The sequence below is a fragment of the Gopherus evgoodei genome, unplaced genomic scaffold (assembly GCF_007399415.2).
Source record: "Gopherus evgoodei ecotype Sinaloan lineage unplaced genomic scaffold, rGopEvg1_v1.p scaffold_40_arrow_ctg1, whole genome shotgun sequence".
Lineage (NCBI taxonomy): Eukaryota > Metazoa > Chordata > Testudines > Testudinidae > Gopherus > Gopherus evgoodei.
This window is the reverse complement of record NW_022060061.1, coordinates 417518-485084: the sequence shown is the minus strand read 5'-3', so window position 1 is coordinate 485084 and position 67567 is coordinate 417518. Positions and strand designations below refer to the sequence as shown.

Sequence of the window (67567 nt, the reverse complement as noted above, 5' to 3'; positions counted from 1 at the left end):
TTGTTGTATCTCTTCTGTTGGTGCCCAATAAGGCTGTTACCTGAATAAAGAGATTGAAGTAGCTGACCGTGGAGCGGACTTGCTGGGGCAGTCAGGTGAGCTGCCGTGCTGTTGTGGCTTCTGCAAAGAGAGAAGTTGACCTGCACAGTTGTCCCTGGTGCTGGGAGTTACGTTGCAGGCCAGCCTGAGTGCACTGGCCTTCCCAAGTCTGCGGAGCCCTTGGTGGCCAAAACAAACTGCATAGCCTGCCATGGCCCCTGTCAGGGCCTGCAGGCAAACACACCAGCGCCCCCCTGCACCTTGGGTTAGCTCCTGTGCCGCCTCGGCCATCTGCCGGTATGTGCTCTGGGGCCCGGAGGAGTGGGCTGTGCTGTGAATGTGCCTGAGGCGTAGGCCCAGCTCTGCTGACCGGCAGTCTCTTGCTTTCCTTACCAGCAGCCTGCCCATCTAGCAGTGTCCCTTGCTAAGGGTGGCCGTTCTCCCAGTAGGACGGGGGAGTGCACAGGGCATGGAGCCTGGGCCCAGTGGCAGGGGGACAGCGGACCTACACCCTGCATTGATGGGGATGCACTGCTGGGTAGCCAGGAGAGCAGAGCTTGGCTGGCTTGGCCATGCTGTGCCCAGTGGCTCTGTTATTTCTGGTGCTGTTGTGAACTTCTCCAGTGCCTAGCTCTGTTTCTTCTGCAGGGGGCTCAGTGCCCCTGCGCTTAGCAGGGCTGCGGGTAACCGGCCTGCCTTGCCGCATTCAAAGGGAGAGCAGCCCTAGGAGGTGCCAGGGCAGACTGGCACAAGGCAAACCACACCTGCATTTTAAGAGGTAAATCCCGTGCCTTGGTGTGGCAAAGCAGGGAGCCGGCTGCAGAGTATCCATGGGCTTAGGGGTGCCAGGGTGACTCTGGTCCAGCCGGGATCATGTTGTGCTGACTCCACACCAAAACTTCCTTATGTGATTCCTTGGCCTTGGGCCAGACCTTTTCAATGGGTGGGAAGGGCTTGGGCATTAGGCCCAGGCTCTGCTGGTTCTGCGTGTTGACGGAGCTCCAAGCACAGAGAGGCTCTGCCGCAGCAAAGACCTCTTGGAAGCCGTCTGTCCCCCCTGCAGCCAGCATCAAGGGGGGTGAGACCAAAACACCTAGTGAAGGGGGTGAGGCACGATCTCGTCTGCTCGAATGGGAGAGAGGAGGTGGTGCAGCTGTCTGCATTGGAGCGTCCTTCCCACGTGGCTGCCGGCCAGGTGTTGGGCCACGTTCAGAACATGGTCGCTGTGACGAACTGGGAATGTTCTTAATGTTTTCTCTGAATACTGTGTTGGTGCCTCAGTGCCCCTATGCAGTTCTTAAGTATCTAGGTGGTGGAATAAGGATGTGTGATTGCTGCAGAGGAAGGGGCCAGTGCACCTAAATGCCTGGCACTCTGTCTCCTCGCAACTGATGGCCTGGGCCCCCCCTCTGCAAAGGTGCCAGCTGAAGGTGTTGGAGACAAAGGGATCAGGTGACCTCCTGGCCCGGGAAAGGAGCTGAGCAGAGAGGAGGGGCTGGAGGGGGTTGTTAGTCTGGAGCTGGCTGGGGTCGAGGGTGGAGGGCAGACGTGGGGGTCTGGCTCACTGCCCCCCAGAATGGACCCAGCCGAGGGGTCCGGTTCTCTGTACCTACAAGCTCTGTTTTAGACCCTGTTCCTGTCATCAAATAAACCTCTGTGTTGCTGGCTGAGAGTCACGTCTGACTGCAAAGTGGGGGTGCAGGACCCTGTGGCTTCCCCAGGACCCCGCTGGGGTGGACTCGCTGTGGGAAGCGCCCGGAGGGGCAGAGGATGCTGAATGCTCCAAGGAGAGACCCAGGAGGTGAAGCCGTGTGAGCTTCTCACCCTGAACAAGTCTGCTCCAAGGGAGAGGAGGCTCCCCAAAGTCCTGCCTGGCTTGGTGGGGAGCAGTTCCAGAGCATCACCGGTAACTCCGTGACAGTCGCACTGGACGCTTTGAACAACGGACTGGCAGGGTGGTAGAGAATCTAAAATCAGCATACGCCCACAGTGGCCCTCCCTGTGTTCTGGCTGGAGAGCTGCTGGTAGGCTAACGACCAAGGATCAGACTGCAGGTGAGATGGGGACCTGGGTCTTTAGCTTCATTTCCTGCATTTTCAGAAGCCGCCAGGAAGGGAGACCCCTCGACTGACTGAATAAAGGCATTTATCCGACTCCCTAGCTTCGGCTGGGACTCCATGTACTATGAAATACAGGAGCTGTTGTGTACCCAGAGCTAGTGCAGTGTGGGTCAGGCAGGAAGCTTGAGGGGGAAATATATGTATCAAGGATTTGGGTGCACACAAGTAGACATTTCTGAGCGAAATGCTGGACGAGCGACCAGCTTGTTAAGTGATGTTGCCTGGCTTGTGTGTGGTAGGTAGTTACCAGCGATAAATGTGGGGACAGATCCCTGGACAAGTCCATTCCCTTATCCGTGCTTCCATTTCCCCATCTGTAAAATAGAGAGAAAATGTTCTCTCCTCCGCCTTAACTTCCTGGCCTGAAGGCCCCATGGAAACTGTGACTGGTTACCATGCTACAAATCAACACCTCACAAGCCAGCTGGCAAGATCTGTGCCCAAAGGCCTGAAACCCGCTTTTAAAAGTTCTCAGGCCCTTCTTGGAGCCAGAGGGGTTTGCTTGGCGATAGCATGAGCCTTGGCATGAAGAGTGAGGCCAACGAGGTCTGGGGGCCACAATCCAAATCCGCCTTCACCCATCACTCCTGGGGGGTTCAGGCTGGAGGATCCAGCAGGGGAGAGTGAGCAGAACAACGGCCCAGCCAGTGTGACGCAGAACAAGCACTTGCTTCGTGTCTGCCAGGTCCGAAAGGGCATTGACAGGTTTGTGTACTGGTGGCACTAAACAGATACAGACTAAGCAATTGCTTGGGGCCCCCGAAATACCATTCACCCTATTTCGTTTGGGCTTTTTACCATGTGTTTAGTAGGTGGTGGTTTTGGCGGGAGGTGGTTTGTGGAAATAATACAATGAGAATTTGGAGGGGGTGGGTGAGGGGTAAAGGCTGCTTAGGCCCCCCAGGGGCTAGCCCAGCCTCGAGGCATGTGGCAATGAAACTGCCTGTCTCTGAAGCAAATTGAGTTCTGGTGCAAAGTGCCTAGGTTGCCAGTTCTGCTTGTGCCCAGTACAGGTAAAAGCTGGGCAGCAGCATCCGCCGATTGGCATCAGAGAGACGCTCTCTGTTAGGAATTGGACTGAATCGCTAGCCACCAAAGAGGGTTGTAAAGCAAGTGACTGGTGGGTGGCATAGAAGGCGCAGCCTCTGCCCGGGCAGGGAGGGGTGTGGCTGGAGTGTCTGCAGCACTCAGGCATGTAGCACTGTGCTGGGTGCTGTTCGTTATTAGGGTGTCCGTCACCTTTGTCTCTGAGTGTCTTTGATGAAATGTAGAGTCACAATAGGCATGTCCAGAGTCTGGCTGTGAGATTTTAGGAAGCTCTTCATGGAGTAGGCTGTTTTGGATGGGAGTGGGAGCGGAGGAGGAGGATGTGAACATCTGTCTGGTGATGCCAGAAAAGCTTGATCATAATGAAGAGGAAAGTTTTGCTGTGTTTCCTAGCAGGAGGGGCAGATTCTAGATTCATCTAATCCCCCTGGAACCTGGTTCTACAGCTGGCCCACTCGACTGAGACTGTCCCCTCCGCTCTCCTGCTCCTTTTTCTGTGCATTGTTGTTTGCATTATCCCAGCAGAGGGCAGCTGTCCCGGGCAGCTCTCAGCTGGGGCTGTGGTCTCTGGTGGACCTGGGGGCCCCGAAAAGCTCTCGCAGAGCCCAGGCCCCCAGAGCATCTTCCATCTGGGTCTTCGGCAGCAATTTGGCGGTGGGGGGTCCTTCCGCCCCGGCACCCGCCACTGAAGTGCCGGGTCTTTGGCAGCAATTCAGCGGCGGGAGCCCAGGCTCCCTGAATCCTCTGGGCAGCCCTGTTAGTTTCCCCCTCTACAACAGCTGCCTACTCTTCAAAACCTCTTGTGATTTTTTTTCCGTAAGGGTTTGATGGGAGCCGGGCCTGAGACCTTTGTTCTGTGTCATCTCCATGTTGTGAGATGATGATTCTCTACAGCAGGCTCCATTATTATCTAGTCAGCTCCTAGCCAGCTGCGGAGAGTCATGAGTAGCGACCACTGCTTCCCTCTCCTCACAAGCGCCTCCCCTTTCAGCTTTTCCCTTCCTTATATTCTTCATGTTTTTATAACCTCTCCTACTCCAATGGCCTCCATTCCTCGGGCCTCTTTCGAGATGTGAAAGTGAAGGCAGCTGCTTGCCAGCAGGGTGGATGGAGGTGGGGTGGCTATGAAAGTCCTTTGCACTGTTCGGAATGATTTGTGGCCCAATTCCAAACGCAAGAGAAGCTGGTCTCTGGGAGATGGGCGAAGAATGTGATAACTCCCAGAGGCTATTTTAGAGCCCAAGGCCATTCTGTCACTTGCTAGCGCTAGTGTGTAGCTACACGTCTGCTTCTCTAATCCAGCCTTTGGCACGACTCTAGCCCCTGTCTTTTGTATGGGAAACTTGGTTTTTAAGAGCATGAATGAATGTATAAACCTGATCACTCGACTTCAGCCTTTACAATATACCTGCCTAGCTCTTTGTTCCTTATTTCTATTACTGTAGTATCTAGAAGCCCTCCCCCTCCAGGGAGCAGGACCCTCCTGTACAAACACAGACCCCAAGGGGGAGCCCTCTCCCCCAAAAGCGGACACTGTCAGCATAAGACGAGCCGTCAGGTGAGGATAGAGAGGGGTGTACAAGGAAACAGTCTTTGCTGGTCAGTATGACAGGCAGTGCCCTCAACACACCGGCCCAAGATTGATTGATTTTTTTGTCCTCATGCCTACAGCCAAAAGCCAGCTCTTAGGAGGGTTGTGAGGGAGGCCAAGGCCCTATGCTGGGGTTGTTTCTAAAGAGCCCGTCCTGCACAGGAGGAGTGGTGTGGAAGAAAGCACAAAGGAATTTATTTGCTGATTGTTCCAGCCTGTCAGTGAACTATCCCTCTGGCCAGAATGGGCACGGGGGTTGGTGGGGTCTAAGTCTGAGTTACTTTGGTTGCCATCACTTAAATTATACATCCCTTCAGTGCTTAATAACCCTGTATTCAATTGCTGCACCGTGGAGCAAGCGAGAAAAGGAAGAACATTGCTGTCTGAGCCAAACTGCAATACAGGTAGTTCTACCATCCTGCCTCTGCTGAGAAGTGCACTGGCCTTTCTAATGAACCAGGAGCAGTTGCTGTCGGACAGGCCAGCTGCAGGTGGAGCTGCTGACAGCCAAGCTCTGAGGAATGAGTAGTGGCTAATAGATAATTTCCTTCATCTGAAGCTTGGTGGGAGTTCTGAGGGCTATGAAATTTACACTTCTTTTGCTTGGACTGAACTTTCCTCCTGCTGTCATGCTGCAGTATAATAACTGATTCACATCCAAGCAGAGCTTCGTTGTGGGCAAATGAATAAAATCCACATCTTAATGATGGAGCTATAATCCAATACCTGCCCCTCTCTCTGGCTGCTGTAGAATCTCCACTCCTCTACCTATAGGCTAAGAGCAGGGCTCACTAGAACCATCTGCCGTTTTAGGTTACCCAACATTTCTTTTCCCAGTGATTCACCATAAGCGCTCCCACTGATCTAGTGCTTGAAACCCTGACCCTAGAAATAGTAGCTGCACCGTTACAGCTGCTTGCTGGTTGCACTAAGTCAGAACAAAGTGTCTTCTCTAGTTCATGCGTCTGACGAAGTGGAGATTCACCCATGAAAGCTCATGCTCCAATACTTCTGTTGGTCTATAAGGTGACAAAGGACTCTTTGTCGCTTCTATAGTTCTGTTTGTAGGATCAAGTGATCATTTACACTGCTATAGTCTCTCTATTGTCAATATGGCAACGGGCTGAGGCAGGCTGGGAATAAACTCCTGATTTCTCAAAGAAACAAGGAACTGCAGAACTGGAATTAATCTGCAAACTGAACACCATCAAATTAGGCCTTAATAAAGATGGGGAGTGGATGAGTTACTACAAAAAGTAATTTCTCCTCTGCTGATACTCACACCTTCTTGTCAACTGTTTGAAATGGGCCACCTTGAATGCATTGGCCTCATTAGCACTACAAAAGTAATTTCCCCTCAGTATTCACCCCTTCTTGTCAACCATTGAGAATAGGCCACTTCCACCTTAATTGAATTGGCTCATTAGCACTGACCCCCCACTTGGTAAGGTAACTCCCATCTTTTCATGTGCTATAGTCAAAGGTTGGCAACCTTCCAGACACGGTGTGTCGAGTCTTCATTTATTCACTCTGATTTAAGGTTTTGCATGTCAGTAATACATTTTAATGTTTTAGAAGCTCTCTTTCTATAAGTCTATAACATATAACTAAATTATTATTGTATGTAAAGTAAATAAGATTTTTTCAATGTTTAAGACACTTAATTTAAAATTAAATTAAAATGCAGAGCTCCCTGGATCGGTGACCAGGACCTGGGCAGTGTGAGTGCCACTGAAAATCAGCTTGTGTGCTGCAGGTTGCCCACCCCTGTCCTATAATATATATTCTGCTTACTGTATTTTTCACTGCATGCATCTGATGAAGTGGGTTTTAGCCCACAAAAGCTTATGCCCAAATACATTGGTTAATCTCTAAGGTGCCACAAGGCCTCCTTGTATTATCTAATTTCTATGTGCCTCAGTTTTCCAATCTGTAAAATGGGAGTGCTAGACTGTCCCCTGCAGGTGGGTATGCTGAAGTTTAATGTTTGTAAAGTGCTTTGAGAGCCTTTCAGGGTCGATTTTACATAATTCATCTTGTATCAGTTTTATCTGAAGCTCTTAGGCATTTATACTGCAAGCGCCTAATCAGATATTGAAATTCATACAGGCAGCAGCATTAAACTGCACCTCACCTAGTTCCCTAGGGTAGCCCTGGCCCGGCCTAGCGCCCCGGGCAGGCTGTGTGCTGCAAGGCAGAAGCGCCCAGTGGGGAGCCTTGGCCCGGCCTAGCACCCCAAGCGGGCTGTGGGGGGTGCAAGGCAGAAGCGCCCCAGGGGAGCCCCACGTGGGCTGCGGGGTGCAAGGCGGAAGAGGCCCAGGGGGGAGCCCCAGCCTGGCCTAGCACCCTAGGGGAGCCCCAAGCGGGCTGCAGGGTGCAAGGCAGAAGCATCCTGGGGGGAGCCCCAGGCGGGCTGCGGGGTGCAAGGCGGAAGCGCCCTGGGGGGAGCCCCAGGTGGGCTGCGGGGTGCAAGGTGGAAGCGCCCCAGGGGGGAGCCCCAGGCGGGCTGCGGGGTGCAAGCTGGAAGCGCCGTAGGGGGGAGCCCCAGGCAGGCTGCGGGGTGCAAGGCGGAAGCGCCCCAGGGGGGAGCCCCAGGCGGGCTGCGGGGTGCAAGGCGGAAGCGCCCCAGGGGGGAGCCCCAGGCGGGCTGCGGGGTGCAAGCTGGAAGCGCCGTAGGGGGGAGCCCCAGGCAGGCTGCGGGGTGCAAGGCGGAAGCACCCTAGGGGAGCCCCAGGCGGGCTGCGGGGTGCAAGGCAGAAGCGCCCCGGGGGGAGCCCCAGCCCGGCCTAGTGCCCTAGGGGAGCCCCAAGCGGGCTGCGGGGTGCAAGGCAGAAGCGCCCTGGGGGAAGCCCCGGGCGGGCTGCGGGGTGCAAGGCGGAAGCGCCCCAGGGGGGAGCCCCGGGCGGGCTGCGGGGTGCAAGGCGGAAGCGCCCCAGGGGGGAGCCCCGGGCGGGCTGCAAGGCGGAAGAGCCCTAGGGGAGCCCCAGGCGGGCTCCGGGGTGCAAGGCGGAAGCGCCCCAGGGGGGAGCCCCGGGCGGGCTGCGGGGTGCAAGGCAGAAGCGCCCCAGGGGGGAGCCCCAGCCCGGCCTAGTGCCCTAGGGGAGCCCCAAGCGGGCTGCGGGGTGCAAGGCAGAAGCGCCCTGGGGGAAGCCCCGGGCGGGCTGCGGGGTGCAAGGCGGAAGCGCCCCAGGGGGGAGCCCCGGGCGGGCTGCGGGGTGCAAGGCGGAAGCGCCCCGGGGGGGAGCCCCGGGCGGGCTGCGGGGTGCAAGGCGGAAGCGCCCCAGGGGGGAGCCCCGGGCGGGCTGCAAGGCGGAAGAGCCCTAGGGGAGCCCCAGGCGGGCTCCGGGGTGCAAGGCGGAAGCGCCCCGGGGGGGAGCCCCGGGCGGGCTGCGGGGTGCAAGGCGGAAGCGCCCTGGGGGGAGCCCCGGGCGGGCTGCAAGGCGGAAGCGCCCCGGGGAGGAGCCCCGGGCGGGCTGCGGGGTGCAAGGCGGAAGAGCCCCGGGGGGGAGCCCCGGGCGGGCTGCGGGGTGCAAGGCGGAAGCGCCCCGGGGGGGAGCCCCGGGCGGGCTGCGGGGTGCAAGGCGGAAGCGCCCCAGGGGGGAGCCCCGGGCGGGCTGCAAGGCGGAAGAGCCCTAGGGGAGCCCCAGGCGGGCTCCGGGGTGCAAGGCGGAAGCGCCCCGGGGGGGAGCCCCGGGCGGGCTGCGGGGTGCAAGGCGGAAGCGCCCTGGGGGGAGCCCCGGGCGGGCTGCGGGGTGCAAGGCGGAAGAGCCCCGGGGGGGAGCCCCGGCCCGGCCTAGCGCCATAGGGGAGCCGAGGGGGGGCAGAGCAGAAGCAGACCAAGCGGGTGCTGCGGGCCCAACCCCGCATGGCCCGGCCCGGCTCGGCTCGGCTCGGCCCGGCCCGGCTCCAATCCCGCTGCGGGCGGGGCCAGCTCCGGGGCAGCTTCTCCAGCTGTGCCCCACCAGTCAGCTGGGAACGGGGCGGGGCCGGCTAGGCAGCCAATGAGCATCGCCTCCCCCCTCTGTGGGCGGGGCACGCTCTTCCCCTCCCCCCATCCAGGCCTGGCGCCTGGGCCGCGAGCCCCCAATGGGCGGGCAGGGCGTGAGAACGGCCAATGGGAGCGGGCGTCTCATGGGCCCAATGGGAGGCGGCCTCACGGCGGGGCCGAGGGAGCTGGAGCGGCGGCGGCGGCGGCGGCGGCTGGGAGGGGAGCGGGACCCCGCGGAGGGGTAGGTGGGGGAGGGGTGTGACTGACTGGGGGGGGCAGGAGAGGGCTGGCCCTGGGGTGGGGGGGTGTCTGTAGGGAATGGATGGGGGGGCAGGAGGGGGGCTGTCTGTAGATGGGGGTGGCAGGCCCTGGGGTGGGGGGGTGTCTAGGGAATGGATGTGGGGGGGCAGGAGGGGGGCTGTCTGTAGATGGGGGTGGCAGGCCCTGGGGTGAGGGGGTGTCTGTAGGGAATGGACGTGGGGGGGGGCAGGAGGGGGGCTGTCTGTAGATGGGGGTGGCAGGCCCTGGGGTGGGGGGTGTCTAGGGAATGGATGTGGGGGGGGCAGGAGGGGGGCTGTCTGTAGATGGGGGGGCTGGCCCTGGGGTGGGGGGTGTCTAGGGAATGGATGTGGGGGGGGCAGGAGGGGGGCTGTCTGTAGACGGGGGTGGCAGGCCCTGGGGTGGGGGGGTGTCTAGGGAATGGATGGGGGGGGCAGGAGGGGGGCTGTCTGTAGATGGGGGTGGCAGGCCCTGGGGTGGGGGGGTGTCTAGGGAATGGATGGGGGGGCAGGAGGGGGGCTGTCTGTAGATGGGGGTGGCAGGCCCTGGGGGAGGATGCTGGGTCAGGGTCAGAGAGGAAGGCTGATCTGGAGGAAGCGGAGGGAGGGGTACAGGCTGGGGGCAGGAGGTGGATGGGGGTGTCGGGCTGGGGGGTCTGGTGGAGGCGGCTCTGCTGCTGGAAAGCGTGGGGGATGTGAACTCCTCTCCTAGCTCCTTCCTCCAGCAAGTCTGGCCCTGGCGAGGCTGGGATGGGAGGGGTCAGGAGGCAGTGGGGCAGAGGCTGGGAGAAGGGGTGTCTGGCATGAGGAGGAGTCAGGCTGGTTGCAGCAGAAATGGGGTGTTGTGGGGGCCCCGGGGTGTCAGTTGTGGGAAGAAGCTGGCTCCCCTCCTGTGCTAGTGGGGAGGGGCACAGGAAATGGGAACCTCCTGCTGCTGACTTGCTTGTTGAATGCGAAGCAGCTGCCCTCCCCAGGGGCCAGGGCGCCACCACCCCTCCCCTGGACTTCTCTGAGCGGCGGGGCTCTGTCTGACCGCGGGCCCCCGCTGCACCCTTCCCGGAGTGCTGGATGCTCTTGGTATCCTGGCTAGTGTGCGTCTTCCCTTTAACTTTTCCCGGGTGAAGTTTTTGGGAGCACTTGGCTCATCTTGGATCAGTTTTTATTCTTCTTTCCTGAGCAGCAGTTTCAAACAGTCCCCTGCCCTGAGCCCTTGAGGGCTTAACCTTTGGGGGGCTGCTCTACTTTCCAAGGTAAGGGAGAGCACAGAATGCTGATCCTCTAGGCCTCGTAGTGGGCGCTTGCCACAGGGAGCCGATCGTCTCCAGGGTAGACTCAGGTCAGACTAGCTGCTCCCAATGGCCCCTTCTGGGGTGAGAGTCTATTGAGCTGCCATGACAGGCGAGAGCGAAATAGACCAGATTCGTTGGTTCGAAGCCTGGGAGGGCCCATTCCCGCTCTCTGGTCTGACCTCCTGCAGAGCACGGGCCGGGGCACTTCCCCAGATTCATTCCTCATTTGAACTAGAGCAAAAATCCAATCTTGATTTTAAAATTGCCCATGATGGAGAACCCATCCCAGGCCTTGGTAAATTGTTCCCGTGGCTAATGACCTCTGTGGTTAAAACATTGTCCGTTGTTTCTACTCTAACTCTGTCTAGCTTCAACTTCCCACCACGGGCTCGGTACCAACGCCAGGAAGGGCTGAAGGGGAGTTGCTTGTAGAGAGATGAGATCGTGGTTATTCGGTGTAGGCAACTGTATGCCCGGGAGGTTCCCAGTGTATTAATATGATTGACTTGTAAATGCTGGTGGCTGAACCTCGGCGGGTGTCGGCAGGTCTAGCTTCACTGAAGACAGCGGAGCAGCTGTGTTCATTACAGCAGGTGAGGATTTGGCCCTCTCTTGGCAGGGTGGTGCTGCACAGGTGAGTCTCTTAGGGGTGGTTAGGTCGAAGTCAGGGTGAAGGCCTGATGCACAGCCTATCCCCCCCACCCCCAGCTGTGTGTGTTCGACTTATACTGGTTTTACCTGATTGAGTCAATTGGTGCAAAAGGCTGTACGGGCCCTGTTCTGTTGGTTTGAGCTGGGCTCATTTTGGTTTTGCTTAAGTCGGTTAGGAATCAGTTCAACTCAAGCCTAGATGAGCCACTCTTAAACCAAAATAAGAATGTCCACACTGGTAGGCACTGGCTTAACTAAATTGGTTTAAAAAACAGTTTGTTAAGCCAGTGCAATTTGTATGTGTAGACCAGGGGTCAGCAACCTTTCAGAAGTGCTGTGCCGAGTCTTAATTTATTCACTCTGATTTAAGGTTTCGCGTGCCAGTCATACATTTTAACATTTGTACAAGGTCTCTTTCTATACGTCTATAATATATAACTAAACTATTGTTGTACGTAAAGTAACAAAGGCTTTAAAAATTTTTAAGAAGCCTCATTTAAAATTAAATTAAAATACAGACCCCCTGGACTGGTAGCCAGGACCCAGGCAGTGTGAGTGCCACTGAAAATCAGCTCGCGTGCCGCCTTCGGCACCTGTGCCATAGGTTGCCTACCCCTGGTGTAGACACAGTCTAGGTCCCTGAAGGGGTGCTACCATGAAGAAGGGAAGTGCCTCCCCTTCGGCTCTGGTCGTCTGCTCTTTAGTTTGTGTCCAGTTCTTCCCTTCTGAGCCTGCACTGGAGGTGTGCCCAGTTGCAGCCATTGGTGTAGATTTACCACTGTAGATTTCTAGCATAGATTGGCAAAGCTGCCGAAAGCCATGATTTGCAGCTGTATCCCTCTTGCGAGCAGCGGTGACTCTACCAATGCAAAGTGGGCTGTACAGCAGTTTAGGGGCTTTCTCTGGTGACTGAGATTCCCAGGCCTTCATGTGGGTGAAAATGAACTGCAGAGGTCGAGGATGTGTGCTTCGTGATGTCCTGCCAGCTTTGTTCTCTTGTCCTAAGGTCGAGAGGCCTGAATCAACAAGATTCCTGCTCTCCAGGAACAGCAAACATTTCAGAGCGCTGGTCCCTGTTACACGGGTCAGGGGAGAGGCCACAGGTGAAAATGGGGGAAGCCAAAGGAAAACATTTAGCACAGTGGCTATCAGTTGCTTCCAGTCTGAGACCCCTCCATGCTTCTATTTAGCAATATAGGAAGGGCAGCATGGTCCCAACTGTGGGGCACCCCCAGCGTCCTTAAATCAAGAACATGCAACTTTGCAGGGCAGTTTGGGGTTCCCCAGGTCCTGTGCCTCTGTAATGTTATGGAACGTAATGAATACGAAACAAGCTCCAGGCTCCTATAATTGTCAGAGGTTTTGCTTTGTCAAACTGTTGACACTGCAACTTGAAAGCTGGAGAAACCTTCCGCGCTCTTCCCCAGAATAATGGACTGCTGAAGACCACCATCTCAGCCACTGCCAGCGGAGCGGGTAGCCTGCCTCTGGTTTTCCAGAGGTGCAGTGCACGTGGCCGGCTGGCTTCAAGGGCAGTATGGGGTGCTGGTGCTGGGTGCCCACAGCTCCCTCGATTTAGAGGCACTGAGCCCTCCTGCAAACTGAGTGCAGGGGCAAAGGGAACATGTGGGAAGCAAATCTCCACGGTGCCTGGTTTACAGAAATGAGGAAGCAAGGCTTTCTGGGAGGAGGAACAGCTGCTTGTTTTGGATTCCATTCTGGTCACTAGCAGGGGTGAGGATGTGTCTGAGGGATCCTGTTATGCACTTTGTCCTCTGAGCAGCAGCACGGAACTCGTCTTTCCTCCGCTAGGTCCCCCGTCTGGGGCCGGGTACAGATGAGGAGTCCCTAGCAAACTGCTTCTCACTGATGTTTTCCTCTCTCTTCTCCCCTTTCCCCTCCCCCAGCAAGAGTAAATCAAGCCCGGACAGCCCACGCTCTGCTCTGTTCCTTTGCTGAGTCAGGAGGAGGAATGTAACCTGGCAGTAGTGTAATCAGCCATGCAGTAGCTGCGGTGCCATGGGGGGGGGGCATATCTGATGAGCTGCCCCATGGGTGAGTGATGGCTCGAGATAAGCCTACACACTCAAGCACAACACCCTCCACCATCTCGCTCCTGCGGCAAGGCCCTGAATCGCACAGAGCGCTCACAGGGAGCAGAGAGAGACAGAGCATTTGCTTAAAAACCTAAACAACTGTATTTTTTAAGCTGCTTTGCTGATACCTGCCTCCTCCCCCAAACAGAAAAGGATCGGCCAGACTTTATCCTGGGTACTAGTGCGGGGATTGTTTGGCCTTCCAGGGGGGCTTAATCTGCTTGGAATGGAGGGTGGGGTGGGTGTTTGCTCCCATCTCCAGCACAGGGGATGTGCCTGCACATACAGGCCCAATTGTGGCTCCATGGTGGCACCTCATGAGCAGTCTCTATTGTCACTAACTAGCCCATATTTCTGAGCTCCCCAGGCATGCCTGATGTCAAAGTGAGCCCTGTGCTTACAGCCTGTTCTGTGATCGCACGTGCTTAATACTCACTGGGGTATTGCCTGCCGGAGATGCAAAACTACACACCCAAGAGGTTCGCCTTTCTCCCCCTCCTGAGTCACTCTGGAGACAAGCCCCATCAATCTTGCAGCTGTTGCAGTGGGGGCGCCTGTGTGGTCCATTGCTGAGCCTTTAGGTCTCTGGGGAGCAGCTTTTTATCTCTGCAGCTCTTCAGGCTGCTTATCGGCTGCATAGTAGGCAGGACCTCCTCTGTCTTCTTCTGCCCGTTCGCAGGCTCTGGTGGGGAGTTCATACCGTGGAATGGCAGGATGATTCCCACCCTATGTGGGAGCACAACGACGTGTTTAGAGCTGGCAGAGGAAGCCAGTAGCTGTGTGCTAAGATCTGTCTTTAGTCAGCAAAAGGCCCCTGGTGGCATGGTTGGCTGGGTATAGAGGCCAAGGCCTGCCCTGTTACAAAGGCACAGCTCCACTGTCTTCTCCAGGGGAAGCATCCGTGGGACTGAGGGCAGAACTGGGCCCTGGCTTAAACTAGAGTGTTGTCTTGTGATAAGAACAGGAGAGAAGGGAGCCAGGACTCCTGGGTTCTCCCCAACTCAGGGAGGGGAGTAGGATCTGGTGGGTTAGAATGGGGGGCTGGGAGCCCGGACTCCTGGGTTCTGTTCCCATTTCTGTCATTGACTTGCTGCACCCCCTTGGATAAGTCCTTCCCTCTCCTGGCTCAATAGAGAAGTGTTTTCGGTCTGCATCTTACGCTGGGTCATGTGTTATGTTCTGCTGGGCAGAGTGCCTTGGGGGGAACCCACCTGCCAGGCTGATGGATCCCTTCTTGTGTGAGCAGAGCGCTTGAGCCTGGCCGATGAGAGCCCCGCCAGAGAGTGAGGGGCAGGTAGGGGGCGGGGGAGGACATCTTTGCTTTCAGGGCTCCGGGTGCTGACCCCTGGCTTCCCCCAGTTGTTTGGGTGCGGTGCGGCGAGCCCGGCTATTGCAGAGTAATGGGGTGGTGGAGTGAGGGCCAGAGTGCCCCTGTTGTTCCAAGGCTCATGGGAGGGTGACTGGGCTTTAGGAGGTTGGTGTTCCTCCGCCTGGGGGCATGCTGCAGGGATCCCATCGCTCAGAGGCAAATGTTGGGCATTTGCGGTGTGGTGATGCTTTGCTCCTTTCTGGCCAGCTAGTTCCTCTTCCTTCTCCCTGCTGGACTTGCCTTCCGGGGGCTCTCCTACGACCCCTCCCCTACTGAATGCAGCCATGGCAGGCTTCGTCCAGCTGGCTGGTCCCTGGGACACAAGCACCCACAGCCACATCTCGCCAGTGAGCCAGAGCAGCGATGTTTCTTCGCGGCCGTCAGGCCCCGAGACCCCTGCAGCGCTGTCCTGAGTCCTACCGGAGATCGCCCCACCCTTTCCTTACAAATGCTTCCCTCTCTCCTTTCAGGCCCCGAGGAGATGTCTCTGTGCCAGTGTGCGGGGAAGCACAGCGACTCAGACATGGAGGGCTGCTGCTTCTCGGCGGGTGGCGGCCTGAAGGTGTACCTGCACTGGAGCGGCGAGGAGGAAGAGCAGTGCCAGACCTACACGCAGGGGGTGCTGAGCGCAGAGGAGATCTGCATCGACATTGCCCAGAAAATCGGTGAGTGCTGGCTGCCTGCGGGGCCTGGAGTGTCCCTGGGCTACTGCCGCTCCAGACAAGCCTCCATGAGTCTGCCCCAAAGACAGGGCTCTGAGCAGTCACTTGTGCTTAACGCTGCTGGATCTGCCAGGGAGGGTCACCGTCCAGCGCTGCATTGGGGTGGGGGCTGATCCCCCGCTTCAGACTCAAAGATGAAGGTTCCCTCTGCTTCCCTGTGATGCTGGCAGCCTGCTGGGCCAGTGAGCAGTGCAGGTGTTACGAGAGCACCAGTGTCATTGTAACTGTTTCTTCCTGCCTACCCTGTCCGTTACCGCCCTGTGGGGTATGATCCAAAGCCTGTTCTTCCCTTTAGCGTCAAGGGGCTGTTGGGGCATGTGTCCTCCTGAGATACCAAGAACTCGTGTGACCCCGGGTTGCTCTGCAGGCCACCCTCGGCCCTGTCTATGAAGGCAGCCGCGCTGCCAGCCTGGCACTGGCACCCTCTGCATGTGCCCACGGCACTTGCAGGGAGCCTTGTCCTCTGCGTAACCCTGAGCTCTCACTGGCCAGTGCTGTCTGCGATGGTGTGGCTCTGCCCACTGGGGATTATGAATCCCGTCGGCTGGACGATACCAGCCGTGCACTGGTGCCGTAGAGCCGAAAGGGCTGTTACTCCCTCCGTGACCAGCTCCCCCTCTGAACCAGCCAGTCCCTGACCAGAGGCAAAAGGCTCTAATCCCTGCTTGTCCCGACACCACCGAGTCTCCCTTGCTACGTATTGTTGAGCGTTCACATCCCCCTTAGAAGCTCTGTGTCCGTTAGAGCTGTAGCTCTTGCTAATCAGGATCACTGGCTGTAGCCTCCTGTGTGTGTCTGGTGTTCCTGGGTGAAGGGGTGAATCTCCCTCTTCTCCTGTGCTCTGGCTCTTGGGCCTTTACTGGAAGGCTGAGTTGTCGAGCATGACTAGCTCGACTGTGGTGATGTGGCCTCTGACTCGTTGGCATCTTCACGTGATAAACATTCTGCCACTTTCCAGGGACTTTCCTTGGTGAGCCACCGGAGCCTGGTTCTTAGGTCCCCTTAGAGCCGAGCCGAGCCGCCAGGGCTGCTCATAGGGTCTGTGCAGGGGTATTTCCTTGTCATGCTGGGAGAAGGAGGGAGTGGTTGATGTGCCTTTTAACCCCGGGTTTGCTGCAAACCTCCTTTCCTCCTGTATGAGGCCAGCTGACAAACCAGGCTGGGATAATGTTTCCCATCGTGGTGGTTTCTGCTTGGTGCAGTTTTAAAAAAAAAAAAAAAAAGCCCAACTCCGCAAAACCAGTCATGCTGCTGAGAGGCTTGTCAGGCCAACTGGCTGCCTCTGAGCAACCAGCCTGGGGTGTGGCAATGTCTCTGGAGGAGGCAGTATGGCCTAGTGCAGAGAGCACTGGACTGGAACTCGAGACCACCACTGACCTGCTGCTGGGTGACCTTGGGCAAGTCTCTGTCCTGGCCTGTGCCTCAGTTTCCCCATCTGCAAAACAGTTAATGATACTGACCTGCTTTGTAAAGCCCTTAGAGATCTGCGGCCAAAGTGCTATTTAAAAGCTAGCGATGAGGATTCTTGTTAAAAGCAGGCTAGTTTTAACAAGTACCTTTAAATTATGAGCCGTCACGTGGCTCAGAAAAGGCTAATTGTGGGACTTGGGCCTAGATCGTGGGTCTCGGAGCATCAGGCGCTATTCCTGCTGTTGGCACTCGGTGAAGGAGTCTGTTACTGGTAGAACCCTGTAACGGGGAGGAGCTTCCAGGACAAGACAATGAGAGACGCCGCTATAAAACCGTGCTCTTTAAAGCAGGGGCAGAGGAGAAATGCATCCCTGCCATGGCACAGGAATTCTCTTGTCTCCTGCAGGGATCACGCCGCTCTGCTACAGCCTCTTCGCACTCTGTGATGTGCAGGCCAGAGTCTGGCTCCCTCCCAACCATGTGTTTGAAATCAGCAAAGACACCAACCTGAATCTGCTCTTCCGCATGAGGTGAGAACTGCTCCCTGGGGTCACGGGTGGCTCCTCTCACGCTCTCTGCTTTTGCTAGCTGCAGTTGGGAGGCGAGGGGCCCCTTAGCCAGCTGCCAAGGGGTAACATGCCAGGCATTTGAATAGGAACGCTCGTGTTGGGGACAAGCATCCTTTGGTTACCTGGGAAGGGAGACAACAGAAGCAATTAAGAAGCATGGATAAAGGTTGGCATCAGGTCAAAGAGGGGCCGGGCAGCATCTCTGGGTAAGTGAGAGAGACTGTGAATGTCTTTCTGGGTCTCCCTTGGGCCGACTGTGCGGCTGAGAGCTGGGCGGTGTGCCCCTGCAGTGGAGATCTCCATCCCAACCTGCATCCCGTGCTGTTCCAGTCCGTGCTTCCCCAGTCAGCTCTGCTTCTGCTGTGCCAGACTTGGGCTTCTCCTGAGCTGAATCTACCAGTCACGTCATTGCATAGCACTGGTGACGTGGACAAAGGTCCAAAGGGAAATAGGCTGAGACCCCCCGAACTCGTTCTCCCTGTGACTTAGGGGCAGCGTGTTGATCTAGGTCTCCAGGTACGAAAAGAGGAGTGTGTGGTTTTTTTACAGCCGTTAGGCAGTTCTGCTTATTGATATCCTCCCTGTGAGGCTCTTACATACCACAGGAATCATGCTGCATGAGGCAGCATATCCTCCTAGAACGCAGTCACCACTGCTTTCACGGCGGGGCTTTCATGCTCAGTTTTATAGCATCGGAGTCAAAATAAAGGCAAAAGTGAACAGGGATTACAAGACTGTTTGGTCTGGGTTTTTTAGGCCCTGTGAACCTCTTCTCTGGCAACTTTCCTCCTTAGCACCATTGTGCTTCTAATGAGAGAGTGGAGTGTTTGCTTGGAGGCGTCTGGTATGTCCCTGTCAGGCATGCAGGGGCTGAGGACAGTGCTGACTAGTTAAAGGCCGTCCGTCTGGCACTGCGCTGATGGCCTGCAAATCAGCAGTGGCCAAAGGGTCTGTATGGGAGGGCTTTGGCCGCGTGCATCGCCATGGTACTGAAGTGTGGATCCTGGGCTCCTAAACAACAGCCTGTTGCCAGCCTCCTCTGCAGCGCAGACAACATATCCCAGCATGCTTAGCTGCTTAGCTCAAGATGGGGCAAAGCATGCTGGGATATGTAGTCTTTGTGCTGCTCTAAACAGCATCGCTATAGGCCACAATCTCTGTACCAGGGTTGCCCAGAGTGGGGGGAAGTGTGGCAATTTGCCCCAGGCCCCACAAGGGCCCTGTGAGCGCTGGCCTGGCGGTGGGCCTTTCAATTGCTCCGCGTCTTTGGCGGCATTTCAGCGGCGGGGGGCCCTTCAATGCTGCCGAAAATGCAGAGCAACTGAAGGGCCCCCCGCTGCCGAAATTCTGCCGAAGATCCGGACCGCCTCCTGGTGAGTACAAGCGCCACAGCTCCCCCGCTTTGTCCCAGGCCCCCTGAATCCTCCGGGTCGCCCTGCCCAAAGGACGCATGCAGTCTGATTGCAGATAGCGCATAGGTCTCTGGCAGCTGAGCCCCTGGGTTGGACAGAGCATCAGTCACATTGATAACGGACAGCCTGGTTCAACGGCCGGATCCAGCCCCTAGATTACAAATGCTCACGTTGGATGCTGTGATATCCCAGCAGCAGCACTCTGTTCCCCTCCCCTCCAAGGCACAGCTAGGTGCAGCTCTGTCGCTCCTCTGTCCTCAGCCAGGATGGGTGGCTAAACCACCCATGCCGGAGCATGGCTGCAGGAAACTGCATCTCGGTATGTGAGCGTCAGAATAGCTTTGTGCTTGCTACTGCAGACAGCTGTGGCTTTGAGGGTTCTGGGGAGGACACAGGCAGTGGAAACTGAAACTCGCTTTGGCTGCAGTTTGTGCCTCTGCTGCATTTCCATAGTGATGCTCCCCAAGATGGGTGTCTGGAGCCCAGCACAGCGGGGTCCTGCTCCTGGCTGGCCCCTCTGGGTGTAATCCAAAGAGCAACGCGTTGGTGGCGTGCAGTCCTGGGGAGAGGTGCCGACCCAGGGAGACTGAAGGCCTCGAGCCACAGTGCAGACACGATGCAGCTGGTGAGCTAACCATGCTCTGGCTACGAATTGTGTGGCCTGCCAGTCTTTGTACAGTGTGCACCTCCTCCCACCCTGGCTGACACCTCTTGTCTTAGCACCCAGCATGAGGGGCCTGTGGGATGCAAGCAGCAGTGCTGCAAGCTTCCCTCCCCAACACACCCAGTTTGGATCAGAGCTTTGCTGTGTGAGATGCTGGACACTCCATGTTAGACGGTGCACTCTGTGCTCCGCGGAGCGCCGATCCTACCCATACCTATGTTCGGAGAGGCGAATGGCAGGCTTGGGGCCTGTGACAGTAGCTTGCCGCATTGGTAGCGGTTTGATTCTGTTGCTGTTGAACGGCTCAGGAGCCTTGGTTTCCATGCAAGTCTTGCTGCGGGACAGTCCTGTTGGTTGGGCATCCCTGCCTTGATTTCTGCTTGACGGGCTCGGAGACAACTTGTGCTGCACGCAAGTGACTCCTGTCCTCGGCAGCTCTGGTGCTGCCATGGCTGCCTGCTGGAGCATGCTTACTCTGGTGAAGCACTCTTGTTTTGAAGTGCTCGATGGAGAGCCATGTTCTCACCACTTTATGGGCAGGGAAACTGAGGCCCAGAGAAGCAGCATAGCTTGCGCCAAGGTGACTGAGTCAGTGGCAGAACTGGGTCTAGAACACAGGAGTCCTTAGCTCTGAGAGGCGTGTCTGCTCTGGCTGAGACATCTGATCCCATGAGCCTTTGTAAACTGCAGGTTTTTTAACCCCATCTCCTCCCTGTGCCCCGAGAGCAATTTGAGTTTGGTGAATATGGAGCTGGGCACTGAGAGGAGAGGGTGTTCTCAGGCAAGGGCGTGCCAGGCAAGTGAAGTACATTCCTTTGGAAGAAGCCAGCTGCACCTGAGGGGTGTCTGTAGTCTGGCGCATTTCCCTGCCCATAATACCCAGCCCCTGGAAACCTCCAGCCTCTCCAACAGCCTGGAAGCCACAAGCTGGAGATCTGTGTGGGAGGTTCCCTGAATCAGGGGTGTTTGGCAAAGGGGGTGCAGGTCTGTGATGTGCTGAGAGCCGTTCCTGTTCAGTAGCCTGGGCGAGGTCTTGGTCCCCATGGCCAGTGCAGCACTGACCCCCTCGCTTGTAGCCCAGGTCTGTCTTGTCTCTGCCGAACGGGCCTTGAAATCTGAATTCCTCCTGCGGGGCGAGGCCCGGCTGGCAGAATTGGGGAAAATGTCCTGGGAGACTCACCCTGCTGCTGCTCTGGCTGCAGCTCTGCTGTAATAGGGGCTTTTGGTCCCCAGCTCGCTGCATTGGCATGGACGCTGTCTGCCAGATTTAAACCGCCTGCACCATGGGGGAGTGTTGGCTCATGCCCTTCCCCGCTGGAACATGTGCAGGCGTTTCTCTGGCCAAGCTCCAGCGCTCGTTCATCTGTACGGAGTGGCCTGCAGCAGCTCTGGGATGCCAGCACGAGGGGCGGAGACCTCAGCCTTGAACAGGAAGCACTTGCCTGGCTAGGCTATGCCAAGCTGCACCTGGAGGGTCCTGCAGCAGTGGGGAGGCTGGCGGGGTCAGGTCCTTGCTGATACAAATCTCTGAAACTACTGCATGCTGGTTTGTACCAGCTGAGAAGCCGGCCCTTAACTCTAGCAGGGTGTAGGTCTGCTTGGCTGTATTGCCAGTCCCAGAGGGGTGGTGATGTGCTCTAGTGGAGAAGGCACTGGACTAGGACCCAGGAGACCTAGGTTCTATTCCCAGCTCTGCCGCTGACCTGCTGGATGACCTTGGGCAAGTCACTCCATGTCTCTGTGCCTCAGTTTCTCCTGCTGTAAATAGCACTAATGATACTGGCCTCCCTTGTAAAGCACTTGGACATGCACTAGTGAAAAGCTGGCTGCGTGGCCATCAGAGCTGAGCCCTGCAGCTGTGGCTTTCTATGCTGCTGCTATGGAGACCAGGCTCCCTTTCCTGTGACGCCTGCCTGCTGCTTGGGGCAGTTTGGAGGGGACTGACTCAGAAGCAGAAGGGGGAGGATTTTGTAGCCAGGGTCTGGCAGCTGCTGAACCACCGGGCTCAGTGGTGCTGTGGCCCTTCCTGCCTCCCACAGGTTTGTCTGTGTGTCTCCCCCACAGGTACTACTTCCGCAACTGGCATGCGATGAGCGACAAAGAGCCGGCCGTTTACCGCAACGTTCCTCGGCAGAGCGATGCCCTCGAGGACAAGCTGCAGGGCGGTGCGCTTCTGGACAAGTCGTCCTTCGAGTATCTCTTTGAGCAGGTGGGGGCCCCGGTGCCGTGATTGGGAAGGGCTGGCGTCCCAAAGGGTTACATACAGACCCATGGCTTCCTAGGGATGAGTGCTGCTTTCACCAGCACTTCCCGCTGGAATACCTCTGATATTCGGCTAGGAGTGTGCTGAGTGCAGGATGAAAACCTGTGTAGAACAGGCAGGGATCTGACACTTGCCTCAGTGGAGACTCGGTCATTGATTCCCAAGTGCGCGGGCACAATGTTTTCTTAGCTTCCCCCTCACTCGAGCTGGCTGTGCATTCCTTTCCTGATTCAGTGGCAGGAGGCCACCTTGCCTCCAGGCTGGGGAAAGGTTTAAACAATGTAGAAATGGCCAAACCGGATCAGAGCAGGGGCCCACGTCCCTCTAGCCTGGTATCCCACCTTGGATGGGGCAGCACCAGCTGCCTCACAGGAAGGTGTGGAATATCCTGCCCGGAGGAAATTTCCTCCTGAGCCCTGATAGCTCAAGGTCAGGGCACCTGCCCTGAAGCAGGGGGGGTCTGCAGCTCTTCCAACACAGAAGAAAATCTTTAAGGTTTTGCTTCATTTGATTTAAAGATATTCCAAATCTGCTCCGGATCGTAGGAGCTGAGAAGGGCTCTTTGTGAGGCTGAGAAGGAAGACAGCTAAATTTGAGTGGATGGTTTGAGTCCCCTTTTCTCTTTGGAGAACATTGTTTTTCTGGTTCCCTTTGCAGGGGAAATACGAGTTCATTAATGATGTTGTGTCTCTGAAAGACCTTCAGAGCGAGCAGGAGATCCACCGGTTTAAGAATGAGAGCTTAGGCATGGCTGTCCTTCACCTCTCTCACATGGCTCTCAAACGAGGCGTCTCTCTCGAAGAAGTGGCCAAAAAAAACAGGTGATTGCAGGGTGGATGGGCATCAGCGTTGTGCTGTCCACCTCCATCCCAGGCACTGCAGTTCAGCTAGTGTGTGGCTGCTGAATGGCGGCCTCTTCTGGGGCGGAGCTTGCCTCACACAGCGCTGAAAATACTATGGCTTTCATGGAGGTGGTTTCTGGAACCCATCATAGGAGTCGCCTGGCAGCAGGTGTTGGAACTGACTTGGCCCCAGGAGAGCCCGCGTTCACATTGTGCCGCTTCTCCGCCAGCGGGCAGCCTGCCACCCAAGGGGGCGGTAGGGCCTAAGACACGTCACGCTGCACCGGGTACTAGGGTTCGTGGTGGAACAGTGTTGTGTGACTGTAGTGTCCTTTCTGCATGCTCTGCTTTGCCATTCGCTCTCCCTCCTGTGCGACGCCCCTCCCGGTGAGCAGGCCTGCTAACTTCCCCTGTGTCTCTTGCAGCTTCAAGGGCTGCATCCCGCGCTCCTTCTGCCGGCAGATCCAGCAGAACAGCTACCTGACCAAGTTCCGCATGAGGAATGTCTTCAGGAAGTTCGTGCAGCGTTTCCAGCGGCACACGGTCAGTGCTGGGAAGCTGACGGAGCAGGACATCATGTACAAGTACCTGGCCACCTTGGAGAACCTGGCCCCCCGCTTCGGGAGTGAGCTCTTCCCCGTCCTTTCCCTGGAGACAGCCTCCGAGGGCGAGAAGGTGCTGCTCTATGTGAACGGAGGGCACACACAGCTGGAGGACGGCTGTGCGTCGTCTCCCAGGGACAGGCCCACCACCCATGAAGTCCTGGTCACCGGCACGGACGGGATTCAGTGGCGAACTGTCCCTGTTGAGGTAGCTTGTACTCGGCTCCCCTGCCGTGGGGGGCCACTGGCTCCTCTTCCTTGGGAGTAGCAAGTGGCAGTGCTGGTCCTGTTCTGGCTAGGGCTGACCGACCCCCGCTACCCTCCCCGCCCCCAGGCACTGCGGCCTAGTGGATAGAGCCTAGGGCTTGGGCTCAGGAGACCTGGGTTCTGCTGCTGGCCTGCTGGCTGAGTCATGGCCATGCTCGGTGCCTCAGTTTCCCCATCAGTAAAATGAGGGTAATGGCTAGTGTTTGGCCCAGGCTGGGGTAGGGAATTTAGGTGATGGTACTGATTTCCTGTGAGAGCTGCTGCTGAAAAACGCTAGGCAAGAGCCAGGCAGTGGTCGTTAATGGGGAAACCCCTGTCTCTGAAGGCACAAGACTAGCCTGGCCTTGAGGGCCCAGTGAATGAGTGCGGCATGGCTCCAGCGTCCTGGGCTTGCCGTGTTCCGTGCCACACAAGCGCTGCTAACCCCAGGGACTTGCTCAGCAAAGCGCGTTTCTAGCCCTGGCAAGTGGTGTGCTCGCTCGGGCTTGCCTCGGTGCTGGCACGAGCTGTGCTGCTGCTGCCGCAGCTGAAAATGCTGCCTCTTCCCAGGGCATGCAGTGGCCGGAACCTCCAGGGACAGTGCCTGCTAAGGCCGAGTCAGAACTGATGTGGGGCGGAAGGCCCATGTGGTGGAGCAGAGGGCTAGATGCTAGCTGGCAGGAGCTGACGTGTGGAGCCTAGTGCCATGGGAGAATGCAGGCCAGACCTGGCCACCGCTTCACCTAGTCTGTGGATGCTGCCCAGCCCCCTGGAAAACTGGAGCTGTGACCCCACTTTGTTTTACTTCTGCAGAGTGCAGAAAGCCTCCCCCACCGGGGCTATTTTGGGAGGAAGACCAGAGCCAAAGAGCTGGACCTCAAAGGGCCGTGTCGGCCAGTGGAGAGGAGCGAGGCCAAGTGGGTGCGCTTCTGTGACTTCCAGGAGATCACGCACATTGCCCTCGAGGACTGCAAAGTCAGCATCAACCGCCAAGACAACAAGTGCCTGGTGAGGGCTCTCCCTGCATGACGGGGCTCTGGAGTGGGAACGGCCTTCCTCTGGCTGTGGGAGGGGAGTGGGGGCTAGTGGTTAGAGCAGGAAAAGCCTGGGTTTTGTTCCCAGCTCCACCTGTGGTGTGGGCTTGGCCAAGTCAATCCTGCGTATGTCTGTCACCTGGTAACTGGGAGGTGTTAGGCTTTAATCACTGAATGTCTGTCCAGTGCTTTGGAGCCACAGCTCTCAGGGTAAGCCCATTGGAGATGGGAGGGGGTTGGCATTAGAGGGCAGACTAAGGAACAGCTCCTGGCTCCAGCCATCTCTGGGATGGGGGGGTGCCGGGGAGGGGATCTAAGGGAGCTGTGGGTTGTGTGCAGAGGGAGCGGGGTCACTACCAGAATCTTGGGGCTTTCCCATAGTGCATCAGGATTCCACAGGTGTTGCTGTTAGTGCCGTGCCTGCTGCTGGGAGTTCCAACCCATGTGGTGAGCGCTCAGGGGTTGATCCTTGCACCACTGGCTGGCTCAGAAACCGGAGCTGGGACAGTGAAGCAGGGGGGAGGGCGGGGCCTAGGCAGCCTCTTGGCCAGCCAGTGATGACACCCCGTGGCTCTTTTTTCCCCCCCAGGAGCTGGTTCTCCCATCCTACGAAACGGCCCTGTCCCTGGTGTCGCTGGTGGACGGCTACTTCAGGCTCACAGCCGATTCCAGCCACTACCTGTGCCATGAGGTAGCCCCACCACGGCTGGTGATGAGTGTCCTGAACGGCATCCATGGGCCAATGCAGTAAGTGGTGCCTGCTGCCGAGTGGGAGACCTGGGGCCTCGGCGCGGCCTGGGCCCGTCTGACACCTTTCCCTCCTCCAGGGAGGAGTTTGTCTTCGCCAAGCTGAAGCGGGAGGAGCAAGATGGGCTGTACGTCATCCGCTGGAGCATCCTCGACTTCAACAGGCTGATCCTGTCGGTGGTGAAGAGGGACCGAGGGCAGGTGAGGCAGGCGTGGGGTGAGCAACGTGCATCCGAGATGGAATTGAATGAGCGAAGGCCCCGTGTGCGTGACAGCTGCTGCGCTGGCTGTACGTTCTTACACTCTGCTCGGAGCTCCTGCCAGCAGCAGTGGTTTGCTCTCTCAGCCTCTGCAGAGGGAGGACTGTGTGAGCGGTGGAGTGTCTTGTTCTGGTAGGGTTTGCTGGGGTGGGAGGAGGCAGGTTAGAGCAGAGGTGTGGCACTTGGAGTGGTGTTGGGGGAGGCTTGGGATGGTCGTTGGTTCCCTGGAGAAGTTTGTTCCCCAGTCCCGGCCAAGCCCTGGAGAAAGCTCCGTCTCCCACCCAAACTAGCTTGGCCTTGTTCCTGGGACGCTCTGCCAGCTGCATGTCACAGAGCTGGTTTTCTGCTCATGAGAGCCACTTGTCCTGAACGGTGCCTGGGCTGGGAGCCAGCTGGGTGGAGTAAATGGACCCAGCACCGAATGCAGGCTCCAAGCGTTGGTGTGCCACGCAGCAGAGCTGCTCTGACTGCCTTTTACTGCTCTCCCCATGTTCGGAGGGGTTGGGCCAACCTGGGTCTGATCCGGGCAGCTCCAGACATATATGTGCAGCCATCTCTGGGGTCGAAAGTGGCAACTAACAGACACAGAACACAAGAGTGAGCCAAAGGGAGACTTAAAGGAAAGAGACTGGGGTGAGCCAGGGGATTTTCCCAGGACCGCATTGGAATCCAGCTCCTTTTGCCCGGCTGCCCAGGCAGAGCAGCGCATCTTGTCTACAAGTCTCATTAATTCTAATCTCACTCAAGTACATGCATGTCTCAGCACGCAGCTGCCATGAACACAGGGCCGCTTGGGTCTGTGCCCTGCCACTGGCACATGCCTCTCTGTAGAAACACTCCCTTTCCCTGGCGCCTCCACGCCTTGCATGGCGGGTGCCTGGCACAACCCTCCACACAATCGCCCTGGGGAATGCAGGCCACGATGCCAGCAGATAGGGAACCTGGGGGCAGCAGGTGCCAGGAGGAGCCTTGTGAGGAAAGCTGCAGCTGGTACAGCATCTGGGCATGCTGTGTAACCGGCCGGGAAGGTATGGGCTGCCCTGGTGTCTCACTTGCGGTGAGAGTGAGTGCTTTCTCCTGAGCCGACCTAGTTACTGCAGGAAATGCCGGAGCTGAGCAATAACTTCCTTCTCTGGCTTGGGCTGGCGTAGGGCAGTGGCAGCAGACAGGCTTAATCAAGAGGCAGAGACCTTGCCTGCCCACTGTCTGAAATGGCAGTGCTGCCTGGAATCCTGCTGTAGTCCCCTTGGCCAGAGCTCGGATGGAAGAGGTGCTGCCGGGCTGACTGCTTGGAGAGATGAGCTGGGCGGATTGTGATGAAATCTAGGCAGCCAGTGGTGGTGAGACGCTGGTTAGCCAAGCGCAGGGCTTGACCCCAGACCCTGCCTGTAGCACGGCGCTCTGAACCAGCGAGTGAATAGGGAGAAGCTGCAGGCCCCTGCCACTCACTGATGGTTTTCAGTGGCATGGGTGAGTGACGGCAGAGTCTGCATGCTCAGGCATGAGACTGTCAATGGGGCATGTGCACGCTGAGCGGGGGTTCTGGGAGCCATGGGCTTTGGGTTACCCTGTCACAGTGGCGTCTCTTTCCCCTCTCTCCCTGGGACGCAGGCCACCCCCAAGTACAGGCAGTTCCGGATCCAGAAGAGAGGCAGCTCCTTTGTGCTGGAGGGCTGGGAGCGGGAGTTCTCCACCGTACGGGAGCTGATGGACGTTCTCAAAGGCTGCACACTCAAGTCGGGGGATGAGAGCTTCGCGGTGAGGAGGTGCTGCCCGCCGAAGCCGGGAGGTATGAACCCCCCCCCCACTGGTTTGGGGGAGTGAGATTCTCCCCAGGAGCCTCTGGCAGCAGCCAGGGCTCTGCCCCAGCCCGGAACTCCCACATGCAGAGAGCCAGAGCAGTCTCCTAAATGGTTTCATAGAATCATAGAATATGAGAGCTGGAAGGGATCTCAGGAGGTCATCCTGTCCAACCCCCTGCTCAAAGCAGGACCAGTCCCCAGACAGATTTTTGCCTCGGTCCCCTAAATGGCCCCCTCAAGGATTGAACTCCCCACCCTGGGTTTAGCAGGCCAATGCTCAAACCACTGAGCTATCTCTCCTCCCCACCAAGGTTTGTTTCAAGGCTGGTGAGGTCTCTGATCTCCTCTTCCTATGGGCCTCTCCCCACAGAGATTTCAGACCTGATCATCGCTCGGAGGGTGAAGGACAGCACCAGGCAGATCCTGAACCTGACCCAGCTCAGCTTCCACCAGATCCGGAAAAATGAGATCACCCAGGTCAGACTCCCTGATGAGGCTCCGGGGGACGGGTTGGTGTCCTAGAGAAGAATCGATGCGCAAGGAAAGCTGATGCAGTGGAGGGAACTGGGGAGCAGGTGCTGGGCCTGGCTCAGCGACCCCATCAGGAGTGGGGGCTTAGCACCTTCAGCCCAGGGACGGTCTCCCTCTGGCCATGGTGGAGGGCAAGCAGGGTTCTCCCTGCGGTGCCGAGTAACCCCTTGCTACTGTATCCCCTGCAGAGAGCTCACCTCGGCCAGGGCACCCGCACCAACATCTACGAGGGTGTGCTGCATGTTTGCGGGGGTGCTGGCGGGGACGACGAGGCCGAGTACTTCTCCACCGAGCAGAACAACAACAGTCGGGAGATGCACGTGGTACTCAAGGTGCTGGACCCCAGCCACAGGGACATCGCCCTGGTGAGCCGAGCCCTGGGGCTCTGTGGGTGGGTGGGAGGGAGTGCTGGGCCCAGCCTGCTGGCGACTTGGGGTTGGAGCTCTGCGGTGTGAACGGGCTCCATGCTCGGGACGCCACACGGACTGAGACCGGGACCCTGCCTGGGAGCCTCCTGATGGTGCCGTAGCCCAGGGGACTGTAGGATGAGGAGGGGGTACTTCGGAGCCCAGGAGGAAGGGTGACTCTGAATGTGTGGAGACGGCCCTGGACCTGGATAGGAGCCTGGGGGAGGAGGGGTGAAATGGCCCCACCCCCAGCCCGTTGGCTGCTTCGGTTAGCTAGTCCGAGGTGGCTGGCTGTCCCGGGGATCATGCTTCTCCGCTTCTCTCTGCAGGCGTTCTTTGAGACGGCCAGCCTCATGAGCCAGGTCTCGCACATCCACCTGGCCTTCGTGCACGGCGTCTGCGTGCGAGGCTCCGAGAGTGAGTAACCGCGCCCCAGTGCGTGGCCCTCCCCTGGATGGCAGCTGCAGCCGCCTCCCCCCGTCCCTCCCTAACAGCCTGTCTGGCCCTTTGCCCCCGCAGAGGGGCTCAGGGACCCTCTGAGAGGGCAGGAGTCTCCTTCCCCATCCTGCCTGTGCAAGGGGTTTCATCTCGGCAACAGCTGATCAGACTGCAACTTGCCAGCATGTCTGTCCTTAGCGTCCTCAGCTGGGCCCCAGCCTGCAGCCCTGCCTTGCCCTCCAGTGCCAAAGAGCCAGGCTTGCAAGGACTGGCCTCTTCTGCCCTCTCAGATATCATGGTGGAGGAGTACATCGAGCACGGCCCCCTGGATGTCTTGCTGCGGAAGGAGAAAGGCCGGGTGACCGTCGGCTGGAAGATCACGGTCGCGAAGCAGCTCGCCAGCGCCCTGAGCTACTTGGTGAGAAGCTGTGTTTGGAACTGGGATGTGTCCGGGGCGGCGGGGTGTTCGTTTGAGGCTGCTCTGGAGAGCCATGGGCTGGTTCAGACACCTTTTGTCCCTGCTCCTCTCTGCTCCAGCCCCCAGGGAGCACGGAGACGAGGAGCGACTCATCCGAGGTCGCCCAGCAGGATGCTGGCAGTGCTGGGATTTGAACCCAGGCCTCTTGCCAAGGTGCACCGCTAGGTCTGAAACCACGTGACTGTCTCTGGTAACATGTGAATGGTCAGAGCGAGGCCTGGTGGGGGCCTGGGAGAGCTGGGAGTGGAATGCTGCCTTCTCCCTTCCTTGCTAGGACCATTGCCAGCAGCTCAATAGAGCTCCCACACCCACACTCGGCAGCTGCTTGGAAAGGCTGCGGGTGGCAGCATGTAGCCCTGTGCAGAGCTGCACAAAAGCCAGTTGGGCCTCCTGCTCCTGTTCTCCCCCCACATCTGTTCTGGGGAGTGGGAAAGAGGCAGGAAGTGAGTGCCTGCATGTTGAGCTCTGACAGGACCCAGGAGTCTAGTGTCCTGCTTCTGCCCACGGAACGAACCATCATTCCAGCCTGGTCTTCAGACCCTGCAGAGCACCTGGGAGTATCTTAAAGGGACGAGGCTCCTCACCTCTCACTTCATTTTTTTACAGGAGGACAAAAACCTGGTGCATGGCAACGTGTGTGCCAAGAACATCCTGCTGGCCAGGAAGGGGTTGGAGAATAGGTTGCTGCCTTTCGTGAAGCTCAGCGACCCTGGGGTCAGCTTCACAGTGCTCTCCCGAGAAGGTACTTTCTCCTCCCGCCGGTTCTCAGTGCTCTCCCTCCAGATGCCCGGCTTGTCGGTGGCTGCAGCTGAGCGGGGCTGGACTGTGCTCCCTGCCGCTCCCATGTGGGAGGGGAAATCCCAGAGTGCTGTCACCAGGCTCTGCAGCAGGGATTCCTGTGAATTATGCATCAGCTGGGCTGAGCGCAGTCATCCCAGGTTTCATTCGGCGCATCAGCCAGGCTTGGCTCATGCTCCTGTCTGACCCTGAGCGGAGCCCTGTGAGTTGTCTGCTCCAGCAAAGATCTCGTAAGCAAACGAAAGGCAAGGCCTTTCTCCAGCGCCTTCCCGCCCAGCGGGTCCTCGAGCACTTGCCAAAAAACTCAAGGAGTCACTGCAGCCACCCTGTATGTGCAGCCACCTCTGGGGTCTGCTGTCACAGCTGTTGGAACAGTGCACAGCAACGTGACACACCAACTGAGGACAGGAAGTGGAGGGATAGTTCTTGGTAGAAACAATCGGGAGAATTGGATGCAGCATGTGATCATCCATACTAGAGTTTGGCCAGGACTCGGGGCCCAAAAGAGCTGTGGGATTGACTGTGACCAGAATTTTGCATCTCCACCATCCCCTGAGCACCATGTGGAGTCCTGAGATCTGGGCCCATTCCAAGGGCCGAACCTCACTCCCTGCAGCACAGGCCCCCTAGCCACACTGGGGTCAGCAATGACTCTCAGGGGAGAGCGCCTGCTACTGAGCCACCCATTCCATTTCCTGTAGCACTACCTCCGAGGGAGCCTGCCCTCTGCTGAGCTCCGCTGTGCTGCCTGCAGCCCAGCTCTCCTTTGAGAGATGTGACCGGATCAGAGCACCGAGTGGTGTGGGTTACGCGCCCCTGGTGACTCTGGTCACCAGGCCCTGCTCATGAGACTCCCATTTGGTCAGTTTGCTTTGTCCTCTCCTAGCTGGGAGCCTGGCCCCTCCTGCTCCCCCAAGCAGGGCTAGGGACTCTGGAGCTCTTCCTGCCAGAGCTGCATGTGTGACTCCTGATGTCAGCACACAGCAGGGGTGGGTTGCCCTTGCAGAGCCGAGCTGGGTCACCGTGACCGGGCCCGACTCCTTCGGCGTCTGCCCCATTCCTGAGATCCTGCTACAGGGGGCTTTCTCCAAACCCGGGTTCTTTGTGGTGTGTGCGGTTGCTCAGGCAGTGTCTCTGCAGCAGCCCTGAACTCCTCTTTCCTCTTCCCCAAGAGCGAGTGGACCGGATCCCCTGGATCGCCCCTGAGTGCGTCCAGGATGTCGGCAGCCTCAGCACCGCAGCCGACAAATGGAGCTTTGGCACCACCCTGCTGGAGATCTGCTTTGATGCGGACGTCCCGCTGAAAGAGCGCACCCCCTCTGAGGTAACGCCTGCACCCGGGTGCTTGTACCCCCCCAGCCTGGTATGCGCCTGTCCCATAACCTCAGCTGTGCCCGTGAGCTGCCCTCTGGCTAGTGAGAATGAGAGCTGTAGCGGCTGGATACACTGTTTTTCCCTCAGACTCTAGCATCTCTTCTGAGGCCGGCATGGCAGAGGGAATGGGATGTGCTGAGTGGGGTGAATCTCGGGGGCTCTAAACCCCACTGGGAAGAGGCTGCTCCGTTCTGTGGCAGGCCAGAGCTGCTCTGGGTGGCAGGGGGCTGCAGAGGAAACAGTCACTGAGGCAGGGAAGAGTGCTGAGTTTCTTGAGAGACAGCAGGAGTGGGGGCTGTGTGGCTCTGAATGGCTCGCCGCAGCTGGGGTCTGGCTTGCTCAGTGGGACCCTCCTTTCCCTGCAGAAAGAGCGCTTCTATGAGAAGAAGCACCGCCTGCCCGAGCCGTCCTGCAAGGAGCTGGCCGCCCTGATCAGCCAGTGCCTGACCTACGCCCCCAGCGAGCGGCCCTCTTTCCGGACCATCCTGCGGGACCTCACCCAGCTGCAGCCGCACAGTAAGCCCTCCAGCCCCCCGCCAGCTGGCAGAGCACACACAGGGGCTGGAAACAGACTAAGGGAGACTTCCTGACTCCTGGGCAGCTCCTCCGCCCTGTGTCAGGCCAGGCAGGGAGGGTGAGGGGCCCCCATCTCTGCTGGCATCTGGCCTGCATCGATACGCGACTCTCCCTCCTGGCACTCACTAGAAGGGATGACCGAGACAAAACAAACCTGCCACCCCTGGAGCCCAACCAGGAATGTGTGGTTACCCTAGGCTTGGCCCATGCCTTGCACCTGGCGCCCCACATCCTTCTGGCCACACGGAGCTCCCTTTGCTGCTCCTCGGCTGGCCATCGCTGAGCGAAGTGTTGCACTGGTGCGTGGCTCATGCCAGTCCTGTCAGCCACGTGGCTCTTCTCCTTGCATTCCAGACCTCGTTGATGTCACTTCCGTGAGCCCCCACTTTCCTGTGTCGGACCCCACGGTCTTTCAGAAACGCTACCTGAAGAAGATCCGAGAACTGGGGGAGGTAAGTTGCATCCATAGCAACCCCCGCCCCGGTTCAGTGGCACCATGTCAGTGCACCGCCAGAGGGCAGCAGAAGTGGCTGCGTTTCCCGAGAGCCCGGACAGCCCCATCCCTTTAGCAGGGATAGACTCTGTCCGGGTAGGTGAGCAAAGCTGCTGACTGAGGCCCTGCATTAGGAGGATGCTTCGCTGCAGGCAGGTGAGGGTACGACTGCTGACTGTGAGGTTTCTTGCACCACTGTTGGAGAGTGTGCACTTAGGTAGATGAGCCTCTCGTCTGCTCCAGCCTGGGTCGGCCTGTGCTGTCCTGTCCCTGGGAAGCTGGGATTCCCTGGCTGTTACTGTTCATTTCCAGCGCTCTTTGGGCACTGCCCCCGACCTGCCACTAACCGGCTTTGAGCTCGGGCCGGATCCCAGGCTGGCAGAGGACGTTTCCACTGGAGACCTTTGTCTGAGAAGCTTTTTTCCCCCAGCTAGTGCATCCCACAGGGGCCTCTCCCCACATCAGACAACTGGAGCCCTGCTCCGTGGTGGGATCTCAAAGCCCCGTTTCTGTCTCCCAGGGTCACTTCGGCAAAGTGAGCCTGTACTGCTATGACCCCACCAACGACGGTACCGGGGAGATGGTGGCCGTGAAGTCGCTGAAGTCTGGCTGCAGCCAGCAGCTCCTCACCAGCTGGAAGAGGGAGATCGAGATCCTCAAGACGCTGTACCACGAGAACATTGTCAAGTACAAGGGCTGCTGCAGCGAGCAAGGTACAGCCCAGCCGCTGCTGGGGAGCGGGGCTCCTGGGGGAGGATCGCAGCAGAGCGTTGTCTCCCTTAGTCCCATGTGTCCTGCGTTGTATGCAGCTCCCTCCCAAGCCGGTTAGTGCGCTAACAGCCCAAGGCACGTGCTCTACGGACACCCCCACCCCCCCGTAGGCTGAGCGTGCTGTGGGGCTCCCCTGCTTCCCCCAAGGTGGGGTTAACTATGCATGCCCCCCCCAAGGCTGCTGCTTGGTGCCGGAGGGGTTAAGCCTTGATTGCAAATCCCCAGTCCAGGGCAGAATGGTTGCACCTCTCAGTCAGCTGGCAGAAGGGAGCCCTAGGCACTCTGCAAAGGCTGGCCAGCTGCCCAGGGGTTGCTCTCCAGGACCGTGGGACGTAAGGCGCGAAGCTGCAGTATCGCAGGAGGGGGCTTAGCCTCTGGTAGGACCGTGATGGAGATTCAGGCTGTGGCTGCGTTCCCCTTGGCTGCATCTCTCTGCTCCGCTGCCCACCGTAGCCCGTCCCAGTGAGCGCATCACTTACATCCAGCTCCTCTTCCAGGGGAGAAGATTGTGCAGCTCATCATGGAGTACGTGCCCCTGGGCAGCCTGCGGGATTACCTGCCCAAGCACAACGTCAGCCTGGCCCACATCCTTCTCTTTGCCCAGCAAATCTGTGAGGTAACAGGGCCCAATCCAGGCAGCGTGTGGGGGGCCTGTGCTGATGCTGTCACTGCCTGGGGGAGAAGGGGCTACACAGTGTGTCTGTGCTACTCCAGAGCTGGGGTAGGGGGCTGGGGAAACATGATTGTGCAGTGTGCAATGTCCAGGGGAAGGAGTGGGATCTAGTGGCTAGACCAGGGGGGAATCTGGGCACTGGGAGTCCTGGGTCCTATCCCCAGTTCTGTCAGACTCTTCATGTGACCTTGGGCCAGTCCCTGTCTCTCTGGATGTTTCATGTTCCTGGCTGCAGAATGAGGATAATCCGGTGTTTGTTTTCCACAGGGCATGGCTTACCTGCACTCCCTGCACTACATCCACAGGGACCTGGCTGCTAGGAACGTGCTGCTGGAGAACGAGAATGTGGTGAAGATCGGTGATTTCGGACTGGCCAAAGCCATCCCCGAAGGGCACGAATATTACCGCGTCTGCGAGGACGGAGACAGCCCTGTCTTCTGGTAAGCGTTGTGGGGTCCCAAGAGAGCCCTCCCAGGGGTCCCCATGTTTTCCCTCTGAGGGCAACGCCGGTAGCTTGCTAGCTATCCCAGTGCCCTGGTGAATCTGCATTGTGCGGAGCTGACTAGCCAGCCTCCTCTTGTTAATAGAGAGGGTTGGCGTGATTAAAATACAGGTCCCATTGCATGCTGGGACCTGTAGTCTTTGTGAGCCACACAGGTGAGTGGCCTTGGGCCACGTGCGAGCTGTGATGGAAGAGCAAATTCAGTTACACCTGGAGGCTGTGTGCATTGAGGGTCGGTCTGCAGTGCAGCCACGGTGGGGAGGATGACTGGGTAACCAGCATTTGTGCCGCCTCCTCCCTCAGCAACTGCCAGAGCAAGTCTGCCCAGAGACTGCGTCTGAATGTGACGGCTTCCTTCTGTACATTCTCTGCTGTGCCAGAGATGTGGCTGGGAGGCCCTGAGGAATGGGATCCTGCCGTCCGTGCAGGGTCTGGCTTGGGACTCTCCGGGATGCTGTGCAGGGCCATGGCACAGAATCTCTGTTGTGAGCCCCTCAGAGCTCAAGTGCCGTTTTAGGAGGGATTCTGGCTATGCTCTGGCTGTGGGTCCCTTGTGCTGATGCCCTGTGGTTGCAACTATAGCTTGATGGTGCCCGTCTTCCCTGCCCCGCCCCGCAGGTACGCTATGGAGTGCCTGAAGGAGTGCAAGTTCTATTACGCCTCCGACGTCTGGTCCTTCGGTGTCACTCTCTACGAGCTCCTGACACACTGTGACTCCAGCCAGAGCCCCCCCGTGGTGAGTGGAGAGGGACTGACGGGGGCTTTCCTGCTCCTGGGGTTCGAGTTTGCTGAACAAGTAACAAGCAGGACCTTCCTCCACTAACCAGCTTTGGTCTCCCTCCCTCTTAGAAATTCATCGAGATGATTGGTGCGACTCAGGGTCAGATGACAGTGCTGAGGCTGATCGAGCTGCTGGACAGGGGGAAGAGGCTCCCGAGCCCGAAGGACTGTCCTTGTGAGGTGAGGCTGTCGCTGAGTGGTGCCTGTTAATAACTTCACATGGTGCTACAGCCCATTCCATCCCAGTAGGACCCCAAGTGCTCCACAGACTATACAGGGATCACTTCTTCCACCCCTGGAGTGTAGCCATCCCTCCTGTGGGACGTGATGGCTGCTTCCCGCAGCTCAGCAGCCTAGGACAGGAAGTGAAGAATCCAGTGATGCGGCAGGGCGACACAGGGAAGCAGAATTGACTCCACGACGCCAGGGATAGCACCACAGCTGTATAGGTGCTGGGCTCGGGCAGGCCCTCGAAGAGCAGAAATACGCAGGCTGTGGACTGACATAGCGAGGCAGTCTCTCTGCCTTCCAGTGAGGGCTTTGCCTGCAGAGGGCCTGGCTAAAGATTAATTGCCTTCACTCTGATTAGGAATGGAAGCAGTAGGTTGGCTTTGCTGCTAGAAGATTGCAGGGTGAAATCCGGCCACTGCTGAAGTCGGTGAGCGCTCTCCCTGGGATTCCACTGGACTGGGCAACCTTGAAGTCTCTCCAGCCAGCAGCTGCCCTGCCCTGAGCAGGGGCTGTGTCCTCCAACACCCATGGCCGTAGGCAGAGAGAACCCTCTGCTAGCGGAATAAGGGAGCAGTGGTGGCTTTTGTTACTTTGGGTTGGTTTTGATAGGCTTCGGAGCAGGGGAGGGTACATGTCAGCCAGAGGGCTGTTCCCAGCTGCCTCCCAGCTCAGGTTGGGGGTGGCTGCTTTGAGTGGTGGGTTTGATTTCTGCTCGGCCTGCCTTTCAGCTGTTCTTTCCTTCCTCAGATCTACTGCTTAATGAAAAACTGCTGGGAATCTGAAGCTTCCTTCCGCCCAGCGTTTAAGAACCTCGTCCCCATCCTGAAGAACTTCCACGAGAAATACAAGGCTCAGGCCCCCTCGGTCTTCAGTGTGTGTTGAATGGGATCTTGGGAACTTGCTCGGGGAAGGACCACGGTTCCCTTCAGCTGGAAACCCTCTGGTGGAGAGGCCACTTTGAAGTGCTGGGGAGGGTTGGGACTTCACCACTTGCTGCCTCAGTGCTGCTGCTGCTGCACGGAACCATCCTACTCGATCCACTTTTCCACCGTGTGCCTTGCAGTCCAGGGAGCCCTCCGTGTAAGGAGAGAGGGCTGGCGAAGCATCTGTTGCCACTTCTGCTTTGGCCTGGATTCGTAGGCTCTCCAGTCAGGGGGATTTTAATCCTGGAAAGTGATTTCCCTCTAGGCAATGCAGCCAGAGGAAGCTGTGGGGCTGTCTAACAACCAGGCGCATCTCATCAAACCTCTTGGCTTGTGTCAGCGCTGTGCAGCCAGAGCGCTGTGCGTGTTGGAGGGGGTGGACATGTGAAAAAGCCTCCTTGGAGCCTAATATGCCGCATCCCAGGCTGCCGTCAGGAACTCCTAACACCTTTGCAGGGGCTGTGGGGCAAAGGCTGGAGCTTGAGGGGTGGGTACTTCTGTGGGTATAGGCCTGAATTTAGCCCTGTAACACTGCATCTGGGGCAAGGGGAAGCAGGGGGTGCATGGGTAAGGCAGCTGCCGAGTGAGGGCTCGAAGCATTATTAAAAAGGATACACTGGGCCTGTGCCTGCTTCCTCCTCCAGCCGGACAGGGGCTCCCAGCCTGCCCTGCTCTGTGGTGCTTTTGCAGCTGGGGGAACGGGCCTGTCTTGGGCATGTCCCCCACCTGTTCTTCACTGATGCTTTGAGCTGGGGAAGCTCTGGCCCATCCTCCAGCTTCTTGGGATCTTGCCTGGTTTGTATCATAAAGCACCACAGTGCCTGCTTCCGCTGGCAACTCCCAAGCACCAGCAGAGGTGCTCTACCCCTGGGACAGCGGCTGGCTTCCTCTGTAACCCCTGTGCAGCTGCCTATGCCCCCCTCTGCTCCCATCGCTCCTTGAGCAGAGAGACGTTCCCCCTCAAAAGGCCCCTGCCGGCTGGGGGCAGGTGCAGGCTGACTGAGGGGGCTGCCTTCTCCGTATTGCCTGCTGGGCCTGGCTTTCTCCAGCGTGGACCCTGCTTGCTCCCCAGTGGCTGACCAGGGCCTCTGCTGGCCCTGCAGTCAGAGGCCTTTTCTTTGCTCTGGGGCAGCCCTTCGATGCACTCCTGCAGCCTTGGCTGCTGCCCAGGGAGCAACAAGGGGAGCTCCTGTGCCCCACTGGAAGGGCTGTTTGGGGCCCAGAGGGAGCATGTGTTGGCTACTGGCCCCATTTATGGGAAACCTCCCTGAACAGGCAGCAGCTGCCCCAGCCTGTCCGTCCATATCTCTCGAACGCCTTGGTGAGACACGTCGTCCTGTGCCCCCCATGGCTGTCTGCTCCAAGGGGACGTACCGAGGCTGTTCCCTCAGCTGCCACTGTCCACGTGCCAGCCAAAGGTTTTTCTCGTGTCTCCTCTCCCACGGCCAAGCACTGTGAATTAGATCATGTGGTTGGTGGAGGGGGCTGGAGCCTGCTGGCCTTAAATCAAATCTGGATCACAAGAGAAGAACTACCTTCATCTGCTCACCAAATAACAGCCCCACCCTGTCTTCTGGCCACCTAATGCCAGCATTTGCCAGACTAGTCCTGAAAAAGCCAGTTAGCCCTTAGCCCTGGTTGTGGGGCCACGTCTAGAGAAGCAGGGCCAACAACATCCAGTTGAATGCCCTCTTCCTTGGCAACAGGGACTGCTGCGGTCACACGTGTACTCGTCCTGAGGTCTCAGATTCATTCTCCATGCGCTGCAGAGACGGCTGCATTGCCACCTTCGGTTATGTTACAAAACCCGGTGGAGGGACGGCTCAGGCCCTGAATGAACAAGGCCTTAGATCCATGCGCTGCCAACATCCACTCAGCCAGCATGCTTGTAGCCTTTACTGTTAGTTGCTCACTGTCTCAGCTAAATGCCTGGAATGTATTTTGCGAAGGAAATGGGTGTGGGCTGTACCCAGCCCATCTGACTCTGCAGAACATTTGGGGTCTGGTTCTCTCTTCCCACCAGGAATGATCACCGGCTTTGAGCAAGTGAACTTTTGTGGCACTTTATTACTAATGAAACGTTAGCAGTTGGGTGTCTCAGTTGTTTGTTCTTTCAAATGTGATTCTTGGAGTCCCCTAGCCCTCAATCTCTTGTAGCCCCAGGCTAGAGAGCAGGTGCTATTGCCTGGTGCCCAGCCCCAGAGCCGAACTGATTTCAGTAAGGTCAAGGAGCCAAAGTCAATATGTTGCCCGCACCAATGGAAATAAAGTCACTCAAGCACCAATCCTGCTGACCCTGAGGTGTTCGCAGTCCAGGAAGGACTCTGGCATTGGAATAGCCAGAGCTGCTCCCATTTCTTGCCCTGCCAGCTGGGCTGCAGCTGGGAAGGGACACCCACCGCTCCAAGGGTGCATGGCCATATGTCAGAGCTGCTCCCACGGTCTCCCATAGTAATGGGGCCAATGCTTCAATTTAAAAATCACAGGACCCCGGTCAGGGAATGCACTTCCAATTCCTAATCAAAGACGTGTTTTCTTAACACAGCGAGGGCTATAGATTGGACACCCCTTGCCAGCTACTGCATTGGACAGCTGTGGTCCCCTGACCTCTCTTCTAGGAGGCTGCTACATGAGGAAATCTTCCTTCAGTATTTGTAACATACCTCTAGTCTTGCCTTTGTATCTTTCCACTGTATTTCCACATACACAGCTCTTCCCCTGACCAGTCTCCAAAGGCTTATTCACTCCTGGCCTGGACAACGAGTGAGGAATCTTCTAATGTGACCAATGTGTTGGTTTGGCTCCAAGTAAACAAAAGGCCTGGTAAGAGATTTTGTGTGTGTGTGTGTGTGTGTGTGTGTGTGTGTGTGTATAAAAGTGCAATGTTTTTGTAAAGGAAGGAGGATCATTTTGTCTGAGTTAGCAAGGGGCACTCTTTCCAGAGAGAGGCCTTGGATTGATTGATCCTAAAATCATGCTGTTAAACTGTATAATAGTTGATTTCCCTGCCCTGTATTTATTGTCATCTGCTCTGTAAATGTCACTGAAATGGCTCACTGCAGAGGTTATGTGCCTGAAGTGTGGAGCAATGCTGCTGGTCTCGGGGGGCCATACTGCGCCATGGTCTGCGTGTCGACCTTTACGCAAAAATGGACTTCAGCAATGTGCCTTGCGTCTTGCCATTGTGCTGGAGCTGTGACTCCCTCTCTCCCCAGGGAAGCATGGGTGATTGAACAAGCTGCAGCTTCCTTGCTTCTAGCCAAAGCGCCTGTGTGTACAGAGACGTTTTACCTCTTGGACAGCGGGAGATTATCTAATGTGAACGTCACTGGTCTCAGTGCTAATCTACTACTGGCTAGTATAACCTGTAGCTGGTACCATCCCTGAACCTTTCTTCAAATAAATTACTCTGTAAAGTACTCTTTTTTTTTTTTTTTTTTTAAATGCTGCTGCTCTGCAGGGGCAGGCTCCTGATGGAGTTACTTAACACTTGCAATTCCTAACCATGGATCCAGGTCCCTTAGTGCTACGTGCGGCACATGAACAAAATGAAGGGACAGTCTTTTTAGTGTGGCATTTGCTTGATACAAATCTAGGGCTGCTGTTGCACTGCATCCCCTCCTAGCACAGAGCCTGTGCCACGCAGCACGTCCTGCAGTGTCCTGCATCGCACAGAGCATAATAAAGCAGAGCGTTTAGGCAGCCCCTGCAAGAAGCTTTGAGCACTAGTGTGCAAGTCTTGCTTTGTTTGGAATTTCTGGCTGCTTAAGAAGTAATTTGATGGCACAGTGGTGTTGTAAGGCCCAGACATCCCTATAAACGCCCTGTGCTGCCTCACCAGCTAAGAGCAGCTCGTTCGTGAGGTCTGAGAGGCTTGTCTTGCAAAGGTGCTTAACCCCACAAAACGTGTCCAGGGTTGGAAGGAAGGAGATTGAGAGGAAATTCATAGATTCCAAAGCTGGAAGGGACCATTGTGATCATCTAGTCTGACCTCCTGTATAACACAGGCCAGAGACCTTCCCCCGAATAATTCCTAGAGCAGCTCTTAAAACATCATCTCATCTTGATTTAAAAATTGTCAGTGATGGGGAATCCACCATGACCCCAGTAAAGTGTTCCAATGGCTAATTACTCTGACCACTAAAAGGTAAGCTTTACTTCCAGTGTCTAGCTTCAAGGTCCAGCCGTTGGATCGGGTTAGACCTTTCTCTACAAAAACGTAGAGCCCGTTCTTAAATATGTGTTCCCCATGTAGACACTCAGACTGTCGTCAAGTCACCCCTTCACCTTTTCTTTAAGATAAATAGAAAGAGCTAAACCTATTTATCACACAAAGGCAGGGTTTCTAACCCTTTAATCACTCTCATGGCTCTTCTCTGATTTATCAACATGTTTGAATTGTGGGCACCCACCCTGGACACAGGATTCCAGCAGCAGTTGTACCAGTGCCCAATACCGATGTAAAATAGCTTCTCTCACCATTCCCCTGTTTGTGTCCAAGATTGCATGAGCTCTTTTGTCCACAGCATTGCCGTGGGAGATATCTCCACCACGCCTCCTAAAACTTATTCAGAGTCTCAACTTCCCAAGATAGTCCCCCATCCTGGAAGTATGGACTACATATTGTGTGTGTGTGAGAATAAAATAGATATAGCTGTCTTAATACACACTGTTTGCTTAACCAGTATACCAATCACTCCAGCATGACTGGTCCTCTTCATTTTATTTATCACTCCCCTAATGTATGTGTGTCATCTGCAAACTTTATCAATGATTTTGTTTACTTCCAGGTCCTTGATTTAAAATAAATAAAAAATTAGCTAGCATAGGGCCAAGAACCAATCCCCCTAAAAACTGCTTGATGATTCCCCATTTATCGTTACATTTTGAGACCCACCAGCCAGTTTTTAATGCCTTCAATGTGTGACATATTAATTTTATATTCTAGTTTAATCAAAATGGGTGGTACCAGGTCTACAGAAGTCAAAGGTAACAGTATTGATGCAATATACTTAATCAACCAAACTTGTAATCTCATCAAGAAAGAGATATCCAATTAGTCTGGCAGGATCTATTTTCCATAAACTCATGTTGATTGATGTTAATTGTTACCCTCCTTTAATTATTAATGGAGTGTCATATCAGCCACGCTATTATCTTGCTTGAGAGTGAGTTCTGGTTCAAGGCCTATAATTACCCAGGTCACCCTATTTACCCATTCTAAACAGTGGCACACCACGTGCTTTCTTCCTGTTTTCTGGAACTTCTCTAGTGCTCCAAGACTTATTAGATATCAATATTGACAGTCCACCAAACCTCTCAGCCAGCAGTTTTAAACCTTGGGGGTGCAAGTTATTTGACCGTGATGGTTTAAAAATGTCAGCCTTCAGTAGCTTGTCTTTAATATTCTCCACAGGTACCAGTAACCTGGAAAGAGTTACCACCATATGATTATAATTATTTTTCTCCAAATACATAACAGAAATATTGAATACTTCTGCAATATTGAAAATTCTACAATTTCTGACTAGCAATAGGCCAATACCACAGTTAGAATTCTTTTTGTTCTGAATATATTTTAAAATTACATTACTCCTCAGAGAGTTATCAGCTGCTGCAGCAGCTGATTTAAGTGATAGGTTACATACCCCAGGTAATGGTTCTACAATTTCATGCGTGTTCCTTTTGAATTCGTGGATGAATACACTCTGGTCCTGCGGACTTAGTACTGTTTATCAGTTTGTTCTAACACCGCCTCAACCTGGGCCAGTTCCTCAGATGTGGTGGGGGAGCAGAAAGAGGGGGCTGGCTGTGGGGGGGATCTGTACTGGGGCTGGCTCTGGTGGGGGGCAGAAGAGGGGTCTAGAGGTGGAGGGACAAATTGGGCTGGATGTGGGGGGGTCTGTGGGGGACACTCGAGTCACGGGGGGGACTCAGTGATGCAATGGGGGACAGGGGTGACGGGGCAGTGGGGGTGGATGGGGGCAGAAGGGGGCTGGCTCTGGTGGGGGGTCAGTGGGGGAGGGGTGGATGGGGGTCAGTGGGGGACACTTGAGTCACGGGGGGGACTCAGTGACGCAATGGGGGACGGGTCACTGGGAGGCTGGGGGGGCAGTGGGGGAGGTGGCTGTGGGGGAGTCAGTGGGGGACACTCGAGTCACGGGGGGGACTCAGTGATGCAATGGGGGACGGGTCACTGGGGGGCAGTGGGGGTGGATGGGGGCAGAAGGGGGCTGGCTCTGTGGGGGGTCAGTGGGGGAGGGGTGGATGGGGGTCAGTGGGGGACACGAGTCACGGGGGGGGTCAGTGACGCAATGGGGGACGGGTCCTGGGAGGCTGGGGGGTCAGTGGGGGAGGTGGCTGTGGGGGGGTCAGTGGGGGACACTCGAGTAAGGGGCGGACTCAGTGACGCAATGGGGGACGGGTCGCTGGGGGGGCAAGGGGGGAGGTGGCTGTGGGGGGGTCAGTGGGGGACACTCGAGTCACGGGGGGGGACTCAGTGACGCAATGGGGGACAGGTCACTGGGGGGCAGTGGGGGTGGATGGGGGCAGAAGGGGGCTGGCTCTGTGGGGGGTCAGTGGGGGAGGGGTGGATGGGGGTCAGTGGGGGACACGAGTCACGGGGGGGGTCAGTGACGCAATGGGGGACGGGTCACTGGGAGGCTGGGGGGTCAGTGGGGGAGGTGGCTGTGGGGGGGTCAGTGGGGGACAATCGAGTAAGGGGCGGACTCAGTGACGCAATGGGGGACGGGTCGCTGGGGGGGCAAGGGGGGAGGTGGCTGTGGGGGGTCAGTGGGGGACACTCGAGTCATGGGGGGGACTCAGTGACGCAATGGGGGACAGGTCACTGGGGGGCAGTGGGGGTGGATGGGGGCAGAAGGGGGCTGGCTCTGTGGGGGGTCAGTGGGGGAGGGGTGGATGGGGGTCAGTGGGGGACACGAGTCACGGGGGGGTCAGTGACGCAATGGGGGACGGGTCACTGGGAGGCTGGGGGGTCAGTGGGGGAGGTGGCTGTGGGGGGGTCAGTGGGGGACACTCGAGTAAGGGGCGGACTCAGTGACGCAATGGGGGACGGGTCGCTGGGGGGGCAAGGGGGGAGGTGGCTGTGGGGGGTCAGTGGGGGACACTCGAGTCACGGGGGGGACTCAGTGACGCAATGGGGGACAGGTCACTGGGGGGCAGTGGGGGTGGATGGGGGTCAGTGGGGGAGGTGGCTGTGGGGGGGTCAGTGGGGGACACTCGAGTCACGGGCGGACTCAGTGACGCAATGGGGGACAGGTCACTGGGGGGCAGTGGGGGTGGATGGGGGCAGAAGGGGGCTGGCTCTGTGGGGGGTCAGTGGGGGAGGGGTGGATGGGGGTCAGTGGGGGACACGAGTCACGGGGGGGTCAGTGACGCAATGGGGGACGGGTCACTGGGAGGCTGGGGGGTCAGTGGGGGAGGTGGCTGTGGGGGGGTCAGTGGGGGACACTCGAGTAAGGGGCGGACTCAGTGACGCAATGGGGGACGGGTCGCTGGGGGGGCAAGGGGGGAGGTGGCTGTGGGGGGTCAGTGGGGGACACTCGAGTCACGGGGGGGACTCAGTGACGCAATGGGGGACAGGTCACTGGGGGGCAGTGGGGGTGGATGGGGGTCAGTGGGGGAGGTGGCTGTGGGGGGGTCAGTGGGGGACACTCGAGTCACGGGCGGACTCAGTGACGCAATGGGGGACAGGTCACTGGGGGGCAGTGGGGGTGGATGGGGGCAGAAGGGGGCTGGCTCTGGTGGGGGGTCAGTGGGGGAGGGGTGGATGGGGGTCAGTGGGGGACACTCGAGTAAGGGGCGGACTCAGTGACGCAATGGGGGACAGGGGTCACCAGGGGGGCAGTGGGGATCACAAAAGCGGCGACCGAATGCTCGCCCTACCCTGGCCAATCAATCGGCGCGATACTCGTGCCGGTGGGCTCTACTGACCAATGGAAAGCGCGGATGCTAGCGGGTGGTTTGTGTCGCTGGCCAATGAGCAGACGGGATGTTATTCCTCCGGCCAGTGAGCTGTGGGCTGCTGGTGGAGGGGCGGGGTTACGATGGTCCAATAGGGGGGCGGGATATTGGCCCCTCTCTTTTCTGGCCGTCTCCCGCTCTATGGTCTCAGGAGGCGGAGGGTTCCCAAGATGGCGGCGGTTTCCGTGTCAGGCGCCGCGTCGGTCCCCAGCCCGGAGCCCCCCGGGCCGGAGCCGGGCCCGGACCGAGTCCCCGAGGAGGAGCTGCCCTCGCTGGACCCGGCCGAGGTGCGGAGCCGCCTGGAGCGGAGCTCGCACCAGTTCCGCAACCGCCGCAAGGTCCTGATCCGGGGGCTGCCCGGGGACGTGACCAACCAGGTACCGGGGGGGGGCGGGGACGTGACCCGCCTGGTACTGGGGGGGCGGGGACGTGACCCGCTTGGTTCGGGGGGAAGCGGGGACGTGACCAACCAGGTACCGGGGGGGGCGGGGACGTGACCCGCCTGGTACTGGGGGGGGAAGCGGGGACGTGACCAACCAGGTACCGGGGGGGGCGGGGACGTGACCCGCCTGGTTCTGGGGGGGGCGGGGACGTGACCCGCCTGGTTCGGGGGGGGGACCCCGAGGGGGTGGGGACGTGACTAGCCAAGTTGGGGGGGGGGAGCCAGCCGAGCACGTGACCAAACAGGTAACGGGGCGTGGGGGGGGGTTGCGAGTGGGGATCAGGGAGTGGAAACGTCACTACCCAGCCCCTGGAGGGGGGAGGCTGAACCAGACTCGGTTGAACTGCGGGGGGACGGGCTGGTATTTGGGTGGGAATGTGATCAAGCAGCGGATGGGTGAGGATGTGACTACTGGGGTGGGGGAGAGCTGGTGGGTCCCAGAGGTGTCGATCTTGGGGGCGAAACGTGGGGGCCTGGGCCGCAAGTCTGACCAGTCAGGGAAAATTAGGGATGCAGATGGGGAGGGAGGAGTTGGATTCAAGAAGCAGGGATAGTAACAGCACAAAATAGGTGAAGCTTTTTCTTATCCCTAGCTCATGGAACAGCCCCTCAGCTGTAACCGGAGGTCAGCTACTTTCTGAAGTTGAGGGGTGTGACAAGTGTCTCCCTTCCCAGCCCCTTCTGGTGTCCAGGTCTGATTCCTCACTCCTCACCAGGGACACCTGGATGTTCAGGTGGCTGTCAGCTGCTTCCTTGTTGGCTTAAACTATAAAACTTCAGTTGATGTCTCAGGCAGTGATTAGAATCTTTAAACAGCTCCTGGATGATGCAGTAGTAGAGTTGAACAGGCCATTTATGCTATTTGCTGATCCTGTGCTGGTTGGCTTGTGTCTCTGTAATCCTTGGTTGAGACGTGAATTGACATCCTACTTCCTCCACACCCACAAAAAATGGACTTTGTGGTCTCAAAGCACTTTAAGAACATCAACTAACTCTCTCAACCCCTAAATCTGCCACAGGTTGTTTTCCTGTTTTGCAGCTGGGATGCAGAGTGGGGAAGTGACTTGCCCAGTGCTCTTGGGAAAGTTAGCGAGCCAGCATTCAAACTCTGAGTCTTTAAGTGTATCAGGTAGTTAAAGGGTTACAATTGTTGCTAAACTTAAATAGTTCAGGGATACTCAGTTTGGGAGGAGGCATCACAATAGAAATGAATTTTTATACTGCGTGTCCAAGTCTGTTTGCTTCTGATCTCGTGGCAGGCTGCCTTTCTGTAGCCTACTCTTGTCTCCCCAAATTATACTCGTCTTTTCTTCCTCACTTTATTGGACAAGAAATTTAATCTATATTGCAGGCTATGTCTGTGTGGTATAGAGTGTTTCTTTTTAGACAAGTGTATTTTTCAAATTTAGTTGCTGCTTTGTTTTGATTTGTTAAACTGACTGATTCTCAAGAACTCTGAAGGAGGAGCAGGTCTCATCTAACCAGACTGATTTTTTTCCAATCCTGATTAGGGAGTAGGAAATCTGATTTTTGCTTCTCAAGGGTTTGTGCAAACAACTAGAGCTCATGAGATCTCATCACCTGAGTGTCTGGTTCAAGTGAATCCTCAAACACCAAGAGAAACGTAGTCAATAGCGCCTCATTTCATCGTGAAACTGGAAATGTTGCACTACTCAAAGTGCAGAACAGTAAATTTCCACAATCATCAGTCTTTTACTGGAGTTGGTCTGAATTTCACGTTGTTGCAAAACCCAGAACTTGGTGAACTTTTACATTTGCTCCAAAATCTAACACAGCTTTAGTCTTTCGTAGACCATCTCCTGCATAAGAAGCAACACAGGGCCCTGTGCCATAAAAGCACCGTGCTTTCTTGTCCTCTCTTCAGCCTGGCGAACGTTTCTATTCAGCTCCCTGCATGGGCGCTTGGATGAGGTGACCTGGCTGTTAGGAAGGACAATGGGACTTTGCAGGAAATCCTAGTGAACACACTTCTATTGTTGTTCCACAGAATCAGCTCATCAGGCCAGCAGGTAATGGTTTGATCCCATGACCTGCTCTCATTGTTCAGCTGGTCACTTGACTTCCTGATGCTGTCCATTGCCTTCCAAGTGTGGTGGCCTGGTGTCATGGAGTCCCCGGGCGATGCTCTGGAACTGCTCCCCACCAAGCCAGCCAGGACTTTGGGGAGCCTCCTCTCCCTTGGAGCAGACTGTCTGCAGGGCAAGAAGCTCTCACGGCTTCACCTCCTGGGTCTCTCCTTGGAGCATTCAGCATCCTCTGCCCCTCTGTGCGCTTCCCACAGCGAGCCTCACCCAGCGGGGTCCTGGGGGGGCCACGGGGTCCTGCACCCCCACTTTGCAGTCAGACGTTGACTCTCAGCCAGCCAATAAGAGGTTTATTCGATGACAGGAAGAAGGTCTAAAACGGAGCTTGTAGGTACAGCAAACCGGACCCCTCGGCCGGGTCCATTCTGGGGGGCAGTGAGCCAGACCCCCACGTCTGCCCTCACTTGTAGTCCCCAGCCAGCTCTAGACTAACAATCCCCTCCAGCCCCTCCTGTGCTCAGCTCCTTTCCTGGACCAGGAGGTCACCTGATCCCTTTGTTCTCTGACACCTTCAGCTGACACCTTTGCAGAGAAGGGGCCCAGGCCATCAGTTGCTAGGAGACAGAGTGTCAGGCATTTAGATGCACTGGCCCTTTGCTTTTTAGCAATCACACACCCTTATTTCACCACCTAGATACTTAAGAACTGCATAGGGGACACTGAGGCACCAACACAGTATTCAGAGCAAGAACATTTCCAGTTCGTCGCATCTGGCTTTCCAGAAGCACGTGTAATTGGTCTCACAAGAAACTGAGCAAGGGGCAGTCCCTCCCGTAGGTCAGTAGGCTTGCATTGGAAGGGCAATGTACAGTGCTTTCTCTGATATGTCTCAGACAGCTTAGGTGTCCTTTGTGAAAGTTGGGGTTGCACACAGAATCTTGCTCATCCACTTCTGCGTGTGGGTTTTCTTGAAGGTAGTCACACTCATGGCTGGAGCAGGGAGCCAGAGTCAAGATTTCAGGACTTTGTTTCTAGCTCTACCAAGGACTTGCAATTTCATCTAGGGCAAGTTATGTCATCTCTCTCAATGCTTCCATTTCTCTGTCTGTAAAACACAGAGAACCACCTGCTGGTGAGGAGTGAAAGGCTCAAGGTTTATAAGTCACTTGAGCTGCTTAGCTGGGAGCTGCTAGAGAAGGGCAAAGTCTTGTGCAAAGCATTACATGAAATTTGCTGCCTGAGGCAGCTGTAACATGGAGATATTAACTCACTGGTTTGAAGATGCTTATCTGAAAGGAGAAGTGTGTGTAACTTCAGGGTAGTGCTCTGGCAAAACACCCAATGTTTGTGTTGACAAATAGGCTGCTTGTTCTTGGGTTGATGAGATTGTGCCACTCCTATGATACACACGCTATATCGTTGGGATGGGAGGTTTCTCTGAGGCAGACAAAACGGCAACGTTGAGTGCTCGCTGCACATCAACCACAGGGTTTTGAGGCTGTATGTTTAAAGGATTGGCATCAGTAGCAGGATTTCTCACAGTTTGCATCTTGTTCTCACTCAATGGGTCCGATTTTTTTTTTTGGTCCCACTAAGTGACTTAGGTCCACTGTAGCAACTTGCTGTTTAGCCAATCCCTCCACAACAAAACGCAGCTCCCAGGGCTGCCCCCTGACTGTGCCCAGCTGGCCCTTGCTCTCCCAGCTGGAGAATTCCACTGCACACGTACCCATTTCAGAACACTGCCCTTGGTGTGACACAGGAATGTGAGCATTCAATCTAAATACTACAGCAGAGGCATGGATTGCACGCCCCGTGAGCATGCAGCAGTGTCCAACCTGCCTTCCCATGCTATGAAGATGGAGAAAAGCCTTCTTGGTTTGAAAGGCCAGTCATTGCTGCAATGGAAACTAATCGTGTTTGAGGGTTAACCCTGGGAACCAGGCAGTGCATAGGAGCATCTGAACTCAGACTGAGTCTAATCACTTTTCTAGGGGCCCTAAGCTGGTTGGGACTAGAAGAGGTGTCTCAGGAGGTACAAATGCATCTAATGTGCATGGTGAGCAATTTCTTGTGTCCATACTGAACTCGACTTATAAACCCAAGGACTGAAGTAGCAGCAGCAAGGCCAGATTGTGACTTTCTGTGGCACTTCCCATTCAAACTACCAGCCACAGGTCTTGCCTTGACCTGAGTCCCATGAAACCAGAGGGAGTTGTTAAAACCAGTTCTGTGAAAAGCTGGCTAGCTGGAGCAGTTTGAGGTGTGCGCCGTTGGGCCTTGTTTACTCAGGCATGTAACCCAGATCTGCCCAAATGCAGGTAAGTATTTCTGAGGCAGGAAATGCCCGAGACCTTCAGCTCTGCAGGAATGTGGCTGTGAGAACTAGCCCTATTTGTTTTTTATAGTCAGCCCTGCTGCTGATGGACTCTGCTCTCCCTGGCTGTGCTGGGGGTATGACCTGCTGCCCTTTCCCACTAGCTAATTAGGGTTCTGGAGAATTCTGCCATGAGGAGCAGTCCTAACTGGCTCTGCTTGGGAATGGAGGGCAGGTGAGGCTTTTCTCTGGGGCTGTTAAATGCAAGAGGTCATGTCACTTCTGTCCTACGGAGCAGATTTCTCATTGACTTTGTTTATGCAGGAGGTTCATGATCTGCTGAGCGACTATGAACTGAAGTACTGTTTTGTGGACAAGTACAAAGGCACTGGTGAGTAAGCTTCTGTTGCAGAGAGCAGATCTCTCACGAAGGGTCATTCTATCTAAATAAATGTTGAATCTTCTCAGACTGAGGCTGATCTATGTCAGGACGCAGCTATTGTGCAGCTCGCCCACAGGTGCTGTGTGAGCGAATGGATCCTTTTCCCAGCTCCAAGACCTCAGGACAGCTTCTCTGTGGCCTGGTGTTCTGGAGGGGGTATGGTGCCTGCACTTTGTTAAAATGTGGATTTGCTTTGTCCAAGTGCTAATCTGCCTCAGTAAACACAGTTTGCCATGTAGTTCTCTGGCCGTGATGGGACTGTTTTTCTTACTGTTCTTTGGGTAGGTCTTCCTTCAGCTGTGCACACTGGATCTTATTGGTGAGGGGGCTAACATCATCTGTCAGGAAACTTGGGCTGTGGGGCTTGCAGCCCCAGCAGATGTTGCACATGCAACATGGGCCTTTATGGAACCCCCAGGACTGCTCCTCCTGTGCAGTGCTGACCTGATGGATTTTCAGTCAAGCCAGCCCGACTCTCCTTGCAGACTCTTCAAGGCAGCACTTTGCAGCTGCTCTGCCTCTCTGACACTTGTACAATCTGTGCAGCTAAAGGTTCCTGTGGACAGAAAAGGCTTGTGGGGTTGCGTGAGGTGACTGTGCTGCTGGGCCATTCACCGCCTGTCAAGGTGGAGGTTGCTGTTAGGCTGGGCTGTTCACCCCAGGCCATTCACCATCTGTCTGTCAGGGTGGAGGTTGGGATGCGAATGGCTTAAGCCTCGCACTGCCATTACGTATTGGGCACTGCTAGCAATCACTGGATGTTCCCAGTCTCCTCCTTGTTGGGCCATTTGCCCAGGGAGTTAGGACATGGCGTGCTAGCATCTGGGCCTGTAGGACACCTGCAGACTGATCCTCTGTTAATATTGTTTACAGTGTTCCAGTGCTTAGACCAAGATTTCTGCCTTGTCCTGAGGCTGATAGAGAGCATGAGTACATGATGCATCTTCTAAGCAAGATGGCTACTGTGCCAGCACACGCTGTTAGCCGACAGTCTAAGTGACTGCTTCGTGGGGAGTTGAGCCCTTTCTAGTAGTCTGGAGCCGCTAACACTGGGTGGCTGGATGTGTGGGTATGGACAATGTGGTGTGACTCTGGAGTTGGTGTGGGAGTGGCACTGAAGGTGTGATGCACTAGCCAGGTGCTTGCTGCTGGGTTACAGGGTTTCTTATCATAACTTCTCTGCTTGCAGCGTTTGTCACCTTGCTGAATGGGGAACAGGCCGAGTCGGCCATCCAGAAATTCCACTTGACCAAGCTCCGGGACAAGGAGATCTCTGTGCAGCTGCAGCCCACCGATGCCCTCCTGTGCATTGCCAACCTCCCCCGGCTCTATACGCAACAGCAATTTGAGGAGCTGGTTCGGCCTTTTGGAAACCTGGAGCGCTGCTTCTTGGTGTACAGTGAGAAGACGGGCCACTCCAAAGGCTATGGTTTCGTCGAATACATGAAAAAGGACTCAGCAGCCAGAGCAAAATCTGAGCTGCTGGGCAAGCAGCTGGGGACGCAGACTCTGTATGTTCACTGGACCGATGTCAACCAGCTGACTGTAGACCTGGTTCATTCCAAGTGCTTGTGTGTGGGCAAATTACCCCATAACTACAGTGACCTGGAGGAGCTGAGGCAGGTCTTCTCAGCAATTTCTGCCCCGACCTTCTGCCAGGTGAGGCGCTCAGCCCCAGGGGTGGGTTTCCTTTGTGTTCATGATGCTGGATCTGATGGTGTTGTCGAGACCTGGCCCCGTACAATCTGTAGTGTGTGCTGAGGCCTAGTCTGCACTAGAAAAGCCTCGCCAGAGTGGTTATTCTAGCAAAGCCTCTTGGTAGAGACGCAGCTTAGGCTGGCAAGAGAGCGTTTGCTGGTATAGCTTATGCTGGTTCCGCGAGTGAAGCCAGCTATGCCAGCAAAAGCCCTTTTTCTGGTATGACTGTATCTGTGCTAGGGCTTTTGCTGGAATAAAAACATATCATAAAACAATCTCACCCCAGTGAACATTAGTTGGGGGTAGGTCCTGCTCTGAGCAGGGGGTGGGACTGGATGACCGCCTGAGGTCCTTCCAACACTGATATTCTATGATCACTGAGCCAGCCAGAGCTTTTCAGTCCAGACCTGGCCTAGATGGAAGATGCGATCTGTACCCCGAATGCCTTAGTGCTGCCTTTGAAAGGCTCCCCCCAGGCTGGCGGGGCCGGTTGGATCTTGCCCTGGGGCAGTTCCTGGCTGGGTTAGCTAGCCAAGATTAATGAAGGCAGTGAGGTTAGGGGGTTCCCTACCTAGCTAGGATCTTTCAGGGGTGTAAAGGTTCAGGTCCTGGCCTTTCACTAGTAAAACAACAAGTGTAAATTTGCATGTCTGGGTAGGTCCTGAAAGTGACCTGTGGGGTGTCCCACTGGAAAGTGCCATCTGGCTCCCTGACACCAGTGTGGAAATGACTTGTCCTTGTGCCATCGGTCTAGTATCTGTTCAGTCATCTAGAACGTACCTGCTCCCATGTGCTGGGACGCAGCCATCCGGCTCACAGCCTCCAGCTTTCCTTCGAAGAAAGGGAGGGGAAATGATCTGAGGCTCCCTGCCTTAAGGAACGAAAAGATTGTGTAGCTAAATGCTTTGCAGTTAAACCAGTCTGGTGAAACACGGCTCTGTGAGGCAGGCATGGCCTTTAGAGCAGAGAGTCCTAAAGCAGTTGGGTGCCCAAATCCCTTTGAAAATCCAAACCGAAACCAGTGAGTTTCTGGATGACATGGTGTCTCCTGCCTGCCTGCGTTGGCACGCTCCCTGCTCAGCCCAGGGCTTTGAGCTCCATTAGGGCCCATTGTAAGGTCTCAGTGCCCAGGCCTGAGATCCAGGTGTGTTAAGCTTCCAATTGTGTGGATGCAGATTGTGAAAATTCACAGCCTGAAGGGTCTGAAAGCCCCTGGCCCTGTCAGCCCCGGCTAGCACACAGTGCCTCTGGCCTTCGTGCAATAGCAGCCAGTGTCCTCTCCCTATTGTACTAAGCCTCCTTTTCACTGCCTTGTTTTTGTGTAGCTGGCGTACGGTCAGGATGGCCAGCTGAAAGGCTTTGGAGTCCTGGAGTATGAGTCGGCAGAGATAGCAGAAATGGTCCAGCAGGCCACAGATGGCCTGCCACTCGCTGGGAACCACATCCGCGTCTCCTTCTGTGCCCCAGGCCCTCCTGGGCGCAGCATGCTGGCTGCCCTGATAGCTGCACAGGCGACGGTAAGGCTACTTATCCAACCCTGCTCAGGCAAACTGTGCCGTTACCTCCCCCTTCCCCTGCATTTGCACTGCAGTCTGTTCACAGCTCTGTCCGGAGACCCCAGGGGCTGCTCCTTGCACCTTTCCAAGGCCAGATCTGCAGCCTAGATCAGGCCTAGTTCACACCACTGGCATGGTGCCTGGTCCAACAACTCTCTGCCCACAGCTCTTCCTTCTGTAGGCTGTAGCTACCGCTTGTGGGCATCCAGTGTTAGTTACAGGGGGCAGTTTGTGTGCAAAGCCAGTGCAGATACTGCTAGCACTCAGCTGGACTGAAGGAAACAGGACACAAATTAACGTACTGCTAATTCACAGCAGGAAAATCTAACATGGCAGTGTTGTCACTACAGAAACCGACAGGCTGTTCTGTATGGAGAGCCTTGATGCTCACTTTCCAGGCTCAGAGGGGACGAGGCATCTGCCCTGTCTCTCTGCACCTGAGACATGGACTGTAAAATGTTCTGAGCTCTGGATTCCAGTTCCTTTCTAGCAAGCAGAATGTCCCACTTTCCCTGCGGGCCAGTGTCCTGCAACTTCCACGTACTAAGTGCTCACTTCCTGTGCAAGGTAAGATTCGAAAAGACCCATGAAGTTTTGCAGATTGGGGAGGGTGGGCAGTGAAAGCTGTTAGGTCACAATCAATCATTACTAGCCCAATTTCTTCCTCAAGCTGAAGCCCGGATCCTGCTCTCAAAAAGAGCAGCGTATCTTTGCTTTACAACTCCAGCACTGAACTATTCCATCACAAACACCAGCCTGACATCGCTGGCCACTCCCGTACCGCAGGGTTTGTCTGTGCTAGGAATGTTAGTGACCTGGCTTCATGCTCTTCCGCTGCTCGCCCAAACTCCTGCTGAATGCGCTGCTTGAGCTCCCATTGTCAAGTGCAACTGTGTAATTCAGACTCCTCTCAGCTTCTGCTGAAGTTCTTGGTTAGTCAGTTCTCTCTCCCCCGGCTCTTCAAATCTCGTTCCAGAACAAATGTCAAACCCTCTTGAGCCAGGTTGACAAAGGTTTTTAGGCTCTTGGAGCTGCAGGGAGGTCCTGGATGGTGGTGATGGTGTTTTGCCAGGTGAGGCACCTGATTTCCAGTGGAACGTCAATGGGATCAGGTGCGTAACTCACTCAGGCATATTGTGGTGCCGAATGGGACTACATCTGCATCTTTAGGTGCCTCAATACCTGGGTGAGTCTGGCACTGTGTGTACAGCGCTTGGCACGACCTTGCCTGGGCTCTCTGGATGCTGCCATAATGGAATAGAGAGATTCAGACTCTGACATCTGCAACTTTTTTTTTTTAAGGCACTTAATCGTGGGAAAGGGCTCCTTCCAGAGCCCAATATCCTTCAGATTCTTAACAGTCTGGGGAACCCCGCTTCGATCCAGCTCTTACTCAACCCCCTACTTCACGGAGCCGTTGGTGGAAAACAGGGTAAGAATGAGCAATGGGCTTTCTTACGTGGGGCTACAGCCCTGGTGTAGCTGTTGTAGGGAACAGGTCCCATGGGGTACTGTGAGTGCCGCCCAGAGCTCCCCAGACAGCTAGATTCCCTCTGTGCTGACTCTTCTCTAAGAGCGGGAGCAGGTGGAGGGTTGTACCGATGGTCACAGTCGCTCTTTAGCTGGATGACTACGCTGCTCCTTCATAAGAAGGAAAGCAACCGACCGTGGCTGGAAGCAGAGAATAGGCTCGAGGCTGAGCCTGTTTAGCTAGTCCGTAGCAAGCCCAGGCTTGTAACCCTCTATGGGGCTCCAGAGAGGCTGGCCAGCAGCCAGCCACAGAGCCCAGCGTTCTCCTATTGAGCTATGTGTACGCTGCGTAAGAACCCAGGTGTCTGACACTTCAAGCTTGTTCCCGTCTTGTCCGGGGCCTGCTCAAATTCTCAGCTCTGCTGGCAGCACTGACATGGCGCACACGTGCCTTCCTGTTTGTATTTGCATGGTGCTAGCCCAGGATCTCGCATCACTTGGGGGAGCCGTGCAGACCAAGGCAGAGGTGCCAAGTGGTGGGACACAGGCTGGGAACAAGGCATTCCGTCCCACTCTGGACAATGCCTCGTTGCTAGAGGGCCCGTGCCACCATTCTCCATGCGAAAGTCGGCACTGTCAGTGTGTTGGCAGCCAGTATCAAAAGGGTCTTATCCTTTTTCTTCGCAGGAATCCTGGGGGCCCCCCCATCCATGCCACTCGTGACCAACCCAGCCCTCTCTGCTGCTCTTCTTCAGCTCGCTCTGCAGAACCAAACGCAAGCACAGCAGGTACTCGCACAAGCCACTCCTGTACTGTCCTGGAAGCGGCTCTGCTTCAGACTTAAGAATTTCCTGTGCTTGTCTCTGTATGTATATTGCTCCCATCACTTGAGCACCTCAAGAACACTAGCAGATCTATTCTCACGGCACCCCTAGGAGGTCTGCTGCAGCCAGGAGTAGAACCGAGCTCTTCTGTGGCTGAGCAGTGTTTTAACCATGCCCTCTACTAGCTACATCCCGCTTCAAGGGAGTGGGAGGAAATCGCCCCCACCCAGTTATAAACAGGCCCTTCTGTGAAGGGAGAAGCTGAATAACAGCCAGACTTTCAGAAGTGGCCACTGAATCCAACTGGTTACAAGACAGGGAACAAAGGGTAGGAATAAATGGTAAATTTTCAGAATGGAGAGGAGTGACTAGTGGTGTTCCCCAAGGATCAGTCCCCGGACCAATCCTTTTCAACTTATTCATAAATGATCTGGAGAAAGCAGTAAACAGTGAGGTGGCAAAGTTTGCAGATGATACTAAACTGCTCAAGATATTTAAGACCAAAACAAACTGTGAAGAACTTCAAAAAAACCTCACAAAACTAAGTGGGCAACAAAATGGCAAATGAAATTTAATGTGGATAAATGTAAAGTAATGCACATTGAGGAAAAATAACCCCAACTATACATACAGTGGGATGGGGGCTAATTTAGCTACAACGAGTCAGGAAAGAGATCTGGGAGTCATCGTGGATAGTGCTCTGAAGACGTCCACGCAGTGTGCAGCAACAGTCAGTAAAGCAAACAAGATGTTAGGAATCATTCAAGAAGGGATAGAGAAGAAGATGGAGAATGTCTTATTGCCCTTATATAAATCCATGGTATGCCCACATCTCGAATACTGCGTACAGATGTGGTGGTCTCATCTCAAAAAAGATCTACTGGCACTAGAAAAGGTTCAGAGAAGGGCAACTAACATGATTAGGGGTTTGGAACAGGTCCCGTATGAGGAGAGATTAAAGAGGCTAGGACTCCTCAGCTGGGAAAAGGGGAGACTAAGGGGGGATATGATAGAGGTCTATAAAATCATGAGTGATGTGGAGAAAGTGGATAAGGAAAAGTTATTTACTTGTTCCCATAGTACAAGAACTAGGGGTCACCAAATGAAATTGATGGGCAGCAGGTTTAAAACAAATAAAAGGAAGTTCTTCTTCACACAGCGCACAGTCAACTTGTGGAACTCCTTGCCTGAGGAGGTTGTGAAGGCTAGGGCTATAACAGGGTTTAAAAGAGAGCTGGATAAATTCATGGCGGTTAAGTCCATTAATGGCTCTTAGCCAGGCTGGGTAAGGAATGGTGTCCCTAGCCCCTGTTTGTCAGAGGGTGGAGATGGACGGCAGGAGAGAGATCACTTGATCATCGCCTGTTAGGTTCACTCCCTCTGGGGCACCTGGCATTGGCCACTGTCAGTAGACAGGATACTGGGCTGGATGGACCTTTGCTCTGACCCAGTACAGCCGTTCTTATGTTGTGTGCCTAGCTTGAGATGCCCCGGGCCTGACTCATCCCATAGCTCTGGTCGGGTACACAAATCTCACACAGTGTGCACCCGGGCATACAGACACACTGCATGACCTCCGAAAACATTGGCCTTGAGCTCTGGCCCACCAAACCTACAGCTGGAGAACTGAATCCGAACTCTATCTCTGTCAGTGGCGCCCTGCGCTGCCCCGTTATACTTTCCTGTCTGTTAGCCTCGCTCTCTTTCACCCTCGTTGACTGGTGTTGCTCCTAGCGGCGTTCCCCACCTCCCCAGAGTGGCTGGTGTCAATCTGGGCATTTGGAGGCTGGCTTAATGCTGACTCTAGCTGTTCTTCACTAACATCTGCTCCTTTAGCTGCCCCGGTTCATGAAGTGATCTGTCTTTCTGGTCTGTCTGTCTTGCTTTGGTTTCTGCCCCAGAAGGCATTGCTTGGGAGCTCCCTGTTACTGCAGAACCAGGTCTGGACGCAGCTGCTGCAGAACAAGGAGAACCAGGCTGTACTCCATGTGAGTGGTAGAGGGCTTCCTGTGTGTGTGTGTGTGTGTGTGTGGTGTGGAGACGCAGCGCCAGATGCACCCTCAGGCCTGGTCCGAATTCCACTCATGCGCTGACCTTTCGGGCTGGTGTGTAAACTGCACTGTCCTGGGGGGCAGACACCCACACCTGTCAAAATGTCTCCTGTCACCACCTTGCTCCTGAGAAGTCAGCACTTCCTGCTGGTCTAGGGGTTTGACCCTGCTGCCATGGAAATCAGTGGGTGCCTTGCCACTGCACTTCCCCAGGAGCAGGATCCCAGCTGTACCAGCAGTGGGTTGCTGCAGCCCTGCCTGTGGCTTTAGGGAGTAGTAAGGTCTCCAGCCATCCCCTCCCTCCCATTTGCAGGGGTGTGGCCCCTGGATCCAAGGGCCTGTGTAGGGCTGTAAGGGGGTTCTGGGCTGGGCATGTCGCAGGTCGCAACCTAACCTCTAATGATCTGAGCATCTCTTTGGGCTTGGTAGTATCCGTCTGAGTGGAGTCCCTCTCTGCCTCATGGGTAAGGCTCAGTTAATGTGCTGCTGCCTAAGCAGGGCTTCTGCCAGTGGAAGAGTGTGTGCCGACCAGGCCTATGGCTGCATTCAGCTGTGGCATCGTGAGATCTGTGCCGTGGCGCAAGCGGGGCCGGGCCTCTCAGCGCTGGTTCTCTTGGACAGTGCTAACATCTCCATTTGTTAGTGGCACAGGATTTGGGGTGAGCTGAGCTGGCCTCTTGGTTCTAGGGAAGCAAGCAGTCTGGACAGAAGGGAGGGCACTGCGTGGGAGTAATCTGGTTTCTATTTTCGGTGGTTTATCTGTTTAAAGAGCCATGAAATTGCTGCAGCCGTCTCCCTGCGGCCCCTCCAGGGAGAGCTTTGAAATGCAAATAGTGCTCTGGAAAGACAAGCAGCGGCTGTGGTGTGTCCCCCTCTCCGGGGAAGAGAGCCAGCGAGTGCTTGTGCTAACAAGCTGTGCTGTGTTTAGATCACTCCAGTGCCAGCTGAGCTTCCAGCCCGCTCCCTTGGGAAACGGTAGCTAGAACTGCTCTCTGCAGCCGCCCGTCAGGTCCCTGAGCATGCAAACTTTGCCAGATCTTCTGTCTTCTCTTCCTTTCCTGGGAAGCTCCAACTTCCCCTCCCATCTGTAAACGTGCAAAGCCTCCTGTGTCCGACCCCTGCTTATCTGGGAGGGATGTGCTTGGACTGTGATCACAGCACTTTCTTGGCACAAGGTCACCCGGTTGCAACCGGACAGCGGGTATTTGGCCGGGCCTCCCCAGCTGCTGCTCAGCACAGAGAGCACTATAAACAAGTCATTGTATGAAATGCCAGTGTGCACTGGCTTGGCCAGTCTTTATATGTAGCTGGATGTGTTGCTGTATCCCCTGGAAGACCTCTGCGTGCCCCAGGGGACATGCGCTCCTGGTTGAGAACCGCTGCTCTAGGGAATTCTTCACGTGCACATGGCTAGTGAGCGCATGGCAGGCTAGTACTCTGCAGGTTCTGTCCCCATGTGCTGTGCATGAACTGCTCATGTAGGGCCCAGAGCTGAGTGCACCTTGGGCTCCGATTTGCTTGGGTTGGCTGCTTGCAATGCTCTCACTGCTTGGCTGCACCGCTGGCATTTCATACTAACCGCGTTTCCTGCTGTGCCTTCTGCTTGGCCTTTAACCTGCCTCTTGTTTGCAGAAACCCGGGATCTTGGGGGACTCTCCTCTCAGTTCTCTACAGCACAGCACCTTGGGGTTGGCGACCGCCCCGGCTCAGCCCGGAAGCTCGCTGCTGGGAGAACTTGCCTCAGGTAACGCTGTGGGTTTGTGGCACGAGCCGATTGCTCAGGTGTTTTGATTCCTGCAGCAGGTGCTGGATGCTGGGCAGAGCTGCAGCTGCTCATGTGAGTGCAGCTTCAGTTCTCTGTGCAATGCCCCATCCCAGACGCTGGGGTTGGCAGTTACTGCCACCCTGGGCGCTGCCCATTCACCGTGCCGCCTCGCGCATGGAGAAATAGCTGCAGTGCGCATCACTGGAGATTGCTGTGCTGGCATTGACTTCGGGGTCTAAAGCACGGGCATGTTGGACTGCAGATAACCCTGGAGGAGGGCAGAGCCCTTAGGAAACGCTGGGGTGTGTTGGTGTCAGAGCTCTCTGCCCTCTCTGGAGTAGGAGCCCTTGGCATGGACCTGCAGCGGAGGCTGACCCAACCCTAGCAGCGGGTGTCTGGGCGCCCACCTAGCTGTTCTCAGGCTCAGATGCAGGCGTGTGGGTGAAGAGGTTGCTGAGTGACTGTCTGTAAAGCGGTGGCATCTCCTCTCCCCAGGGGGGCCTCTGCCTGCTGACATGACGCAGGGGCATGTGAAGTCACCGATCGTGCCTTCGGGGGGCATGCCCCTGGCATCCTTCCTGGGACCAGTGGGGACAGAGAGAGAGAACTCGGCAATGGGGACGCAGGTGTCCCAGCTGACCTCATCTCCTGGGACCCCATCACCCCTGCGGGGCCTCACCACTTCCATCCTGGGATCGGTGATCAGTGGACTTCAGAAACCAAAGCAAGTGGAGAACGGGGTAAGAAGAGCTGCTGTGTTCAGAGTCCGCCTAGAACAAGCACTTCCCACTGCCCATATGTCGCTTGCTCCCCAGTCTGTTCGGTGCATCCTTAAGAGTCTGTAACGCTTCCAGCCTCTTGTCCCTGGCAAAGCAACGTAGTGGTCGGCAGGAATCTGAACGGCCTGTGCATTTTCCTCTCCTCCTGACGCTCCTCTGAGTGGCCTGCCTCGGGGCATACCGTCCAGCAGCACTAATCCCCGGCACTCCTTCTCTCCTAGGCCTCACTGCTGGGAGAGCCGCCCAAAGACTTCAAGATTCCTCTCAACCCTTATTTAAACCTGCACAGCCTTCTTCCTGCAAATAGCCTGGGAGGTGAGCTGGCGGGGGGCTGCTGCCCTTTAAACTGACAGTAGGAGAAGCATGGGGGTCGGCATGACTCTTCAACTAAGTGTGCCCTGAAAGGGGCGGATAAGGCTGGAACTGAACCTGAGCTGGCTGGGGGGGAGCTGCCCATGCTGGGACCAGAGCAGGGCTGCAGACTAGACTATGGCTCTGCCTGCAAACCTGGGGGAGTAGGGCTAGACTCCTGCTTCAGCTCAGTGCCTGTCTGCACAGCAGAGAGGGATTGATGTTAGGAATCTGCCAACAAGCGCCCGGCAGTGCATCTCCTGTGCTACCACCAGGCCAGCCTGGGACCCAGCACTTGGCTCGGTCAGGCAGACGCCAGTTGGGAGACTCTGTTTGAATGGAGGTGGGGGCAGACTTCGCCTGTTGACCTCCTGCCATGGGGTCACGGACCCCACTTGCCCAGGGGCACTTGGTGTCAGAGCCAAGAGCAGGAGCAACCATTAGTCCACCATGCTGCCCTGACTCGGGTAGGGCAGAGATCCTGCTGTGTTCGAGCTTAGGGGTTAAACTCAGTGGATGGCAGGACAGAGGGACAAATGATTTCAGTTTTGCCTTGTGGGCATTACTGAAGCGAGGTCAGGCTCCGTCTCCAACGCACCGCTAATGGCCCACGGGGCGACGGTACTGTGTGGGACTGTCCCTCTAGCAGGCATGGGGCGTCCGGGGGAAGGGAATCCCGAGGGCTGCGAGTTACCAGGGAGAGCTGCCTCTCCCTGGGGGCAAAGGGCAGGGCTGAGCAGTGCAGTTGGGTAACGGGGCAGCCTGCAGTAATTCTCTCAAAAGGGAGCTGTGGCAGCTGGGCTCTTGGCTATCTGCCCGGCTGCCCTGGTGTTAATGAGTAACGCTCTTCTGCAGGTGGTGCCAATAAAGCATTTACTCTGAAGGCTGGAGTGCTCGGTAATGTTTCCAATCCCAGAATCCCACAGCCTCCCATGGCTGACCCACCACTGCCCTCTCCCGGGCTGGCAGGAGACAACTATGCTTTCGACTATCAGCCGGTAAGTACCTTGCGGCAGGACAGAGCCTTAGCCCAGACTTCAGCTGGGACAAGTCGAGTCCTCTGGGTATTAAAGCGCAGAGCAGGGAACAGAACCCAGGCGTCCTGCCTGCTCTTTTCTCGTTTTCTCCCTCCCTGGTCAGGCACACCCTTGACCCACCTGATCTTGTGTTACGGCCTCTGGAAATGCCTATGTAAGAGCCTTGTTTGCTCTCTCCTTTCTCCTGGAAGGACTTGGGATCCCGAATGTATGCCCAGTCGAGGGACCACGCTGGACCCATCCTGGGCGGATTTGGACACAGTAGGCACAAGGTAACTTCTGCTGGTATTCAGCTAGGAGCTGAGCCGTGGGGCTGTTCTGAGTGCAGCTGCCTGGATTCTGAACCTCCCTCTTTCTAGGTGACGATGCACCGGACTGGCAGCTCTGTGAGACTGGGCTCTGTGCAGCCCCTTGGGTGCCCTGCAGCTTCTGGGCCTCTCTGGGGGCGTGGCCTGCTGTTCTCGGGGTTCCCTGGTTGGCTAGTTTTGGGGTGTGGGAGGAGCCTGCCTAGGTCACTAGAAGTGGTATGGATCAGGTTATGTGGAGTTCTGCCCTGCGTGAGCCCAGCACAGCTTTCTGCCTGCTTCTCCCAGCACCACTGCACAGCTGATCGTTCCCACCTCTGCCACAGAGGCACCAGGCAGTTCCCTGTCCCATGTGTCCATGGCTACTGTGAAGGTATCGATAACAAGGGCCTGATTTGTGGATCTCGTTGGGGCAAGCTGCCAAGTGGAGAAATCATTCCCAGGCTGGCCAGAAAGTCGGTGATGTGTCTGCTCGCTGCTCAGAGAACAGCTGTCAGCTTTGCCCAGAGCAGGATGTCGCAGGGTGACTGTTAGGTCATGTTGGCCAGTGTCTTCCAGCTATCACGCTGGAAAGCCCAGTGCAGACAGGACGTACCGTCTCTAGCAGGGTGTAACTGGAGTCAGAGGGAGGTACCTGTTGCCTTGTCTACATTCGATTTCCAGTGAGTTAGACCACATTAGCCAATCCCTAGCGTCACGCCTTTCTGTACTCAGCTAGCCCAGGCCTTCGGGCTCCATGGTGGCATGTTCTTGCTTTTCCACGAGTCCTGTGGGCCTGCTTCAAGGGGGATCCCGCCCAGCAGCCCCCCGTCCCTGAGCAAGAGGGGGTATTGTGTCCTTTGCGCCAAAGAGAACTTGGTTTCATTGGGTACGTCTACACTGCAGTAAAACCTGTGGCACCGTGTCTGGGTCAATTGACTCAGGCTGCAGGGTGAAAATTGCGGTGTTGACATTTGGGCTGGGCCCTCGACTCTGAGACCTCCCTGCAGTGGGGTTTCAGATCCCCAACCCAGCCCAAACGTCTACACTGCAATTTTCAGACCTGCAGCCCACAGCCAAGTCAGTTAACCCGGGCCTGTAGTGGGTCTTAGACACACCCGTTGATCTGTTTCCACGCTGCAGAGCACGTAGGCACAGCCTGCAATTCTGCCTCCAGGGGGCTGAACCGAGCCTCGATCCAGCTTGTGATGCAGAGCCGCTTCTCTTCCAGATGTCGTCTTCTCCTGGATTTGAGCGGAGCAGCTTGGGGCCACCCCTGCCGCCCTTTTACTCAGGATCCCCAACCTCCTACTTCACCAGTGGCCTTCAAGCTGGGCTTAAGCAAAGCCACCTGAACAAAGTGAGACGTCACTTCTGTGTGTGCCGGGGGAGAGTGTCTGGGCTTCCGGCTGCTAAGGGTGCAGACGGGTGTGCGTCAGCTCGCTTGCACTCAGGATTCCACTAGTTCGGGGTGACTCAAGGATCCAGGCAGGCCGGCTTGGTGATTCCTGGCGGGGATCCCAACCTGCCGTGGCCCTGCACAGCCTGGGTTTTACAGTGACCGTGTGCTGTGGGGTATTAGCTTTTAATGGAAAAGGCCAGGCCTTCGCCTTGCTCTGGCGCTGCCATGAAATGGAGCCGCCTGGCGGATGAGCAAGCTGGCCAGTTGTACGGTCTCAAGGCAGAGGGGCAGTTCTGAGGGATGCGCTTACTCAGTGACAACAGAGGTAGAGCGCTAAGAGTGGGACCTGGAGGCTGGTACCTTCCCTCTGGGGTGAAGGTCCAGCCAGTAGTGATTAGAAATGGCCTGATATTTGAAGCCCAGCTCTTCCTGTAAGACTCGCTGGGCCAGCTCCCAAAGGGAGCTGCTCTCCCTGGAGGAGAATGGGCACATTCCCTGCTGTCTCGATGTTGCATTCAGTGCCATAAAATCTGCCACTAGGGTCGCACGGCAGGAGACGGAGACGCAGCTGCAGCCCCGTTCCCTAGAGGGAGGGGGGAGAGAGTAAGGGGTGCGTGCAGAATGCTAGGCCCCGCCAGCCCCTTGAGATGGGAATAGGCCTTTGAGGGGTCCCTTGAATGGAGAGTGGCTGTGTTGAGACAGTGGAACTGCAGGGTGCTTGTGGGCCCATGCAGTGCTGGTAAACAGGGACATCAGTGGCGGCGACTCTCTCTTCCAGGCAGTAGGGATGCCACCTGTGGGCACCGGGGACAATATCCTGGGCTTGGGACCAAACAGCCATTCCCACGGCTCCCACTCCAAGGTGAGTATCTGTGGGGATGAGGGCAGAGCTCGCGCGCTCTCTCACACACTTTGCCAGTCTGCTGACGCTCAACTCCCCGCTGTCTTTTCCAGACTCCGATCGGGGGCCAGAAACGCGCCTTCTCCCACCTGCTGCCATCCCCGGAGCCCAGCCCGGAGGGCGGCTATGTCGGACAGCATTCTCAGGGCCTGGGAGGGCACTATGCAGACTCCTACCTGAAGCGGAAGAGGATATTTTAACCTCCTCCCTGCTGAAGCACTATCATCCCCTCCGCGTGTAAATCTTGTACAAACTTTTTTTTAACGTTAGTCTTGATTTTGAGGTTTTTACATTTGTGAGAAACATTTGGCTTCTCTGAGCGGGGTGGGAAGCCCCACAGGCTTCCTGCTGGAGGATGGGCCCTTCCAATTCCCCCTCCCTCCCTCCCCATCATTCCAGAACCAGCACCTGTCTGCGTCACAGGCAGCCAGAGCAGAGGTGAGCACTCCGCAAATGTACCGTGCGGGGGGGAGGACAAAGCTGGCCCGTCTCTGCTGTTCTCGGTGCCTCTCTGTGGGGCGGAACCTGCTGGGGTCGTGCTGTATTCTGATTGCAGTAACTGGGAGCCTACAAACAATCCTGAGGACAGTGAGTCCTAGGGAGATGCACGTTCCCTGCCTTAAACTGCTGCTTCAGAGAGAGGAATGTGACTCCAGCAGGTGCCCATTGCTCACCGGAATGTGAGCATGGAAGCTCTGGTAGCGCAGAGGCGGCGATCTAGGGGGGGTACCCGTACAGAGGTCTAGTTACCCCGTAGGACTCCGGATCTGCCTGGTTCCTGGCCCCACCCTGCTCAAATCCTTCAGAGCTGCGTCTGGGATGCAGCGCTCCCTAGAGGCTCACGCTGAGCTCGAGGTCTCGGGCCCCGCCTGCCTCTCCAAATTCCTGTTCCGTTTTGTTTTTTAAACCCTTCAGATGCTGATGTTTTACACTTCTGTTTGGAAATGAGATTTGTAAGTTGCCTTTTTAATTCCTGCTTTGGTTTTTATTTCCTTTTTTAACTAGCTAGGAGCAGGAATCTTGGTCCGTTATAAGGTCGCTGAGCCTGGTCATTCCTTTTTTAGTTTCTCTCTCCTGGGAATGAACTTTTGGTTCTAGAAGTTTCTTTGGGGTGGGGGGAGTCAAACATTTTCCTTGATTTCTGTTTTGCTGAGTCTCACAGTAGAAGCTGGCTGGCAAACAGCTGCTTTCCCTGCAGCCAGGCACCCTCTGGGCACTGCTTCCCAGAAAGCCGCTCTACCTCCCTCTCCTGTTGACCAAGCTTGGAGGGTGATTGTGGCTTCGTGATGTCCGACACGAGGCCGCCCTTTGTTTGGTGTGGAACTAGACATTCAGCCAGCTGCACCCTCTCTCCAGCTGCATTTTGAATAGAGCATTACATGCAACTGAGCCAATGTTGGCAGCTTTGGGTATCAAGCCCGTAACGGTGTGTGCTGCTGAGAACTGGATGGGTTAACGCCTAGGGACCAAGCCGTGAGCCAGCCGATTTAGTCGAGCAGGCTGCAGAGTTGCACAGCGAGCTGGTGTCCAGTGATTGAGAACGGTGCCCTGCGGGCCCCCAATGAGGGGAGGGTGATGAGCTGCTTTCTCGGGGAAGGATTTGTATAGAGACTCCCCACTCTCTTGATTTGGGGTTTATAAAGTTGCTACCATGTTTCTACTGTAGATGCTGTCTGGCTTGCTGTATGTGTGGGGCTTCCAAACCCTCGAGAGCTGGACATTGCCTTTCCAAAGTAAAGAGAGATTTCTATCAAGCTGTGTCCCCTTTCTATACTTGCTGTAAATGTGTCCTTTTCTGAACACTTACAGTTCCTTGGAGCTGCACCGCCCCCTGGGGCCGGGAGCCAGGCAGACTGGATTTAACCATGTTTCTCTTGGCCACAGCCAAGTCCATGAACACCAGCATCTGGTCCTGCAGACACTGGTCTGTGCATCCATCCAGCGCCACGTTAGACCCTCCAACTTTCTGTCCCCAGGGAGACTTCCAGGAGCTAACAGTTCTGGTGGTTCACAAGCCCCATCACTCCAATCCTGCACCCTACAACCTCACAGCAGCTTTCAGCATCCAGGCCTTCCCCCCCCCCCCCCCTTTGCTACACTGATCTGCATCCTCTCTTGCTTTTACCTGAAGGCCTGGGGTGAGTCACAGATCATCTCCAGCCTGATCTATATTGGTAACTGCAGTTGTGTTGGGCTTCAGCCCCAATTCCCTTCCTGCTACTCTGCTCCCCAGGCAGCCGCTGAGCCTGGCTCTCTCAGCTCGGCTGTCTTGTTTGCTGGGGATTTTGTTCTCGTTTTTACTTCATGCTGCCTTGATTTGGTTTCCCCTTTTCTGGTCCTTGCTTGCTACTGCAGGCCCTGGGGAGCAGCTCTTGTGCCCTGGCCTGCGCCAGGGTTCAGCTGGGAACACGGCTCCATGCAAGTGTTTTGTTTGCTGAGTTGAAATTTTTTAAGTGAAGAAAAAAAATTGTAATGAGCTCCCTGTGCCCCACCCTTATTATTAGGATGGGGCAGGCCCTGACTGGCACTGGCTTCTGGGGGGTAGTCCCTGCCTAGAGTGAGAGAGCTTGCACTCTACATCGACAGGACCCAGGGGGAGGGTGGGAGAAAGGGTCTAACCCCCAAGTAGAGTGACTGAGGGCAGGGGGCACCTAGCAGAGTCATTCCATGATGGTGGGGAGGGGGGTAATTAGAAGGGGAGCAGTGCGCCAAGAAGACAAGGTGAGAGTAGCAGACAGCAGGGAGGAACGGGGAGGGAATGGGGGGAACTTCAGTGAATTCAGGGGGCTGCCCGTGTCCTTTGAGTTCTTTGGGGATCCCAGCACTAGGACTGCAGGGAGGTCTGTCCCTTGCAGCTTGCAGATACCAAGCCCCTGGGATGGCCGTAGGGGGAGGTAGCAGCAAGACCCATCTCATGGTAACTGCTGCAGGCTGAGGGGGCTTGTGCCTGCACCCAGCTCATGGAGATAACTGGCTGAGGAGCATCTGACGGCTGGTTCTGTGGCTGCCGTCTGCACGTTTTCACTGAGCTCATCTCCACCCTGTGCTAGTCTGCAGGCACAGGGCAGGTGCAGCTTTGGCCTAGGCCAGGGTGCCACCCTCATGCAGCACCGTGCGCTGAATGCATGACAGACTGGAACCTGTGCAAACTGCAGCAGTAAAGCAGGGGGTCCCTGAGCCCATCTCTCCCTTCCCTGCTCTGCTGCAGGCTCTGGCCTAGTGCCCTGTCTGCCCAAGAGGGAGGGCCTGTCCCAGCTCTTAGCAGCTGTGTGTTGGGGCAGAGCTCAAAGTGCTTTATGCAGCAGGTTGGTAACGTCCAGCTTCTGCCTCTGGAAATGGGGGTAGAGCAGGGATGGGTTGTGCCTAAGGTCAGGCGCTGAGCCCTGCAGCTAGAACCCAGCTCTCCTGCAGCCCAGGCTAGAGTGTGATCTGCTGGGGCTCCTGGCCCAGGGGACAGATAGCTCAGAGCCTGCCACGCACTCAGCTACTCTGGGGCTGGGGCAGAGGGACCCAGGGAGGCTTGGTCTGACTCCACTGAAACGGGGATGAGTCAGGTTCCTGTGGTCCCATAGGTGTTGCCCCCAGGCTGGGAGCAGGGCTAGGGGAAGCAGAATGAGCTGCTCTTCTGTGCTGCGGCTGCTGCCTACAGAGCAGGGCTGGCACCAGGCTGAGATCCTGCATCTGCTTCCCTGGGCCTGAGCTGGGGTGGCTTGCCCAGGACCGGCGCTAGGGTTTCTCGTGCCCTAGGCGCACGGCCATTTCGCCGCCCCCTGAGCTGGTCCCGCGGCTCCGGTGGAGCTGCCGCAGTCATGCCTGTGGGCGGTCCACCGGAGCCACACGAGCAGCCGACCGTCCGCAGGCACGACTGTGGCAGGTCAACCGGAGCCACCTGCCGCCCCCTGGCAAAATGCCGCCTCCCAAATAATCCTGGTGGCCTAGGCAATTGCCTAGGCTGCCTAAATGATAGTGCCGGCCCTGTGCTTGCCCCTACCTCGTTCTGTCCCTTCACCGCCCCCCCAGCATAGCTCTAGCCCCACCCTGCCTCCCTCTTGGTCCTGCCCCTCAGCATGGACTCGGGCCCCCACCCGCTCTCCTGGTCCTAGTCCTGCCTGTCCCCCCAAGCATGGCCCCAGACTTGTCCTGGTCCTGCCCTGCTCCTCACCACCACCCCCAAGCATAGCTCTAGCCCCACCCTGCCTCCGTC

The 67567-nt window shown here is 56.3% G+C and overlaps 3 protein-coding genes across 10 annotated transcripts in view; all 3 read left to right on the top strand.

Annotated features, from left to right (window-relative positions):
- The window catches only part of CDC37 (cell division cycle 37), a 10549-nt gene extending 10488 nt beyond the window's left edge, over positions 1–61 (top strand). Inside the window, exon 8 of the mRNA XM_030545973.1 lies at positions 1–61. This exon is cut by the window's left edge and continues 480 nt beyond it. The gene's annotated coding sequence lies outside the window, so the exon portion shown is untranslated.
- An 8900-nt stretch (positions 62–8961) lies between these two features.
- TYK2 (tyrosine kinase 2) lies at positions 8962–39435 on the top strand. 5 transcript variants are annotated; one of them, XM_030545877.1, is made up of 24 exons: positions 8962–9026; positions 14939–15133; positions 17007–17130; positions 21310–21454; positions 22166–22329; positions 22776–23160; positions 24012–24206; positions 24822–24979; positions 25060–25180; positions 26851–27028; positions 27412–27518; positions 27761–27937; positions 28309–28396; positions 28708–28835; positions 29502–29637; positions 30866–31017; positions 31433–31583; positions 31998–32095; positions 32657–32849; positions 33405–33523; positions 33848–34020; positions 34701–34818; positions 34932–35042; positions 35841–39435. In XM_030545877.1, exons 2-24 carry the CDS (start codon positions 14950–14952, stop codon positions 35973–35975), a joined length of 3540 nt encoding a protein of 1179 aa, XP_030401737.1. In that variant the 5' UTR covers positions 8962–9026; positions 14939–14949; the 3' UTR covers positions 35976–39435. The 5 variants fall into 5 exon arrangements, with proteins under 5 accessions (XP_030401737.1, XP_030401736.1, XP_030401735.1 ...); XM_030545876.1 differs by lacking the exon at positions 8962–9026 and adding an exon at positions 9731–10945; XM_030545875.1 differs by lacking the exon at positions 8962–9026 and adding an exon at positions 11587–14393.
- A 4719-nt stretch (positions 39436–44154) lies between these two features.
- RAVER1 (ribonucleoprotein, PTB binding 1) lies at positions 44155–65840 on the top strand. 4 transcript variants are annotated; one of them, XM_030545870.1, is made up of 15 exons: positions 44155–44376; positions 49128–49194; positions 50435–50904; positions 52269–52460; positions 53802–53931; positions 54657–54757; positions 56698–56781; positions 58477–58588; positions 59105–59349; positions 59610–59703; positions 60595–60737; positions 60968–61048; positions 62292–62420; positions 63241–63324; positions 63417–65840. In XM_030545870.1, exons 1-15 carry the CDS (start codon positions 44170–44172, stop codon positions 63561–63563), a joined length of 2286 nt encoding a protein of 761 aa, XP_030401730.1. In that variant the 5' UTR covers positions 44155–44169; the 3' UTR covers positions 63564–65840. The 4 variants fall into 4 exon arrangements, with proteins under 4 accessions (XP_030401730.1, XP_030401729.1, XP_030401732.1 ...); XM_030545869.1 differs by having other exon boundaries at positions 56695–56781; XM_030545872.1 differs by lacking the exon at positions 56698–56781.
- The last annotated feature ends 1727 nt before the right edge of the window (positions 65841–67567 follow it).

Bases quoted from the DNA above. Each gene is read 5' to 3' on its own strand.
- TYK2 (XM_030545874.1), top strand. From the start codon at position 14,917: ATGCTTCCCTCTCTCCTTTCAGGCCCCGAGGAGATGTCTCTGTGCCAG. The intron at 29,638-30,865 runs GTACTTTCTCCT...CTCTTCCCCAAG, and splicing joins CACAGTGCTCTCCCGAGAAG to AGCGAGTGGACCGGATCCCC. The intron at 34,819-34,931 runs GTGAGTGGAGAG...CCTCCCTCTTAG, and splicing joins CCAGCCAGAGCCCCCCCGTG to AAATTCATCGAGATGATTGG.
- RAVER1 (XM_030545869.1), top strand. From the start codon at position 44,170: ATGGCGGCGGTTTCCGTGTCAGGCGCCGCGTCGGTCCCCAGCCCGGAG. The intron at 44,377-49,127 runs GTACCGGGGGGG...TTGTTTATGCAG, and splicing joins CCGGGGACGTGACCAACCAG to GAGGTTCATGATCTGCTGAG. The intron at 59,704-60,594 runs GTGAGCTGGCGG...GCTCTTCTGCAG, and splicing joins TCCTGCAAATAGCCTGGGAG to GTGGTGCCAATAAAGCATTT.